The sequence below is a fragment of the Chrysochloris asiatica genome, unplaced genomic scaffold (assembly GCF_000296735.1).
Source record: "Chrysochloris asiatica unplaced genomic scaffold, ChrAsi1.0 scaffold00078, whole genome shotgun sequence".
Lineage (NCBI taxonomy): Eukaryota > Metazoa > Chordata > Mammalia > Afrosoricida > Chrysochloridae > Chrysochloris > Chrysochloris asiatica.
The window spans coordinates 3,505,112-3,575,021 of NW_006408596.1; the positions used below are offsets into that span (position 1 = coordinate 3,505,112).

At 46.0% G+C, this 69,910-nt stretch overlaps 2 protein-coding genes across 2 annotated transcripts; one reads left to right on the forward strand and one right to left on the reverse strand.

The window, feature by feature from the left end:
- Positions 1–16,520: 16,520 nt before the first annotated feature.
- On the forward strand, positions 16,521–25,376 carry MORN3 (MORN repeat containing 3). The gene is made up of 5 exons (XM_006865397.1): positions 16,521–16,665; positions 19,686–19,843; positions 21,263–21,422; positions 25,000–25,184; positions 25,305–25,376. The coding sequence occupies exons 1-5, from the start codon at positions 16,521–16,523 to the stop codon at positions 25,374–25,376; spliced, it is 720 nt and encodes a 239-aa protein (XP_006865459.1).
- Positions 25,377–29,454: 4,078 nt separating this feature from the next.
- Positions 29,455–44,208, reverse strand: ORAI1 (ORAI calcium release-activated calcium modulator 1). The gene is made up of 2 exons (XM_006865398.1): positions 43,881–44,208; positions 29,455–30,225 (listed from the first exon to the last, which is right to left on the reverse strand). The coding sequence occupies exons 1-2, from the start codon at positions 44,178–44,180 to the stop codon at positions 29,629–29,631; spliced, it is 897 nt and encodes a 298-aa protein (XP_006865460.1). The 5' UTR covers positions 44,181–44,208; the 3' UTR covers positions 29,455–29,628.
- Between the last annotated feature and the right edge of the window lie 25,702 nt (positions 44,209–69,910).

The following is a 69,910-nucleotide window of genomic DNA, read 5'->3' on the forward strand; positions in this document are numbered from 1 at the left end:
TATGTAGCATTTAACAAATTAAGATAAGGTGTCTATGCAACTATCCCCAGGTCAAGAACTAGAGCATCATCAGTTCAGTAACCTCCCAAATGTTCATTTCCAGTCACAGCCTCCTTCTTCCTCCCACAATCCTGATTTTTTCTAATGACTTCCTTGTCTTTTTTTCTCTTTTTTAAAACAAGCTCTGGCCCGTTTTATGAAAGAAAAGAAAAGAAAAAAAGAAAAAAAAACACCTCAAGATTTTTTTTAGTACCTGTCTGTTCTGGCGCGCTTCTAATGATATCAGAATTACCTGGATCAATGACAGCCAGTGTGCTTATTGCGTAGTATTTTCCATACACCGTGCCCGATTCAATATTACTGCCTCTGCAGTGAGGACACCAGTTTTGGCAAACATGATGCAGCAGTTTATCTCAGATTTCCTCCAGGCCGGGCAATTGTTGGCAAGGATGACCAACCAATGTTTCCCTCTGCCTTACTTTATCATCTTCACTCTGCTTGTACCCCAGAAAGTATTTCCCACTTTTCATAACAGGTTGGAGCCTAGCGCTGATAAACTCCAGTGATTTTTTTCATCTTCTTTGCAGTCACTTCATCCTGCCTTAGGTGTGAGATGGGCCCCAACCCAAAGCAGCCTTCAAAATGTCCAGGGAGAATAAGAAGGAGCACCCACAATACAAAGCCCTTTGCAGTAGAATTATGCTTACTTTTGTTCATGTCTTCTTGTACCCAGTATAATGTTTTTAGGACTCATACATATTGCAAGTGGCTGTAATTTGCTCATCTCTGTTACCACATTACTTACCTGTGCCATCACTGATGGATCTTTGGGGGCTTTCCGGTTTGGGATATGAAAAATCATTCTGATATGGACAGTCTTTTCTTATTTTGTATCTTTTTACTGTGTTAGGTGAAGGTTTACAGAGCACCTCAGTTTTTCATTCAACAATTCATAACACTTTGTTTCATCACATTGACTGCAGTCTCCACAGTGTTACATCACTTATCCCCTCTTCCTCCCTGCGTTTCCTGTTTCCATTCTACTGCTTCCCCAACCCTCCGAACATGGTCCTTGAGTACATCCTGCCCTTCTGATCCTGCCCTCCTGGCTGGTTGATTATTCTGCTGACTCGACGGCAGGCACTTAAGAACAACAACATAACTTCAGTGGCCAGATGTAAGACTATGTGTCTCTTCAACTTCGCCAGACAACGCCATTGTTGTCAAGTGCCATTGAGATGGTTCCGACTCATAGAGGCCCTGTAAAGGGTTTCTAAAAAGCAGCTGGTGGATTTGAACCACTAATCTTGTGGTTAGCAGACCAGTGCTTATCCTACAGCACCACATCAGGATTTCTGATAATGCCATATTGTTTCCCAAAGTGGTTCACTCTCCCTAAAAGTTTTCACTTTTTTCAAATTACCAATGAAAAGAGTATTGTAGCTGGTGGGTTGTGTCAAAATCTAAGTGGAGTTCCATAAAAGCTGTTATTGGGCTATTTGAAATGGGAAGATAAGTACTACTTGTCAGAAAAAAGCACTTTGAAGAATTGATCAACTGCTCAGCGCCCACTCTGTTTGACAACACTGCAGACATCAGGCCTTCAGTGTGAATGGTTCTTAACTGTTTACAATTTGTTTACACAAACATTACTTAATTCTCATAGTAATCCTAAAAGGAATCCTGGTGATGCACCAGTTAAGCACTCTGCTAGGACCCTAAAGGTTGGTGCTTCAAAACCATAAAGCGGATCTGAGAGACAGACCTGGCCCTCGGCTCCCCTAAAGAAAACCCAACCAAGCAGCTCTACTCTGTCATGTGAATTCACTACAAGTCGAACAATGACTCGACAGAACACAACAACAATCCAGTGAGGTAAGCGTTAGCATTGTGTATTTGGCAGGAAACAGATTCTATGGCATAATGCAGATAAACAGAGATTCTATAGAGTAATCCATTTGAGTTACGGTGTTGAAGGAGAATACTAAAAGTATCATGGAGTCCTGGTGTGGCACTGTGGGTTAATATGCTGGACTGCAAAGTCAGTTTGAACCACAAGGTCCATGGTTCAAGTTTATAAGCCACTCCTTGGAAACCCAATACAGGGTCGCTATGGGTCGGAACCTACTCAAAAGCACTTAACAACAACAACAACAACAACAATGGACTGCCAGGAGAACAAATAAACCTGTGTTGGAAGAAGTACAGCCAGAATGCCCCTTAGCAGCCAGGTTGGCCAGACTTTGTCTTTCATGATTTGGACATTTTATCAGGAGGGACCAGTCCATGGAGAAGGACATCATGCTTGATAAAGTGGAGGGTCAGCAAAAAAGAGGAAGACCCCCATGAGACAGATAGACACAGTGTAGGCAGCAATGGCTTCAAGCATAGCAACAATTGTGAGATTGGCGAGGGACCAGGCAGTTTCATTCTGTTGTGCATAAGGTCACGATGAGTTGATGCTGATTTAATAGCATCTAACAACAATAAGGAGCTCTGGTAGCGTAGTGGTTACGAATCGGGCTGCGAACCTTAAGGTCAGCAGTTCGAAACTACCAGCCGCTCCGCGGGAGAAAGATGAGGCTTTCTGCTCCCGTAAAGATTTACACCCTTGGAAACCCTGTACAGGGTCGCTATGGGTCAGAACCGACTCGATGGCACTTCACAACAACAATAACAACAATGCCTGTAAAGATTAGCCCATAAATGGCATCACTGGGACTTGTGATAGTTGACTGATGTAGACTCGGCCACTGATGCAAGGCAACCCGGTATACAGTAGAACAACAGTCTGAGCCCTCCTATATTATCATTCCTACTTCTAAGACTTAGCCCAGACTCTTCCTGTAGATGGACCGGATGGTCCTTCCTTTCTAGCAATTCAAGTTCTCTGCTTCTGATTCCTCAGAAAGTTAAATCTACAACTACCGTATGACCGATCAATTCCAGTCCCAGAAATACTCCTCAAAGAACTTGCAAACATGAAATCAAGATACTTTTAGCTATGCACAATGCGTGAAAAATAAAGTTCTGATACATGCTACAACATGGAAGAACCTTGAAACCACTTTGCTTAGTAAAATGAGTCAGAAACAGGACAAATATTACATTTGTATGAAATACTTAGAATAGACAAATGCACAATGAAGAAAGCTTGTTAGTAGTAAAGAGAAAAGATCAAAGTTCGAAGGATTTCATTTTACTTGGGTACACAATCAACATCTATGGAAGCAGCAGTAGAGAAACCAAAGAACCTATTGCATTGGGCAAATCTGCTGCAAAATGTTAATGAGCGAAGATGTCACTTTGAGGACTAGAGTGTCACTTTGAGCGAAGATGTCACTTTGAGGACTAAAAATATCAAACCATGATATTTTTAATTGCCTCATGTACATATGAAAGTTGGACAATGAATACGGAAAACAAAAAATGAATGATGTCTTTGAACTGTGGTGTTGATGAAGATTATTGACTGTACCTTGGACTGCCAGAAGAACAAACAAATCTTGTGTTGGTAGAAGTCCAGCTAGAATGTTCCTTATAAGCAAGGGTGGTAAGACTTTGTCTCATGTACTTTGGACATGGAGTCCTGGTGTGGCGCTGTGGGTTAATGCGCTAGACTGCAAAGTGCATTTGAACTGCAAGGTCGGTGGTTCAAGCTCACCAGCCACTCCTTGCAAACCCTTCACAGGGTCGCTATGGGTCAGTTCAGACACGACTGCACTTAAAAACAACTTTGGACATGTTATCAGGAGGGGCCAATCCTGGAAGAAGGATATCATGCTTGGTAAAATGAAGCAAAAAATGAAGACCCTAAAGGGCTTTGCAAAGTATTTATAACACTTAGTACGCAAAATCACAATTGTATACAGACTTGAATGTTGTTGTTTTTAATTGCTTTTTTTTTTCCTTATTTAATGTATCTTCTTAAAAATTTCTTGACTAGGTTGCATTTACGGGGGCACGGATCTGTGTTTTGCTTTCCTTTTCCAAGCTGGACATGCTAAAACAAAAAGTTGTCATTGAGTTTATGCCACTAAAGCCAAAAAACTACAGAGTAGAATTGGCTCTACAGGGTTTGCTTGGTTGTAATCTTTACAGAGGTAGACGAATAGGTTTTCTTCGACACCACCAGTAGGTGAGTCTGAACAGCCAATCCTAAAGTTAAAGTGGCGCACAAACCCTTTGTGCCACCCAAAATGTTTCTTTATTGTGCCCTGCAGTCTTCTAGAAAAGGCAGAATTCATGAGAAAAGAGAAAACGTAGGAAAAATGTTCCCTCTCCCTAAAACCTTTCGTTAACCACGTAAACAAGAAACATCTTACAATATTTTAAAACAAAATATTAATTTGGACTCATACGCAGGTCATTTATTTGTCACAGGTGCCGCCTCCACAGTCAGTGACAGACACTTGCGCCACGATTTCCCCCTCCCCTTCCTATTTAGGAACTCGGTCCGCCCACTTCCGGCAGAGGCTCTCAGAGCGCAGGCGCCCCTGCAGAAGTCATCCAAGAACCTGCCCATCTAGGGCTGAGGTCTGCGCATGTGCAAACAGGGATGGGCTGAGTAATTGCGCGGGAGAATGTGGGTCCTCGAAACTCACGCGACCGTCTCCTCCCACCTAAATAGACAGGCGGTACCGAGAGCTTCCTCAGGTTTCAGGTAGCGCAAGCGCACTGAGTGCAGGAACGTGCCAAGAAACGAGTGCCTTTACGCATGCCCATTTAAGTGAGTCTGGAAGCTGCAAACGCTCGCTTCAAGTCGGTCTTCTGTTCTTTACCTGCATCGAACTTTAAAGGGCCACAGTCCTTTGAATTTCTTTTGAAAATTATTTATTGAGTGCTTGCTTTTTCCAGGTCCTATTTTCATTGCGTCCTGGTGTGCATTTTCCATTATTTTCTTTTGTAATTCTTATGGTAATACAGGTAGCTCCTGGGGTTAAGAATATCTGTAATGGGTAATGACAAATGAGCTCTACTTTGCAATGCACATCGAAACATTGTTGTTGTTGTTGTTGTTAATTGTCTGTTCTGACACCTAGTGACCTTATAGAGTTTCCGAAGAGCGGCTGGTGAGTTTGAACCGCCGATCTTGCAGTCCAGTGCTTATCATTACAACACCACATCAGGACTCCATTACTGTATTATTACACTATGTTGTTGTTGTTAAGTGCTGTCGAGTAGTTTTCTACCCATAGCGACTCTGTATAGGGTTTCCAGTGAGCGGATGGTGAGCTTGAACCATCGACCTTGTGGTTCCAATGACTGTGCAGTCCAGCGCACTAGCCCACTATTACACTATGTTTTCTTGTATCTCAAAGTGTTTACTGTATTTTATGCGTGTATACTATATACTACAACAAACATCTGACTGGCACTCAAACCTTATATACTTATTTCCTACTTACATGCTAACTCGATTTAAAGACAGATTTGATCTGGGGACTGCCGATATATACGTTTTGTAAAAAAAAACTCCCCCACTTTCTGCCCCAATTATAGGATGATTCCCATGGAAGTTATTCTCTGAAAAGTGCAAAAATGTGTTCTGTGTGAATTTTCTGAGTTTGAAACACCTGAGTTTGAATCCTGTGTTGTTCATTTCCTAGCGTTTACCTTGGGCATGTTACCTAGCTTCAGTAGCTATAAGTTTGATGATTTCTTTAAGATTCGGGTAGAGTATGTACATACAGAATTTGCCACTTGGACCATTTTTAAGTGTATAATTTTGTGGCATTGATTGCATTAGAAATGTTGCACAAACATTGCCATAATTTTCAGTTTTTTCACCCCAAAAGCTCTGTACCCATTAAGTAATAACTCCCATTACCCCCTCCTCCCAGTTCATGATCATTTTTATTCTTTCTGTCCTACAAATTTTTCTAATCTAGCTATTTAAGCGAACTTGTATAATATTTGTTCTTTCATGTCTGGCTTTGTGTGTGTGTCTAGTTCATTACGTTTAGCAAAATGTTTCAAGATTTGTCTACTTGGTAGCAAATATTAGAACTTCATTCCTTTTTATGACTGAAAGATATTCCATTGTAAGCTTGTACCACATTTTATTTATCTCTTGACCTAGTAGTGTAGTGGTTACGAAAACCCTGAGGTCAGCAGTTCGAAACTACTTACTAGCTGTTCCGTGGGAGAAAGATGAGGTTTTCTGCTCCCGTAAAGATTTGCAGCCTCGGAAACCCTGTGCAGGGTCACACTATGAGTTGGAACTGACTCTACTGCACATAATCAACCAACCAATTGACCTATTGATGGACACTTGGATTGTTTCCAAATGTTGATGTTGTGAATTATGTTCCAGTAAATACTGGTTTCTAATATCTTTCTCAGTCACTGTTTTTAATGTAACTGGAGTGGAATGTAACCTAGGAGTGGAATTGCTTGGGTCATGTGGTAATCCTATATTTAACTTTTTGAGAAACCTCCAAACTGTTTTCCACAGTGTCTGTACAATGTTACATTTTGCTGATTTTTAAACTGTAGATAATCTGTACCTACTTTATTGTCAACTTAAGTGCCATTGATTTGGTTCTGACTCATAGCAACCCCATTTATGGTTCCCGAGGTTTTAAATCTATGTAGGAGCAGAAAGCCTCATCTTTCTCCATGGGAGGGGCTGGCCTCCTTGAAACTCAGACCTTGTGGTTCACAGTACAGTATCTCATATGGAGCTATTGTGCTCCCCTACCTACCTTGTTGTTGTTGTTTTTATGTCCTGTTGAGTCGGTTCTGACCCATAGCAACTCTGTATAAGGTTTCCAAGGAGCAGCTGGTGAGCTAGAACCACCGACTTTGCAGTTCAAATGACTTTGCAGTCTGACACATGAACCCACAGCACCACACCAGGACTAGATGGTTATAAATGTAATTTTTCGTAAAATATGTAAAATATCTGGAATCATGCCACACTGTCCTCCTATGGTGCTGCAGGATAATGCACTGGATCTCAAGGTTGATTTAAACTGCAAAATTGATGGTTCAAATCCACCAGTTGTTCCTCTGAAACCCTATGCAGGGTCACTGTGAGTCAGAACCAACTTGAAGGCACTTAACAACAACAATATATTGAATATAGTCATTAAGTGGAAGTATCCAGTCAGAATAGTTTGCTAGTTCTTATAATAATATAGTTCTTGATGGTTTTTCAGGGTGATTTACGTAATTGTCAGCTTGACAAACAGTATGTAATGATGCCTCATTCTCTGATAGTTTCACAGTCTGGTCCATGATTTCTACATTTGTTTCCTAGTCTAGACAGTATGTAATGGGACAACAGGGTTATTTTAACTTTAATTTCTTTAATTGCTAGTAAGGCTGTGCAGATTTCCTTGGGTTGATTTATTAGCTGTATTTCTTTGCTTAACAACTGTAATTTCCACTGGCTTGTCCCTGCAGATATTAACATTTGGTTTCCACAGAGCATCTTGCTGACCAATTAAATATGTATCTACAGGTTGGGGAGAGAGATGTAAAAGGAACCATTCCAAGAAAGGGCTTGAGGGTACAGGTCAGAGTTCATCTACTCAGGCAACACTGTCCACTAGAACTTTCTATAATAATGAAAATGCTCTGAATCTTTGCTGTACAATATGGTGGCCACTGACTACATGTTGCCACTGTAAACGAAGAGGTAAAGTTTGAGTGTTATTTAACTTAAAATATAAATTTTACTTCACTTTCAGCACAATTCTAGAGATTTGGAAAGAAGGGGGAAATGGAAAATAGGAATGTCAGCTTGAGGACTAAGGTGCGCCTGACCACCTGACCCAGGCCATGGTGTTTCAATAACCTCATATGCATGCGAAAGCTGAGCAGTAAATAAGGAAGATCGTAGAAGAATTGATGCTTTTGAGTTATGGTGTTGGAGGAGAATATTGAAAGTGCCATGGGCTGCCAAAAGAACCAGTAGATCTGTTTTGGAAGAAGTATAACCAGAATGCTCCCTGGAGGCCAAGATGGCCATACTTCGTCTCTCATACTTCAGACATATTGTCAGGAGGGACCAGCTGCTGGAGAAGGATATCATGTTTGGTAAGATGGAGGGTCAGAGGAAAAGAGGAAGACCCCCAGCGAGAGAGTTTGGGAAAGTGGCAGCATCAGTGGGCTCAAGTGTGGCAACAATTGTGAGGTTGGCCGAGGACCGGCCAGTGTTTCTTTCTGTTGTGCACAGGGTTGCCATGAGTCAGTACCTACTCGATGACACCTAACAGCAACAACAACAACAACAGAATCATTTGGAAGGGGTCTTATGTGGTGGTGGTTGTTGGTGGTATGCCACCAAGTCGATTCTAACTCATAACGACCCTGTATAGGGTTTCTGAGGCTATAAATCTTTATGGGAGCAAAGAGCCTCATCTTTCCCCAGCGGAATGATGGTAGATTCGAAATGCTGACCTTTTACTTAGCAGTCCAGTTGGTAATCCACTACGTTACCAGGGCCCCTTCATATATGTTGTTAGGTGCTGTTAAGTTGATTTAGACTCATAATGACCCCATGTGACCGAATGGAACTGCACTGTAGTGTTTTCTAGATTGTAATCTTTACAGTGGACACAAGCGTAACAACACTTGTGAGGATGTTTCATTCTGTTGCACGTACGGTTGCTATTGACTCTGAACTGACTCAACAGCACCTAACAACAACAACAACAATATTTACAGGAGCAGATCTTCAGGCTTCTTTCATGTGGAGCCACTACGTGGGTTCTAAAGGCCAACCTTTCGGTTAGCAGCTAAGTGCTTAACCATTTTTGCCACTAGGGACTCCAAATTGATTTTTACCATTGTTTTGTCATTGTTGTGCTCATTCTTGCAAAAATGTATCAAGTTATACTATTGTTGTTAATGCCACCAAGTTTAGCTTCTGACTCATAGGGTTTCCAGGGTATACGGTTTGCAAGGAGAGACTGTATGGGGTTTCTGAGACAGTAAATCTTTGTAGGAGCAGAAAGTCTCATCCTTCTCCTGCCTAGTGGCCTAGTGAACTTGTCCAGTGCTTATCATATAGAAAAAGAGCTTTGTTGAAACATAATTAATAAACCACACAAATTATATAGATACCTGCAACCAATTACCACAGTCAATTTTAGAATCTTTTCATCACCTGAGAAAAACCCTTTACTATCACCCCCTATCTCTCCATTCTTCCTCCTCTCCCCCTATTTCTTGGCCACCACTCCTCTACTTTTCTGTCTCTAACAGTCATCCTTTGATAGTCATTTGAGTTGTTTCCACATTTTGGCTGTAATGTTCAAAAGAGACTTTTTTAAAAAGTTTTTATTGTGAACTGAGCGATCGTTTACATGGGAGAACATCGGCTTTACTAAATGGTTTCATTGCAATGATTACAATCTCCGCCGTATATCAATCAGGATTTCCTTCCATTCCCTGTTTTTTTTTTTCCCCTTGCGGGGGGATGAACACAGAAACATTCAGGAATATATAATAATTTAAACAACTAAAGGGCACATTCTGCAAGCCTGCCTCTTAGCTGCCAGCACCCACCTCCTTTCTTTCCGTGAGTCCAGAGTCCTCAGCTGCTCCCTCTCTCCATGTCCTCATCTCTGCCTCCATCTCTGGGGTCACTGCTTCTCTGGATAGGGTCTTGCACTCTGCTTGTGTTCTTCTCTCTTGATGGTCCTAGGGTCCTCTGTTCCTGGACTCTAAGATTAACTACTCCCCCCTTTTTGTTATAAAACTTCTACCTTTACAGTTTTGACAGTTGCAATTAGTCATGATAACAATTTCTCACGTTTGAATCATAAGAATCTTATCCCCATCTCTTTTTACCAGACCCATCTAGACAAGATGGAAACTATTCAGTGGGGACTCCACCTTCCCCCACACACTCTTAAACTAAGCTCCCTCTTGAAACCTTGTAAGCCAGTTACTTCGTGCCTTCTAAAGAGACTTTTGCCAGCTCATTTCCTTCATGCCATTTCTGGGAAAACCTAGACCCATGTTGCTTCTCTGCGGGTGACCCATTCTTATTTTATTTTCCATTGTGCTGCTGGTAGTTGGGACTTCTGCTGTGATGCTGTAAGGTAAGCACTGAATGGCTAACTGCAAGGTCAGCAGTTCAAATCCACCAGCTACCCCTCACAAACCCTATACAACATCACTATGAACTGGAACTGACTGGATGGTACTTCCCAACTACCTGGGGGCGCCATTCACTAGAGGGGTGCACTCGGTGATGCTGTCAGAGAGGGCAACACCCAGATAACTGTCTGTAAAGTTTTTGTGCATTGTTTCAGCTGAAATTTACTATTTTTTATAAAAATATTTTTGTAGTTAGTTATAACAACAAAAAATATGTATATAAACCCGACTTACATGTATTGCTATACCTGCAAGGCTAAAACTCTATGCTAATTTGTTCTGTGAACTTTCTATTGCAGTAGGTCGGCACTGTCATTATTATCCAATTACAGTGACACTTCAAATCATGTGACTTTGTCTCACACACACAACAAATACACACTTGTTTTCATTGTTGCCATTGTTCTTACAGAACGTGATTTTGTCAAATTTACTGGTGTTTTAGCTACAATATTGGGATAATGAGTATTTGTGAACTTGTATCAACATCTTTATTGAGAATTAAGTACCTTAAAAGAATAGAAGAAAAATTTAAAAGGCCTCTTCTCAGTTATTAATAATGTTATGAATAATAATGCTATAATTCAATGTAGAAAGCTTTTACAAAACAATTTTGTTATTATTCATATAATCTAAGAAATATTTAATTTAAGTAATTTACAACTAATTTATCACATAGTATTCTATGATTAGCGTTGATGATATACACTACTAAGGATTCCTTTTGTGTAGTACAGGAAGCAGTCCATAGAGGCTTTCAGATACAGTGATTTACACTGGATACCAACACACAGTCTCTGGCTGGCATCTCCCGTTGGCTGAACACAGCTTCAGAAACAGCTGGTAGTAGGCAGCTCCCTGCTACAAAATGAGGGGAGTGGAAGAAGGGCCAAGAAGGCAGCTGAGGACAAACCGGCCAGTAACTGCTGTTCCATTTAACAAATATTGACTATGTGCATGCTAAGGGCCAGACTGTGTTAGATGTTGGTGGTACTGGCCAGAAGAACCCAGAGAGAAGATAATATAGAGTTGCCTCTGCACCCAAAGGGAGGCTTCTACCACAGGAAAATGCAATTCCTCAGGGCTCCCTCTTGCAGGAGACCTGAACCCCAGGATGGGGGCTCCTGGATGGTGAGACCCTGAAAGAATAGTCACTCATTCATACACAAACACTGAGTACCTGCTATGTGCCAGGTACTCCTCTAGGTCCTAGCATGTGTTGTTGTTGTTAAGTGTGGTTTAGTCCGTTCTGACTCGTGAAAACCCTGTATAGAATTTCCAAGGAGTAGCTGATGACTTTGAACAACCAACCTTGTGGTTAGTAATCCAGTGCTTATTCTACAGTGCTACACCAGGACTCGAAAGAACAGCAGTGATAAAACACAAAAAGTCTTCTGTTTTTAAAAATGACAACATGCCAGTAATCATTGGCGCTAGGCAGAAGTTGCAGTAGGTGTTCATTGTACTGTGATTTAAACTTGTCTGTGTGTTTGAAATTTTTCATAATTAAAAGTTGGAAGGGAAGAAAAAAAATCTTGCTTTCATTCCACAGAGACAGACTAGAAACAAGGAACGGAACTGGTAAGTATATATTTTTATAGTAGAATTTATATGTTTTTCTTAGATGCTGTTGAATGGGTTTCTACTCATAGTCACCGCATGTAGAACAGAATAGAACAGAAGACAGCCGGGTCCAGTGCTGACCATTGTCTTAGCCACTGTGTCAGCCCTTGAGGGTCTTCCTCTTTTTCACTGACCCTCTGTTGTGCTGTGGGATAAAGCACAAAGATTGGCGGTTTAAACTCCTTGGAAACATTATACAGGGTTGTTATGAGTCAGAACCGACTCGAAGACACTTAACAACAACTTCTTTATCAAGCATGATCTATTCCAGGGAGAAGGAAATTTATAACATGTAGTTGTTTATATAAAAAAAATTTTTTGTTGTTTAAATTAGAGCATCCAGAAGCTTTACATCCCAGGCTGCTATGTGAAGGAAGAGATAACTCGGCACCTGTCACACAGCTTGAGAAAAGAGCCAAAAGGTCAGAGGCAGGAATGAGCTCTGTATTTTCCAGGAATAGCAAGGAGGGAGCATAAGATTGAGGTACACTGAAGCTGCTGTGAGCAATAGGGTTCAAGGTCAAAGAGGAAGGATGTGTGGGGAGGGAACAAGACACATGGGGTCTCTGCAAAAACTTTCTAACAAAAGGCGCTATTGAAGGCTGTTAGCTGAGCAGCGACTTGAGTTGGTTAATATCTTTGTAAAATGTATGCATCTTCTAAAAAGGAGGTCTGGTGGCGCGGTGTAAGAGCTCAGTTGTTAACAGAAAGGACCGAGGCGAACGGAGCTGTGGCTGCACTGGAAAAAGATGCTAGGGCAGAACCAACGAAGCAGTCCACACAGTCTGCTTCCAGAAAGCTAACCGCCTTGGGAAACCGTATGGGGGCAGTGGTACTTTGTCTCTGGGGGGCCACGATGATACGGAATGAATCCGCTCGGCCTCAATCGGTATGCATCTTCCATGAGTAGAAGGTCTATAGCTTGCCTCAGATGTCCCAGGCCCCCACAGGAATTAGAATGTTGCCTCTTGTTCTTTGCAAACTGGTAGAAAAGTCTGTAATCCTCTCCCCGTCCCCACCTCTCACAACCTCCACCTGCTTTGTGCATCATATTTGCCCTGGAGAACCCTAAATCCGTATGGGTGGGGGTATCCTCGGCTCGCCCACCAGCCTCGGCCACCAAGCTGTAGAGAAGGTGGCACTTGACCTCCAGAACCAAAAACGTCCTTGCCAGCCACTAGGAGGATTTGCGTGCTTCACAAAGCCAGTGCTCAGCCTCTTAGCAGGAAGGAAGGGGCCGCTCCTTTGCTGCGGTTCCTTGTTGCCATAGCGACCCAGGCCGGGCAGAGGAGGAGTGCTTGCAGCTTACGTAGATTGGGAGTCTTCGAGCCCTGCGCTCGCCTCGGGACCCCGGGTCCAAGGCTCCGCGACAGGTGAGCGGGGGGGCTTCCTCCCGTTGTTGTAATGATTGTTATTAATACCAAAACAAGCCGGCAGTCTGCAGACCCAACTGTGATGTATTAAGGCCTCAACTGCCTCCTCTGTCTCCAAGTGTGGGCTGGGGGATAAATTTCTGTTACATCAGGAGACACTCCATGAAGTTGTGAGAACATTATTCGTATCAGTGTGCTCTTACAATTCTGAGTAAGGCAAGAAAAAAGTGTCAGTTTGGGGCTAATAGGACGTTAACACCTCTCAATAATTACTAATCTCTCTAACAGTGTCTATGAGCTAGACTTAAACACATTGTTTTATTTTTTTATTGTCGCTGTTGTTGTTAGGTACCGTGGAGTCGGTTCCGACTCATAGTGACCCTGCACAGGGTTTCCGAGGCTGTAAATCTTTACGGGAGCAGAAAGCCTCATCTTTTCTCCTGTGAAACAGCTGGTAGTTTCGAACTGCTGACCTTGAGGTTAGCAGCCAGATTCATAACCACTACACTACCAGAGCTCCTTTTTTATTGTGGTAAAACTATATAAAACAAAACATTTGTCCTTTCAATGTTTTTTGCTTGTACAGTTTAGTGACTTTCATCATTTTTATTTTTACTATTGACTTTCCCTTTCTTCTTGTTAGCATTGCGGTGTCACTTCTGACTCATAGCGACCCTGTATAAGGTTCCCAAAGCTGGAAAATCTTTGCAGAAGCAGAAAGCATCATCTTTCTCCTGTAGAGTTTCTGATGGGCTCAAACTACAATATTGTGGTTGGCAGTCTGGCACTTAGCCTCTAGAGCCCCTGAGCTCCCATGTTGTTGTTGTTAAGTGCTGCCGAGTCGGTTCCAACCCATAGCGACCCTGTATAGGGGTTTCCAAAGAGCAGCTGGTGAGCTTGAACCGCGGACCTTGAAGTTCAAGCAGCTTTGCAGTCTGGCACATTAACCCACAGTGCCATACCAGGACTCCCTGCGCTCCCCTAGGGCACCTGATATTGGTGATCTATTCATCATAATAATACATAAAATTTCCTCTTATAATTGTTGTTGTTAAGTTCTCTTGAATTAGGTCCTACTTATAGTAATATTGCATAGAGTTTATTGGAGTGGCTAGTGATTTTGAACCACCAACCTTGTGGTTCAAAGCAACCTTGACGTCCAGTGCATTATTCTGCCAGTGCTACACCAGTATACATTATTTAGTGCCAAGCAAGATCACTTAAACATTAAGCTTAATAATAATACTCATAGTACTTAGAATTAGGTGCTCTGGTTGCACTGTGGGTTAAGTTTTGGTCTGCTAACCAAAAGGACAGCAGTTTGAATCCACAGCCGCTCCAAGGAAGAATGATGAAGCAGTCTACTTCTGTAGAGATTTGCAGCCTTGAGAATCCTGTGGGACGGTTCTAGTCTATTCTATAGGGTTGCTATGAGTTAAAATCACCTCCATGGTAGTGGATAGTACTTGGAATGGGGGGGAAAAAAGAATCTAATTAGGACTTGAGGCTTTGTTCTTTCCTGGGGTATCCTTTCCCTTTTTCCTAGCATGAATATCAAAATCAGAACAACCAGTATGGTATAGGCTGCCAGACTCCTGGAGGCCCCTGCTGTAGCCAGGGTTTATCCTGGGGTGAGTGGAATGTTACCACCCCAGGTCAGGGGAAAAGATACGGCATTGGGGACAAGGAGCACAAAATGGCAGAGAGACTAGGAAGAGAAAAGGGTAGAGTCAGGAGCCACTTGGTGGAGGGCCTACTATGTGCCAGGCACTGGGTGTGGTAGAAGAGAGCCTTTACATGCCAACAAGTAGTGGCTTCTGTTGGGGGTGAAGGGTAGAGAACACTGATGGGGTTTCAAACCCAGGCATTCCTGGAGAATAATTTAGGTTGAGTGATGCAGATAGTTAAGTGCTCAGTGACTCATTGAAAGGTTGACAGTTCAAATATAACCTTTAGAAGAAAGAGGTGCCTTGGAAGAAAGGCCTGGCAATCCATATCTGCAAGGTCACAGCTACTGCAGCACAGATCTACTCAAAAACACAGGGGGCCACCGTGAGTTGGAATCGATTCAACAGCACCTATATTGTTTTTTGGTGAAAGACCTATAAGGCATTTGTAAATGCTGTGTTATTCAGCCAGAATTAAATTCCTCCCACACCACTGCCCCAGATCCCCAGGTCTTCCCTTTCATCCCTAGCCCTTCTCTAGGACCCTAGACGTCCCTACAATCCAGCAACTAAAGGGTGGGTACAGAACCAGCAATCTAATGTGTACTGCCCGGTACAAAATGAACACATGGCATTCCTTGTTCATCATCTATTAGGAATTTCAAAACAGTGACATCAGAGTCCCAAGTGAGGGGATGCACTCCTGGAACCTGCTCGGCTCAGAAGTCATTCTGATTATTGTACCGTGCAGGCTGATGGTTAAAAATAGTTTGACTTTTGCCCCTGCTGCGGATGACCCTGGAATGTGTGCAGAAGCCCCCGAGCCCAAGAAGGAGGCTAGATGGTATTTGTGGGAGGAAGCAGGGTTCTCTGGGACATAGAGAAGACTGCCTGTCATTCTGCACAAGTCTCCTGGAGACAGACAGACAGACATGAAGGACCCTGGGGATGTGAGGGACACAGAGTGGGTTTCCAGTTTGGTGACAGGCCCTGGAACACTAGCATCTCTCTAAGCTTCACCAGGAGGGCTAGGTGAACAACCTGATCTTGTGGGGACTCCTCAGCAGGAGATAAGAGGTAGGTGACAACCATCCTGCTATGCCTAGGATTGTCTCTGTTTTAGCACTGAACGTCTGGGATCCTAGGAACTCCCCCAGGTGCAAAGCCAGCCTCTGGGCTACATCAATTTCCCATTAGCCAGACAGGTGACATAGGACCGAGGGAGCTAAGTGCTGGGTACTAGCCCAGGGTGACTCTGTGGGCTGTGCCAGTAGCCTGCTGCCTGGTGACCCAGCACAACCTGGAAACCTGAGCAGATCCCAGTGTTCACCACTCCCAGGCTCCACCTCTGGGGGATCCCCAGTCCAAATACCAGCCCCGGGTCAGCATTGCTATGGTTGCCCATGTAGGCTAGTCAATCAGTGACTGTCACTCCCGACATGGGCAGCTTTTTCCTGATGTCATCACAAACCCTCTGCTTTCCTGGGGCTCCCAAGTGATTGTGCCATCAGACCCATGGGTGGGGGGGGCCAGGAGGAGGCAAGGGAGGGGATAGCTGAGGGTCAGTCCAGCAAGAAGGGTCCCCACCAAGGGCTGCTCATCTGCCCCTGGGACTCGAAACACACACATGACTTGTGCCACTTGAGCTCAGACACCAGTATCCTGGATACTATACAAGGCACAGGGTTCCTGATGTCCCCAATCCCCTGCCAGCACTTCCGGCCCCACCAAAGCAGCCAACATGCCCATCAGCAAGTGCCCTCAGAAACTGCAGCCACTCTGGAAGGAGTGGGACCGGAAGGCCCAGAAGAACGGGCTAAGGCACCAGATATACTCTGTCAACGGCAACCACTACATGGGTGAGTGGAAGGACAACAAGAAACATGGTGAGTGGGGTACTTTGAGGGCACAGTGGGGTCGGAGCCAAGATAGGCACCAGGGTCAATAGAACAGCATGTGGCAGCCCCTCGGGGACATAAGGTGGGTCCCTGAGGCTTCCCCAAGGAACCTGCCATGGAACTCCAAACTCAGTCCTAGAGGCCCTTAGAAAACAGCTGGGCTCGGGGACTCCAGCTCAGTCTCCACTTATTGAGACTTGGGCCAAGTCTGGTATTGGTAAACATCAGAAGGAAGAAATTCTTCAGAAATCACCTTGCAAAGAGTCCTGGTGTGGCGCTGTGGGTTAATGCACCAGACTACAAAGCCCATTTGAACTGCAAGGTCGGCAGTTCAAGCTCACTAGCTGCTCCTAGGAAACCCTATACAGGGTCGCTATGGGTTGGAATCCACTCGAAGGCACTTGACAACAACAACAACATGCTCTGAATATGGCTGATTCAAAGGTCTGACCAGCAGGGGGTGAGGGAGGCCCCAGAAGTAGCTGGTCTGTGACTTGAGCTCTGGGTTTGACCAGCAGGGGGCTAAGTCTTGCAGTTCTAGATTCTAGGCTCTTGATCACTTCCTTCTGCTTTGCTTAGTAAAAATCTCCGTAGTCCATAAACCAATGTTAGAATCCCAGTTCCACTAACTGTGGCCTAGACTAAGTCACTAAAATGAGCCACAGTTTGCCTGGAGTCAGTTCTGACTCATAGTGACCCTGTATAGGGTTTCCAAAGCTATAAATCTTTATGGGAGCAGAAAGCCTCATCGTTCTCCTGTGGAACCGCTGACTTTGAGGTTAGCAGCCTAACTCGTAACCACTACGCTACCAGAGTTCCTGTAAAATGGGAGTAATGTCTATTCAGAAGGATAAAAAGATGACATAGTTCAGAGTCTGATGCAGAAGTCAAAGCTGATCCCACCTAACATTTGTCACCACAACCATTCTCAACTCATCTAAAGGTGAAGCTTTGTGTGAGTGTTCTGAGCTCTGCATATGGCTAGAGATTTCCCGGAGTGTTCAGAACCCCAAGGGTCTGAGCCCAGTTCTACTGTTGAGAAGATGTATGACTCTGTTCTCTGGCTCTTGGCTTCCCCATCTCTGATAGGCAGGTGTCGACTGAACTAGCATCCTGAACCTTACTTCTGTGTGAGTCCTGTATCCCCTCATTCTCAAGTCTCTTGCTTGGGTATTTATCTAGAAGTTGAATTGCTGCGTCATAAAGAGCGGGGTGACACAGTGCTTAAGAGCTCCGCTGCTAACCAAAAAAGGTCAGATGTTTGACCCCACCAGCTGTTCTCCACAGGAGAAAAGACCTGGTGTTCTTTGTTTCCATAAAGATTTGCAACCTAGAAAACTCTACGGGGCAGGCCTACTCTACACACAAGGCCGCTATGAATTGGAATCCGTCAGCACAGTAACGCTGGTGAATTTTCTAAGGACCCGTCAAACTGTTTTCCACAGAAGCTGTACCATTTTACACACACTCTCTCTCTTTTTAAATGTTTTATTGTGAATTATATGATAGTTTACATGGGAGAACATTAGCTTTACATTCATCCTATCGTATTTCATTGCCATGGTTACATCCCCTCCATGCATCATCAACCAACCAAAGGGTATATACTACAAGCCTGCCCCTCGGTGGTCAGCACACAGCCCCTTTCCCTCTCTGAGTCTAGAGTCCCCAGCCACTCCATCTCACCACATCATTGTCTCTGCCGCCTCCATCTCTGGCATCAGTGTTTCTCTGGGTAGGGTCCCGCACTCTGCTCTTCTCCTTTGATGATCCCAGCGACCTCCGTTCCTGGACTGTAATGTCAACCACTCCTTTTGCTACAAAACATCTACCTTTACATTTCTAACCCTCACAGTCAGTCCTGATAGCAATTATTCACTATTGTACCACAAGAGTCCTATTCCCATCTCCTTTCATCATACACTCTCTTTTATATAAATGTATGAGGTGTCCAACTTTTCCACATCCTTACCAGCTCAAGTTTTTAAAAATCCCAGGGAAGGTCTCTGATTGAAGAAGCCTTGGGTCCTATGCTCCCCTCTGTGGCTGGGGGTGGAGATGGTGGAGAAATTGCTAGAGATGGTGGAGAAATTGCTAGAGCAGATGGTGGAGAAATTGCTAGAGAAAGTAGTGAAGCCTGATCCAGCCCCAGCATGAGGAAGTAGCAGACAGCCTTCTCTTGGGATCTTCCCCACAACAAGAAGACATTTCTAGGGGATAGAAGTCAAGGATTCTTCCCCACAACAAGAAGACATTTCTAGGGGATAGAAGTCAAGGATTTTTAAAAAATTTTTCCCCCTTTCCTACATATCCCAGCCACCTAGAGGCACCAAGGGTTTAATCGTACTGGCTGTTTGTTGACCACCATTTGGAAGAAGGTTAATGCTCCTGGCTGATAAGGAAGTAGGAGGACTTTTACCTCTGACATCTTTGGGTCCTACCAGCAGCTCTTGATTGAAATTTTTGTTTAGGAAGAGGGATGGGGACAGGAAGCTTCATTCCACCAGTCAATGGTCAACAGGGGGGTTGAGGCCTCTGGGATTCCTTGTTTGCTTACATACTTGTCTTCATGTTCATCCATTATTAAGTCCACTTACTTCACTCATAGAAGAACTTTGGAATCAGACTGCTTGGCTTCAAAGCCAAGTTGTGCCCCTTCCTGATTGTGTAATCTTTGGGCTATCACTTAACCTTTCTATGAGGGGGCTTCAAAAAAAATTTCAGAACAATTCCATCATTTTATTCCATTTCTTCATGAATTGTTTGAAGCCCTCTATAAATCAATCTGGTTTTCCAGTACAGGGCTGGAGAACTGTGTTTGTAGAAATAAAACTTTCTTGGGTTTTTCCTGAGTGCTAAGGTTCTAGAACACAGACCCTGTCTCAGCCCTGGAGAATCATCTCATCCAGGAGCTAGGAGGTACCCCCTTAGGCCACAGCAGAAACTCCCACCTCCACCCCAGGGTGGTCAGCCATGTTTGCAGCATTGGCCCATCTGTGTGTTTCAAGGAAAAGGAACCCAGATCTGGAAGAAGAAAGGTGTCATCTATGAGGGGGACTGGAAATTTGGCAAGCGAGATGGCTATGGCACCCTCAGCCTTCCTGACCAAGAGACAGGAAAGTACAAGAGAGTTTACTCGGGTTGGTGGACCGGCGATAAGAAATCGGTGAGTGCTTCCCATCATGCCCTGGGTTGTGGGCAGGAGCTGTGTGTGTGTGTGTGTGTGTGAGTGAGTAGGGGGTAAGTCAGAGAGGCTATGAATAAAAGGCAGGGGATGTGAGGGAGGTGGATTGGGTTGTGGGTGGGAGAAGGAACGGGTGATGGGTTGCCAAGGCTTCTCAACAAAACCCAGGAAACAGGAAGCAAACACAGCAAGCAGGGTGGAGCCCATGAAGCACTTTGGCTGCAAGCAGCAGCTAAGTCTCCCCACCCGTTTCCCCACTCACTTCCTGGCTTTCTTTTCCTGAACATCGCTTTCTGAGAATTCCCCCTTCTGTTGGGCCTGGATAAAGGGGGGTGGAGTGGTAGGAAAAGTGGAGGTAAGAAGGTAAAGGCCCCACCCTTGCCTTTAGAAAGAGAGGGAGGGGTAGAGAGAGGTCCTAAGGGGTAGAAGTCAACCAGAAGCGTGCCATCATCCCAAAACACCTAAACTAGGGACAGACTTCCTCAAACTACTCTCATACACTTAAATGGGCTCCCATTAAGGTAGCGTAGTGGTTACAAATCGGGCTGCGAACTGCAAGGTCAGCAGTTTGAAACTATTAGCTGTTTCAAATAATGTGTTCTGCTTTCGTAAAGATTTACAGTCTCGAAAACCCTGTACAGAGTCACTATGAGTCGGGACTGACTCCACGCCATGCCAGCCATCATGTGCCAAGAAGATGGGTACTAATATATATTTAAATATTGATTGTCATTGTTAAGTGCTGTGAGTTGGTTCCAATTCCAACACATAGCTACTCTTTATAGGGTTTCTGAGTAATGGCTGGTGGGTTTGAACCCCTGACCTTGAAGTTAGAAGTTCAATGTTTATCCTACAGCACCTACCAGATACCTTAAGTACTGATAAATAGATAAGTAAGTCAGTATTAGTATAAATAGATATTTATCAATATCTACAGTTGTGAACCTACAATTGTGAACCTGGAACATTATATATGATACTTCTAATTGTCGCAAGATTAGCATTGTTATCATTCTCATTTTACTGCTAAGGAAACAAGCTCAGAGAAGTGAAGTGCCTTGCCTGGGGCCACATAGCTGGTAAGTGGCAGAGCCCAGGTTTTCAGAAGTGGTTAGCTTTTAACCAAAGGATCAACAGTTCGAATCCACCAACTGTTCCGTGGGAGAAAGGATCTGGGAGACTGAGTGGAGGCAGGGAGATAAAGAGGAGAGACACAGAAAACAGTTGACCTGAAGGAAGGCAGTAGCGGAGGGAAGGGAGAAATGGACCTAGAAGAGCCTGAGTGACTATCGGCTTGAATGAGGGGCCAAGGCAGGAAGCCAGGAAGAGTGTCAGGCTCAGGTGCTGGGAGGACAGTGATGTCAGTGGGGGCCGCGAACAAAGACACCTCTATATTTACAGGGTTATGGGATCCAGTTTTTCGGACCTAAGGAGTATTACGAGGGTGAGTGGTGTCACAACCAGCGCAGCGGGTGGGGCCGCATGTACTACGACAACGGAGACATCTACGAGGGCCAGTGGTTGAACGACAAACACCACGGGGAGGGCATGTTGCGCCTGAGTGAGTGCCCCGCCCAACCGGCCCGCTTGGCCACGCCCCTCCCGTTCGGCCACTCCCCTCGAGGCCATTCTTCCACCTTGGCTAACCTCTCCCCAAAGTCATTCGTAATACATAAGTGGAATAAGGTGAATAAGAAAACCGAATCCCTGTCCTCAAGAATCTTTTTCTCTAATAGGGGAGACTAACAACAGACTCATAAATTAACACCAATTCTCATTAATGATAATTTAGCTTCTTGTTAAGTACTTTCAGAGTCGGTTTCGACTCATAGCGCCCTCGATAGGGTTTCCAAGACTTTAAATCACAGGACAGAAAGCCTTATCTTTCTCCCGCAGAGTGGCTGGTGGGCTAGAACTCTGTGGTTCGCAGTGCAGTGCTTACAGTGTGGAGTCACCACTTTCCTCATAATTTAGCTTACCTACATAATAATTGAAGGAGCTCTGGTAGCGTAGTGATTACGAATCAGGCTGCGAACCTGAAGGTCAGCGGTTTGAAACTACCAGCCGCTCCGCGGGAGAAAGATGAGGCTTTCTACTCCCGTAAAGATTTACACCCTCGGAAACCCTGTACAGGGTCGCTATGGGTCGGAACCGACTCGACAGCACTTAACAACAACAACATATATGGCACTTAACAACAACAACAACAACATAATAGTAATGAAGTCCTGGTGTGGCGCTGTAGGATAAAGCACTGGACCGCGAGGTCGGTTTGAACTGCAAAGTCAATGGTTCAAACTCACCAGCCGCTCCTGGGAAACCCCTGTACAGGGTCGCTATGAGTCGGAACCGACTCCACAGCACATAACAACAACAACAACAACATAATTATAATAGTCCTGGTGTGGCGCTCTGTGTTAATGCGACAGACTGCAATGCCATTTGAACTGCAAGGTTGGCGATTCAAGCTCACCAGCTGCTCCTTGTAAACCCTTACAGGTTTGCTGTGGGTCGGAACTGACTTGATGGCACTTTACAACAACAACAACATAATAATAGTCCTGGTGTGGCACTGTGGGTTAATGTGCCAGACTGCAAAGTCGCTTGAGCTGTAAGGTCGATGGTTCAAGCTCAACAGGTACTTCTTGGAAACCCTATATAAGGTCGCTATGGGTCAGAATCGACTCGACGGCACTTAACAACTACAACAACAACACATAATAGAAAGGAGTCCTGGTGTGGCTCCTGTGGGTTAGTGTGCCAGACTGTAAGGTTGGTTTGAACTGCAAGGTCGACGGTTCAAGCTCGCCAGCTGCTCCTCAGAAACGCTATACAGGGTGGCTGCTAAGGGTGGGAACCGACTCGATGGCACTTAACAACAACAACAACAACATAATAGTAATGAAGTCCTGGTGTGGCGCTGTAGGATAAAGCACTGGACCGCGAGGTCGGTTTGAACTGCAAAGTCAATGGTTCAAACTCACCAGCCGCTCCTGGGAAACCCCTGTACAGGGTCGATATGAGTTGGGACCAACTCCACGGCGCTGTACAACAAACAACAACATGTAACAGTAATAGCCTGGTGTGGCGCTGTAGGATAAGCACTGAACCTGAAGGTTGGTTTGAACTGAAAGGTCGCTGGTTCAAACCCACCAGCCGCTCCTAAGAATCCGTATACAGGGTCACTGTGCTCAACAGCACTTTAGTTATACTGATTCGTTTAATCCTCATAACAATACTATAAGATCTCCACTTTACAAATGAACCGAGGCACAGAAAGGCTAAGACACTTGCTCAAAGTCACATGGTAAGGAGAATAGAATACAGGAAAATATGTTGGAGAATAACTAAAATGTTGGGAGAAAAGGACTAGTTGGCCCAGTGGGCTAAGCAATGGGCTGCTAACAGCTAGATCAATGGTTCAAACCCACCAGCTGTTCTGAGGGAGAGAGATGAAGCTGTCAGCTCCTGTAAAGATTTACAGTCTCAGAAACCCTACATAGCATTTCTACTTTGCCTTACAAGGACTCTGGTAGCATAGTGGGTTACAAGTTGTGCAGCTAACTGCAAGGTCAGCAGTTCAAATCTACCATAAGAAAGATGAGGCTTTCTGTTCCCATAAAGATTTACAGCTTTGGAAACCTTATACAGGGTCGCAATGAGTAGCACATGGCCACCACCACTCTGCTCTACGGGCACACTATAAGTCAGAACAACTAGATGGTGGTGTTTTTTTTAGTTAGTTAGTTTCAAATCCTGCCTGGATGCATGGTTTTGAGTAATCTGCTTAAACCCTCTATGCCTTGGTTTTTCTCATCCGTTAAGATAAAGAAAAAAATAAAATTGTATCTTCTAGGATTATTAGAAAGGTTCAATTTATATTTGTAAAATGCTTAGCACGGTGCCTGACATTGATTAGTACACAATGATATTATTAGCTTGCATTTATATAGAGCACAGGTTGGCAAACTATAGTGCCTCTGGCCAAATTCAGCCCACCTGACATTTATTTTTGTAAATACGATGGAAAAAACCCCCAAAACAAAACTTTAGAAATGCGTTTCACATAACATGAAATTAGCCATTTTTAAAGAGAACAATTTCGTATATTCACAGTACTGTGTAAACACAGTTGTAAACTAGATAGTAGTTTAACATAATCCCATCACAGCAAAGGCAAACCCCTTTCCCATTTGTAAATAAAGTTTTATTGGCACACAGGCATGCTCACTCATTTATGCATTGTTGGTGCTTTCACTTGGCAATTATAGAGAGAAACCATTTGGCCTGCAAAAAATTAAAAAAAAAATGATCTGACCCCATACAGAGAAAGTTTGCTTGACCCAGTATTAAGTCCTTCTTTGTACTGATGGATATAATCTTCACAGATCTGTTATCCCCTTTTAGAAATGAGACAAAATGTTCATTCAGGTGACCTGTCCAAGGTGACACAGCTAGTAAGTGTCTGAGCTGTGAAGGGTTAGTTTTATTGATATTAGTTGTACAACACTGCCATCAGATAAGAAGTAGAATCACTAATGCTTAAGAGCATGAATTCCTGGCATGAGCAGGTTTTGGTTTCCAGCTCTGCAGCCTTAGCTGCTTCCTAGCTCTGTGGCCTTGAGCAAGTCAGTTAAACTCTCGAGTTCCATTTGTCAAATGGAGTCCACAACCCATCATGGACTTGTGTTTGTGAGGGTTAAGCCAGGCCAGGCACGCAGCATGGAGCCAGCAAGTAAGTGCTGAAGAATGCATTGCCTCTTCTTGAGATTTATTTTTTTACAGATAGGAAACGATACAAAAAGAGTTGCTTGCCCAAGTTCAGGTAAGTGGTGGAGGTGAGACTAGACTCAGGTCTGATTCTGGAAGTTTCTGATGGACACCGCAGTTGTTTCCACTCCACCCAGCCCGGCCCATGCTGGTCAATCTGGATGCTCTCCTTTCTAGATTCTTGGTGTGGGCAGTGTGTTAAGATTTCAGCTGGGCATGGAAGAGGGTGCAGAGCCTGGGTAGGGCAGAGGGTAAAGTCCAGCCTGGGATGGTGGAGGGCTACACAGTAGAGGGTCTAGCTCAGGCATGACAGAGGATCCAGTCTGGTTTGCTGTGCTCAGCACCCATGCCCCCATCCTTTCCCCCAGGAGACGGGAACCGCTATGAGGGCTTCTGGCAGAGAGGCATGAAGAATGGTCCAGGGCGCTTCTTCCACTTGGACCACGGTCAGCTGTTTGAAGGCTTCTGGGTGGACAATGTGGCCAAATGTGGCACCCTGATTGACTTTGGCCGTGATGAGGCCCCTGAACCCACCCAGTTCCCCATTCCTAAGGTGGGCAGCCCACCCCACCGGGGAACAAACAACCTGTGTGCTTAGAATGGGCATCCTCAGCGAGACTGGCAGTTTCAGATTTCCATGGTCCCCAAACCCATCCTCGCTGCTTCCCCCCAGGTCAAAATTCTGGACCCTGACATCGTGCTGGAGGAAGCCTTGAGGAAGTTCAAGACAGAGGAGGAAGACTGATGTCAGGTGAAATGTGGGCCCTCTGCCACCCTCTGGTGTGACCGAGACAGGACCAGGGCCCAGAATAAGGCCCAGGTCTCCTGGGGTCTTTGACATGCCTTCTGGAGTCTAGCTGGTCCCTTTTGGTTCCTCCCTTTCATATCCCATTTCATGTAAAACCAATTCATTCCAATCCTGCCCAAAGCCTCCAGTTTTTACCCTGGGATTACTGGAATGAGTGCTGGACTAGAAATCCAGAGTTCTGCCTGCCCACAAATGCTCTGGAGTAATGTGGTCTGTCCTTGGGCCAGTCTTAGCCTCTCCTGGGTGGGATAAGTGTGTAAAGAAAGGGTACCTTACCAATGTCAAATTTCCCTTTACCCTCTCACCTTACCTCCCAGCTCCCCGCAGAGAGCATACCAGAGTGGAGCTGAATGGGGAGGAATACAAGCATGTCAACATGTCACCAAACTCCAGAGCAGTACAGCTCACCCTGGAGGATCGAGTGGTGGCTCCCGGCACACCCTTGGCACCCTCAGAGAGTACCTCATTCCTCCTAGGACTGGATCCTTCTTTGCTTATGCGGAGGCATGAGAATAAAGGAATACCTGGTGGTGTGAGCTGGGGCTGCGGGGTGAGGCAGGGACTGGGGTGCTCCGGAAGGGGGGCTATAGGTGGTGGAGAGAGGAGGTTCCCATGAAGATCATGGATTCACCTGGGGAGAAAGGGCAGTATCTCAAGTTCTAACCACTGAGTATCCCAGAGAGGAGACAGCCTGCCTCTGGTTACAGGAACTTGGCCAGTAAAATCTTAGATTAAAATCTGACCTGGATCTCCAATCAACACAGGGGTTCTTGGCCTGGGAATCATGTGGGTGCCTTCAGATATGGACACCCAGACTCCACCCTGGGAGATGCTGACTTGATCTGTTTGGGGTGAGGCCTGCTCTTTGTCAAAAATTCTCAGGAGCCAAAGTCGAGAAGCACGACATCGATTGTCCCATCTGTAAAATGGGCCTCATGAGAGCTCCCAGGGGTGTTTTGAAGATTTGGTGAGAACTGATGTCATAATGCTGAATAATATGTATTGAGGTTAACTGGGGCCTGGATCCCAGGCAAGAGCTTTTGCATGATTCGAATCCATTCCTGAGAGGTAGGAGGGACTGGTCCTTGCATCATGGTGAAAGCATGTGCTCTGGAGTCAGATGCCAGGGTGAGTCCTGGCAATGGTGGGGTATTAGCTGAGCTCTGGGAATGCCCACCTTCCTGCTTGGTAGGTGTTCTCGTGACACAGAGACAATAATGCTACCTACTAACTGGGGCAGTTTTGCCCCTTTTCTGGAGCACCTTTGGCAATGTCTGGAGACATTTTTGGATGCTACTACTTAGAAATGCTACTGGCAGTGAGTGGGTAGAAGCCAGAGACAATGCTAATATCCTACAAAGCACAGGACCCCTCCCCCATCACAAAAAAGGACCCAGCCCAAAATAGCCATTGTGCCAAGGTGTCACCCATTAATCTTACTGCCATCAAATTGATTCTGGCTCACAACAACCATACAGGAGAGTAGAACTGCTCCCTAGAGTTCCCGAGGCTGTCCATCTTTACAGGACTGGACATTGGGGTCTTTAAAGCTCCCAGTAAGATCTGCACGTAACAGACTCCGTAATTGCTCACTGATTGACACTGAGGTTAAGGAGCCCTAGTGGCACTATGGGCTTAGCACTGGCCTGCTAACTACAAGCTCTGCAGTTCAAACCTACCAGCTGCTCCGCAGAACAATGAGGCCGTCTATTCTTTAGATTGTCTCAGAAACTCTCAACAGCACTGTTCTATAGAGGGTTCCTCAGTTGAGACCTATTTGGTAGCAGTGAGGTTGAATTTGTTGGATTTTCTGTCCCCTAAATTATGGAGTGTTCTGACCCAGGGCCCGGCTCTAGGGAAGCTAAGCTTGCCAAGCCTGGAATGAAGATTTAACAGTAATTACCAGACACTTCGTGTGTCTGCTGTTAGGCTGTCCCCCACGGCCCCCGACCTGCTATTAGCACATTCACAAGTCACCAAGCTAGAGTGTCTGCCGCCATATTTGGGCCTAGGTGCTGATCAATGTATTGAGAAGGCAGCCACTATATAGAAACCACATGTTGTGCGTAGGATGCACTTCTTTACATAGAACATTTCTCAACAGTACACTAGTAACAATCACTGGTTGTCTCTGGGGAGGGAGAGGACTTTTCACTGTTGTATTTGGAACCGTTTGCATGTTATCTACCCAACATGAAATTAAACTGAAATGAAAGAGACTGTGTTTTGAACCACCATTGTTTCCCAAGTTGCCCGGGTGTAAGAGTATCTGGGGACATGCCCAGTCCAACTTGACTTCACCTGCAGCGGAAGGGCTTCAAAATCTGCATTTTTACAAGCCAAGCTGATGATTCTTGAGTCCAGACCAGTTGAGAGAAATTTCAGACTGCCACGTTGGAGTCCAGGATGAACTCTGTGAGAATGGAAGAGAGAGCCTCCCAGGTCTTCTCTGGGGAGAAGTGAAGGCTTCATGTGGGACTCCCTACTTTCTCCTACTCAGCCCTTCCACCCAAAGGGTACATGGGGATGGGAGGGGTACGTTCCTACGTGTGTGTTATATATAGGTGAAGCTTCGGCAGGGGGAGAGCAATGCCCATCCCACTCTGCACAGGAAGGCAAGAATTTAAGTCCACACTTCCCAAACTGTTCAGGAAGACTTGGGTCCTGTGCAAATATCTCGGAGAACAGTGGACGGGACACAAATGCTAGGCTTGTCTATACCCCATTCGCAACTCAGCTGTAAGCACTTGGCTTTTTAAAATCTACTTGGAGCAGACAGGCCTCAAACTCAAGGTTCCATGGGACCAGGCGAGAAAGTGTTAGACAGGAAGGAATGGTGAGGACTGGCAAACATGTGGAAGGTGGTGGCTGCTACTTACTTACTTTTCACTTTTGCTCTGAAAGAGGAGGAACACCATGCTGCTGGATTTCGCAATTTTTCCAGCCAACCTGGATTAGCCTAGGAGGATTGTTATTGTGCAGTTTCTAAATCAGATGTCCCAGGTTTGAATCCTGGAATGAATGCTACTTGTCCTCTTTGGGCATCAGTTGCACTATCTGTAAAATGGGGACAACAGTACCCACCTCATAAGAACAATGTTGCATAGTGCTGAGAACAGTATCCGGACACATCAGTGGCTACTATTTTGGTCTTGATTTTAAATGAGCTGGACACAAGGTCACTTACATAATATTCCTGCTCCACTGCTGAACCTGATGGAGATGGCAGTCTACAAAGCTACTGGCCTGGACTCTTCAAAAAAAGTTGCTATGGAAGACAAAAGCTCAATAAAATCTTGGACTGGGAAAATCATTGCTGGGAAGAACATTATGGAAACAAGTAGGATATCTGGACACAGATACAACAGTATTTTGTGTTAAATGTGTGGAATTTGATCATTAACCCCTGGTTATATAAGACATTTCTTGTTTTTCAGAAGGAGCCCTAGTGGCACAGAGGTTAAGCATGTGACCACTAACGGAAAGACGGGTGTTTTGAACTCATCAGTCACTCTGCAGGAGAAGGAAGTGGCCTTGGAAACCCGATGGGGTAGTTTTGCTCTTTCCTACATCTACAGGGTCCCTATGATTCGGCATCGACTCTCGCCTGTTTGGTTTGGGATTTTACTGAGAGACATGAAGGTTTGTGCTATCTGTAACTAAAATGTGCAGTCAGGGAACGACATGTTTCACTGGCTATTCTGGTGACTTTTCAGTAGGCTTAACATCTCTCAAAGTGAACTCCTGAAAGAAACGACAGAAAACCAACACAGAACTCTGCTTAGGGGCTCAGCTGGTGACAGCAGCAGCCTGGACCCGACAGACACGGACAGACACCAGGAGCGGCAGCTGTTTCTTCCAAGTATATTTCTGTGTTCACACACACACGCACACACTCGATACCAGAAAGGTCTGGGAGTATCCAGGTGGCCTTGGCACATGACAGGAAGGGACAAAGGGCAAGTCTGTCCCCACTCCAGCCCCCTTCGCCTCCCAGCAGGTGAAGTTGGGTCTGGAGGCAAGTTTCAAAATGCAGTCATTTCTCATAAAAACCCTCTTGCCTCCACTCTCTGCCCGCTGGATGGGAGCCCAGCCCCCTGTACAAACTGCTCCTGAGGCAGGGGCAGGACAAGGCCATGGGAAAGGGGCGCTCAGGCCAAAGCTCCGAACTGCCCAGGCCCCCAAGGGCTCAGGCATAATGGCTACCGGGTGTCAGGGGGTGGTCCCCTCTGTGGTCCAGCTGGTCCTGCAGGCGTGCAAACTCAGCCAACTCATTGAGCTCCTGGAACTGCCGGTCTGTCTTGTGGCTGACCAGTGAGCGGTAGAAGTGGACAGCAAAGACAATGAAGACCAGGCCGAAGGGGACCATGATGGTGGTGGAGGCAATGGCGGCTGCCTGGCCTGGGGTGATGCCACTGGCGTTGTTGAGAACCCCAGCGACTGAAGGCTTGCTGGTGGGCCGTGGCTGGCCTGGCTGCTTCTTGAGGGGCAGGAACTTGACCCAGCAGAGCAGAACGACCTCAGCCAGGAAGAGCAGCGTCCCAATGACGGTGGAAAACGCCCAGGCCAGCTCGATGTGGCGGTGCATGCGCTCGTGGGGTGATTCCTTAACTGAGTTGAGGTTGTGCACGTTGCTCACAGCCTCAATGTTGGGCAGGATGCAGGTGCTGATCATGAGTGCAAACAGGTGCACGGCCACCAGTACGGTGGTGCAGGCGCTGAAGGCTATGAGCAGGCCTGGCGGGTAGTCATGCTCAACATCCAGCTGGACTTCCACCATCGCCACCTGTGGGGGTCAGGACAAGCAGGGTGAGTGCCGAACAGCCATGGCCCAGCCACTGGGACAGAGTGACAGGGACCAGTTCAAAATTCTGGTTTTGCGCCCATTAATCTCCAGGAACCTGGGCAAATCATTTATCCGTTCAGTGTCTCTACTCTGCATCTGCATAATGGGGACACTAAGACCTAGCAGTACTGCTGAAGAAAGTGGGCTGCCTGGATTTGAATCTCAGCCCTGCCACTGATTAGTTGTGCGTCCTTGGGGAAATCATTGAACCTCTCTGAGCCTCCATTTTGCAACTGGGGAAATGGGGATATAACCATTAAACAATTTAAGGAGAGCTTCTAGCACCTGGTAAACACCTCCTAAATGGAAACTACTCAGATGACCGACCACCCAGCCAGGGATTAAAAATCAGTCCCCACCCGTGGCTTCTCCTTAATGCCCTACTGTGGGGACAAGGACAATACCGCTTGGAGAGATGAGGGCCCCAGGTCTTTCCAGAGAACACAGTGCACAGATGGACCAGGAAATGAGAGGCTTCCCAGAAGATGTGGCTAAGAGCTGCAGCCAGCAAGCCCCGAGGCTGTTTCCTACCAGCACCAGCTCTGGGCTCCCAGCTTGCGAGCTGACGCACCAGCTGCCCTCCAGTTCTTGGGACACTTGAGGCTCTGGGGTCATCAAGGGCATCTCCAAGCCCACCACCCGCTGCTTCTCATCTGGGCCTTGCAAATCACCCACATGCAAAGCAGACAGTTTATCAGATCTGGGCAGGGAGCAATGGGCGATGGGCAAGTGGCCAGGTCTGCCCACTGAAGCGGGGACTGAAGAGGCCTCGTCACCTGATGCTGATACCACCACTAAGGGTGGTGATGGTTGTCAGCTGCCATTGAGTGTGTCTCCCCCCGCATAACCCCCCCACACCCAATGCACACCAGGATTGGATTGTTATGATCCACAGAGTTTTCACTGACTGCTTTTTGGAAGCAGGTCTTGAGGCCTTTTTTCCTTATTCATTAAACTTTGAAAGCTCTGCTGAAATCTGCGAATGACGTGCGCTGGCTGGAAATCAAACCCAGGTCTCCCGCATGGAAGGTGAGGAGTCTACCACTGGACTACAGAATGCTCTCAACTATCAAGGGTAGATGCTCTTTAGAATTTGTTTGCTATTTATGTGCAAATGTTTGCAGACTCAGCCGTTCCTTGACAGGTCTGAGGTATGCATCCTCCCAGAAGTGGAACGAAAGAAAGGCTTGGCAATTTACTTCCCAAAAACAAGCCATAGAAAACACAATTCTACTCTGACACACATGGGGGGACATTAAGAGTCAGAGTGAAGTGATCTGTGCACTCCTGGCTCAGGCAAGTCTCATACTGAAAATGACCCAGAGGCAAGCTGTTAAGAGGGGTGGCTCCTTTCTATCCCTTCAGCTCTCCTTTGGCCTGTAAAAGGCTTGGCCTTGTTATAAATCAGTGTGGTGGTGGTGGTGGTGTGCCATGGAGTCGGTTCCAACTCATAGTGAACCTGTACAGGGTTTCCGAGGCCGTAAGTCTTTACGGAAGCAGAAAGCCTCATCTTTCTCCCGCTGAACAGCTGGTAGTTTTTAACTGCTGACCTTGCAGCTTACAGCCTGATTCATAACCACTATGCTACCGGAAAGGAGTGTGGGCCCCTCCAAATCCTTTCCTTTCTTGTCCCCTGCACCCTTCATAAGGCCTGGAAAAGCAATGTAAGGCGGTGGCTAGGTGCACAGGCTCTGGAGCAAGGCTGTTTGCTTTCAAACTGTAGCTTTCTTCCCTTTGCAGCTTGTGTGACAAGAGCCAAGTGATTTCGCCTTCTTGTGCCTCAGTTTCCTCATCTGTAAAATGGGTACATACTTCACCAAGTTGTTGAGAGGATTAAGTAAGTTAATCCATGTAACATACTCAGCACCAGGTACCCAGGAAACCCTTGATAAAAGTGAATTTTCTTATTATTCAGTTTAGAAACGTCATTCATAAACCCACCATCCACCATCTCAACACATCCTTCTCCTAGGGCTTTCTTACCCACCTGCCCGAGGGGTATGCTTGGGCTGGGAAAGCATCAGGACCTAATCTTCAGTCCTTGGTTTTGGTTCTGGACCAACCCTGCTCACCATGTGCCCTTAGTCAAGATCCTGCCTCTGGGCCTCCCAGGCTTCCTCTATAAGTCAGGGGGTGCAACACAGAAAAGGGCACAGCTAGAAGGGATTTGGGGTCAGATTCCTTTACAATAAATGTTGTTCAGTTGATTATGGCTCATAGCAACCCTACAGGACAAGAAAAAAAAACTGCCCACAAGGGTCCCAAGGCTGTAAATCTTATGAAACCTGACTGCCATATTTTTTCTCCCACAGAGCAGCTGGTGGGTTCGAACCACCAACCTTCTGGTTAGAGTGGAGTGGTTCATTTAATTGCTGCACCACAGGGCTCAGGTACAGGGGAGGACCAAGCTCCTTTAGACATCTAGGTGTCTTTTTTATTGGACTTTTCAAATACACCCTACCCCCTTCATTCGCAGGCTTTTGCGAATTCCCAGAACTGAGATTGTATGTCCTTTTCAACCCCAGAGTTTACAAAATGTTACAAGCTCATATAAATTTGGGGCAGGGCCATAGGCTTTTTACCAGTGTTGGCTGCCTGAAGCCAAGCCCTAGAATTCTCCGTACATGAGGATCAGGGCACCGAGTGGTGCCAGGCACTCAGTACTTGCTTCCAAGCTTGCCACCCTGCACAGTGAGTCCAGGGTACCAAGGGCACCCTGCTTGCGGCCCCAGACCTAACCATACCTGGAACGACAGAGCCCCCTCCAGTAGTAAGCACCTCCTACCAGTGCCCCTCCCTAGCCCCCGCTAGCACTTCCTCTTCCTGTTTTGGCTCACTGCCCCTTAAGCTGAAACCCAGAAGGGACATGTAGGAGAGGCTGATTCTTGGCTGATTCCAGATCCATTAGGTAGGTCTCACCCTGAGCTGGCCACAGGGGACACATACAAGTGACATCCTTACCTGGGGCCTCAATGGATACAGCCCCTCTCTCCCCTACACTGCCATTAAGAGCTCAGACCCAGACAGAGTCCAGCACCTTGGCCGCTGTCAACTCTCTGTGTCAGTCTACCTCTCTATAAAATGGGGACACTTAGAGTTGATACAAGGAATAAATGAGTTTATGAATATCAGGCACTAGAATAGGGGTGGGGAACGTCCAGTCTGTGGGTCACGTAAACACCTGCAAAATCATTAGAGCTGGCTCTGTCAAGTCATCCGCAGTTCCAGCTAACCAAATATGTTGTTGTTGTTAAGTGCCAACGAGTCGATTCCAACCCACAGCGACCCCTGTATAGGGTTTCCAAGGAGCAGCTGGTGAGCTTGAACCACCGACCTTGCAGTTCAAACAACTTTGCAGTCTGATGGTTTAGCCCACAGTGCCACACCAAGACTCCTATCCAAATACAGCAGGCTAGTTTTTAAGCTGATCATTTTGTGTGGCCCTCGAATGACGTTCTAAATATCCAAATGGACCCTTGGCAAGAAAAAAGGTTCCCCACCCCTGCCTTAGAACAAGGCCTGGCATATAATAAATTAAAACAAGTATTAACAATTATTATTACCATCAACATTATTATTTTGCAAAGGAAGAAACAGACTCAGAGAGGTGAGGTCAGCTGCCCATCTAAGGGTCGTACTGTTGTTGGCTGGGGAGCCTGGCTTTGAATTGGTTCTAAGGCTTGTATAACACGAGGGTATGAGAACTGCTCCCCCAAATGGTCACTGTGGAGATGAAATGAGACCTGACTGTAAAGTATTTAGAACACGAGGTCTGTTGTTGGTAAGCTCATTCAGTTAGTTCTGACTCAAAGCCCCCCTGTATATAAGGTTTCCAAGGCTGTAAATCTTGGCAGGAGCAGAAAGCCTCATCTATCTCCCATGGAGAGACTGGTAGGCTTGAACCACTGGCCTTTAGGGTTAGCAGTTCAGTATTTATTTCACACTGCCATAGTACTGGTACTCTCTGATACACATCAGTTAATAAGTGAGTGGAAGAGAAATGGCCTCTGGGTGCCCTCAGCTTCAGCTGTTGAGAGCTGGGTCCACCTGACCATGTTCTGGTCTACTGGTAGGGCGAGAGGTATGTACCACCAACTCAGTCGAGTCTGCCCCAGCTCCAACCCTGGGAACCAGGAGCCTGGGTGCCCCAAACAAGACCTCGTCAGCTTGCCATCTCAGAGGGACTGTCTCCCAACAATTGTCACACTCACAGAGGCCAGGGCTAGAAAACACAATTGTATGGGCAGCCGTGCTGAACCTGTACAGCTGGTACCTCTAGTCCGTCACTGCATTCCAGAAGGAACGTTGTTCCCCTGCAGGACCCTCCTATTGCTGGAACTCCAACCAAGGCACCTATGGGACCACACTCAGTGCTACTGGAAGAGAAGGGTCCTGGTGAGCAGGAAGCTCTATCGTGGGCCCTGGAGGAAAAACACTCGTAGGAATAAAAGCTTCTCCCAGTAAAACTTCCCACTGGCTTGGAGCACCTCCCCACAGTAGGACCTCATGGAATTGGGAAAACAGACAAGACAGGGGGCCTCCCACAATCTAGCCCTTGCCTGTCAGGGCCCCAAGAGTCCCAGAGATCAAATTGCCTGCAGCTTAATTAGGTAAATATAGCTGGAGCACTGGACCCGCTGCTAACCCAAAATAAACAGCTCCCGGCAGCCATGGGCCTGCCTGAACTTGACCACATGGGTCCTTAAAGGCCAGGGAGGGTGGGAGACTGCTGTCTCCACCTTAGGTTGGGGCCATGGACCCCACAGGGGACAGTAGGATGCCAAACCTCAAACATGGATCAAAGGTGCTAGGGCTAGGGACTGGGTCCACCCACCCAAATGTCAACTGCCTCTCCTTAATCCTGTTGGACTCCACAAGGGATTACCCCTCCCCCTACTACCTGTTGTTTGGATTCCAGGATTTCTAAACAGCCCACCTCCATGCCTGGCCAGCCCCGCTACAGCTGGAAGATTCAGCTTTCCTGTACAAAGTCTGTCTTATCTGTTTTTCAGGAGGGTAGGGGACCATGCGGGGCTCCGAGCCAGTCACCCATTGCCACCTGAGCCTGCCAGTCCAACCTTAAACCCAGACCACCCTTAGGTGAGGGATGAGGCCTACACTAGGCGTTTACATCACCACAGCCCAGGCCTCCAAATGCATCTATAAATAGACACGCATTTATAACAGCAACAAAACTTTCACCAAACAAAGCCTACCCTCAAAGCATGCGAATATAACCTATTTTTATAGCAGGAATCCTGGGTAGCACAATGGTAGAAGTGCTCAGCTGTTAAGTGAAAGTCAGTAGTTCAAAGCCATGGGAGAGGGAGAGCTGGCAATGTGTTCCTGTAGATATTACAGTCAAGAAAACCACATGGGACTAACTCAGTCCTCTGGGATCAGATGAGTCGGTGTGCACAGCAATGAATGCTGTAACCTCTTATTATAGCCCATGCTTCTTGCATTACAAAAAAAAAAAAAAAAGGTTGTTGGCTACAGCTCATGAAAGGGGCCTTGGTGGCACAGAGCGTTAAGCACTGAGTTGATAAGCCGCCGGTCTGCTTCCCCAAAGACTGACAGCCAAGAAAACCCTTTGGGGCAAGTTCTACTCTGTTTTACAGGGTTGCTAGGAGTTAGAATAGACTTGATGGCAGCAAGGTTGTGTGTGTGTGTGTGTGTGTGTGTGTGTGTGTGACCTCACTAAATTTCTATCAGTCATTAATAGGTTACAACATGCTGGTGGGGGTGGTGTGGGGAACAAGTGAGCCTGTCTGTCTCTTCAGCTGACTCATTCAGATTTCAAGTTTTATCTCCTAAGTTACATCCTATTCCCTCACCTCCTACCCTTCATTCATTCATAAAAAATCATGAAAATTACTACATCCCTCAAAGTCCTTGTGGTCCTGCAGGAGATCAATGGTTTAAGCAGCGGGCTGCTAACTAAAAGGTTCAGCAGTTCAAACTCACCAGCAGCTCCCTGGGAGAAAGGACGTGGCAATCTGCTCCCATAGAAATTACACACAAAACCAGACAAACATAAAACAAAACAAACAAACAAAAAAAACCCTGCCAGAGTCATTTGCGACTCATAGAGATCCAATAGCTGGGAGTAGATTTTCTCCATAGGATGTTCAAGGCTATAAATCTTTCTGGGAGCAGACAGCCTTACTGTTCTTTGTTATAAGATCGGCTGGTGGTTTTGAACTGTCAACCTTTCAACAGCCCAATGCCTAAACCACAGTGCCACCAAGGCTCTTTGAGATTAGCAGTCTAGTGCTAATCCTACAATACCACACCAGATTACAGCCTAATAAATTTTATGGGGCAGTTTTACTTTGTTCTACAGAGCCAAGTCGCTGTAAACTGGAATAACACAGAAAAAATTTTGCCTCAGTGAGAGGGAGAAAATGATACCACTAAACACTCGAGCAAATACATGATGTCAGGCTGTGATAAGTGTCCTCCATCACTGGTCCTCATCACCACACTTAAACAAAAGAAAGATAGCAACATACTTATATGTCTTGTTTCCATCACTTTACTCTCATTTTTCTTTTTCTGTGGTTCCTTACAGGCTTTAGCAAGAGGTTGTTGAATGACTATATGAATGTTAAGACCTGACTTTCAGGGTATTTTTCAGCCCAAAGTGTGCAGTCCAAGGGGAGCCTATTAAGACTAGAGAGACCATACTAGAATGTCAAATGATATTCGCTTATTACTGAACTCATCCTTCACATTTTTCTATTTTATCATTGATACAAGTTTATGCACAGTGTGTTATTAGAACATGTAAATACTTTACTAACAAACATTGAGGCTAATGCTAAAATCATTTGATTTGAGATCGGGACATGCGATCAAAGGTTTTAGAGACTGCAGCTTAGACCAGGGCATGGCAAACTGGTTCGGGGCATGGCAAACTGGTTCACGGAAGAGTTTTTGTTGGTACACAACCACACTTATTCACTCACAGATTAACTGCCACTGATTTCAAGTTTTGATGGCACAGTTGAGTAGTTACCACTGACTGTGTGGCCCACAAAGCTGAAAGGTTTGCTAACACCTGGTTTAGACCCCAAATGCACCCCTCTAAAGGAGACTGTACCTAACAGTCCCATGAAGTTTAACTCAGATGCAAACATTGTGTGGTTTTCAACTTGAGACGTCCCATCTAGGGGGCACATTGAAGGCCCAGAGAGAAATCTGTTGACTTTTGTTAACTCTTGCCTTTTTGTTTTATTTCCCCCAGGGAACCTCCCAGTTCTAGAACACAGATTACTTGGTGCTACCATAGAAGTCCAAGTGTGGCACTGTGGGTTAATGTGCTGGACTGCCTAAGTCGATTTGAACCACAAGATCAGTGGTTCAAATTCACCAGCCACTCTTTAGAAACCCTATACAGAGTCACTAGGGGTTGGAACCAACTCGACTTAACAACCACCACCATAGGAAAAAAAGGTTAAGTGCTGGGCTGCTAACTGCAAAGTTGGTAGTTCACAACCACTAGCTACTCAGCAGTAGAAAGATGAGGCAGCCTGCTTCTATAAAGATTTATTCTCTGAAACAGCAGTTGCTATAGGGCCGCCAAGAGTCGGAATCAACTCAGAGGCAGAGTTTGGTTTGATTAGATTTATTCTACCAGCCCACCCCAAGGAGCTTGGGTAGCGTAGGGGTTACGAATCAGGCTGCCAACCTCAGGGACAGCAGTTTGAAACTACCAGCTGTTCCATGGGCGAAAGATGAGGCTTTCTGCTCCCGTAAAGATTTTACAGCCTTGGAAACCCTGTACAGGGTCACTATAAGTCAGAACCGACTCCATGGCACATAACAACAACCAGCCCACCCCAGGACTAGCATACAGCAGGATTTATGGACTGAACAGTGCCCCCCCAAAATGTGGTAGAAATCCTAACGTGTGTGCCTGTGGTTATCATTCTATTTGGGAAGCGGCTGTCTGTGTGCGCTTATGTTGATGAGGTAGGATTAGTGCAGGGTGTGTCTTGAGTCAATCTCCTTTGAGATAAGGAGCAAGTTTGTTGTTAAAATGCCATTCAGTCAGTTCAGACTCAGAGACCCTGCTGGTAAATCTGAACCACTGTCCTTGCGGTTCAAACCGACCTTGATGTCCAGTGCATTAACCCGCAGTGCCACATCAGGACTCCGAAAAGAAGCAAGTAGGCAAGGAGAAATGAGAAGAGTATCCAGTCACATGAAGACTACCCAGGAGCAGAAACTCAGAATCAAGGACCTTCCTCCGGAGCTAGAGAGACAGAAAACCTTCCTCTCCAGCCTGCTCCCTGAATTTGGACCTCTAGCTTCCTAAACTATGAGAGACAAAAGTTGTTTGTTAAAGCCACCCATTTGTGGCATTTCTGTTATAGCAGCCCTAGATAACTTAGATAGGGTGCCACATTGGTCTGGACAGAACACTCCAGAAATATGCCACAGACACTTGTTAAGTTTTACAAAAGGCTTTTCTGCTGGGCAGGGAGCTCCCTCCCCACTGAGGCACTCAGCAAAATTCCATTTATACACAGCCCCGCCTACAAATCCAGCATGCAGAACTGGGCATCTGGAAGACCTCAAAAGCTCAGTGATCGACCCAGTGTGAAGAGCATGGGCTCATCGTCAGACACCCTAGGGATGGAATTCTATTGCTGGGTATCTTCACCTCTCAGATACTCCTTCATGACTACACCTTCTTAGAGTACACATCTTCAAGACCTGTTACAGGGATTAAACAAGAATGAAAGGAAAAGGCCTAGCCGCATGCTAGATACCCCAGGTAACTATTATCAAAGAATTACTCCCTTAACTCCTCTGTTCCAAAACCTTCAATGGCTCCCCAATGCCCAAAGAATTCACACTTCCTAAACTCATCTGGAGTCCTGCTGTGGCTTAATGCACCAGACTGCAAAGCGGTTTGAACTGCAAGGTCGGTGGTTCAAGCTTACCAGCTACTCCTTGGAAACCCCACTCAAGGTTGTTATGGGTCGGAACCGACTCACTGGCACTTAACAACAATAACAAAGGCATCTGGAATCCTGGTGTGGTGTTCTAAGTGAATGTGCTGGACTGCAAAGTGGGTCTGAAATGTAAGGTTGGTGGTTCAAACTCACTAGCCGTTCCTAGGAAACCCTATCTATATGGGATTGCTATGGGTCAGAACCGACTCGACTGTATGTAACAACAGCAACCTTGAGGAGTCCTGGAGTGACACTGTAGGATAAGCACTGGACTGCTAACCACAAAGTGGGCAGTTCAAACCCACCATCTACTCCTCAGAAGCTCAATACAGGGTCACTATAAGTCGTCACGTAACAACAACAACAAAGCAACCATTAGCTCACTTGAGTCCTCACACCATCCCTGCAGAGCTGATACTATCATTGGCCTATTTTACAAATGAGGAAACTGATCCCAGAGAAGTTATGTGACTCCCCAAAGGTCTTAAAGCTTAAAACAGGATGAGCTGAGATTTGAACCCAAGTTATCTACCTCCAGAGTCCCTGTTCTCTTTGCTCTGCTGTACTCAAGCCTCTTGCTTCTGTCATTCGCGCTCTCTTGATGATTTCTCTCCCATAGCAATAGGGCTAACCACAAGCACAGGGCTCTGTGGTTGACCAGCCAGGAAACTTCCAGTCCGTCATCCACTGGGACAACTGCCTATCCCCACTTTGTCATACAAGGGTCACACAAAATGTGCAAGTAGGGCACCCAACATAGCATCTAATCAACTGTAAGAGCCCGATCAACAACAGTCCTCATGATTATTGTTATCAGCAGTCCGGCAGTTTCTTGCTCATCTCCACGAGCCAGAGAAACACCAAACACGTCATAGATCCTCAATCAAGTCTTATGATTTGAACTCTTCCTTCCAATTCATTTTCTCAGACATTCCAAGCAACTTGTGAATCTGTTCTGGGACCTGGGAACAAAAGGAAGCTGGCGGGCAGAGAACTTGAGGAGGTAGATAATCCAAAAATAATTGATCCCAGGTCATGGAAAGCATTTTGTTGACGGCAGCAGGTTGACCTTCCCAATTATCTTCTGCTTAGGCTAACGTTACAGGCCTGCTTGCCCCAGCCGACCAAACTGCCACGTGTGAGCCTCACAGCCCTAAAGGATAGAGGCTCAAAGCCTTTTGCCAAGGCACAAATGGCCTGGACTACAACTCACCAGGGTCCCCTGAATTTGAGGTTCAATCATATGATACGTCCAGGGGCCTCTTGTTTTGCATCAGACATGGGCACTCGGATGCTGAGCCCAGCTACAGCTTCTTATTACTAGAAACGCTGCCACGAGCAGGTGGGGAGCTTATCAGCAGACCAGTGACCAAGGTGTGGATCATCAACCCTTCAGGGCCCTAATCTGGGTTCCTAATGAATCCTGACTCAAGGCCACTGGAGACAAGGTGTCACCCCACTTTGTACAACTAAGAAAATAGGTCCCAACTCAGGAAAAGACCACACAGCCTGAACACAAGTCATGGGCACTGCGAGGGCCTCTCTGTCCTCTCCTGGCTCCTTGGGAGACCAAGCTCCAATCTCACATGCTAAGCAGGTGTGCATGGCATCCTTCTTGCCAACTCCCCTCTTCCTGTGGAGATGCAAGAGCACTCAGAAACTTGGTTTTTCCAGGTCTATTGGAAGGAAGCCTTCTGGGGGCAGGAAGTAGGTTGTGCTGACTCATGGGCCAAGGGAGCGTGCTCCAGGAAACTCATTTCCACGGTAGCAGGCTGCATATCCACCCCTTCCTCTCTGCAGCTCACTCACAGGTTGGGTGTCAGTAGCAAGGGTACGTACGGCATGGTCAGACAGGCTCTGTTACCACTATCCCTAGCCCGCATCCCATCTCTCCTCTGGAACTGCAGCCTTACAGAAAATGCACCTTTACTCTTGTAACCCAGACCACAGACTGTCCTGGGGTTCAGCCCTTCCCTGTTTGCAGAACATTGGGGACTCCCATCAGCAGAACCAGGAAGCCTTCTATGGAAGAAAGCACCCTAAGAGACAGTCTGGGTGAGTCAAGGCCCACTTAAGTGCCTTTCGCTGCCCCAGATTCCCAACTTCCCGGTTACTGTTTTTAGCAAGAGGAAGAGGAGGGTGGCATCAGACTCTGAGGCCTGGGCTGACTTGAGAGGGCCGGAAATGTCCCCCACCTGGTCCCCACCTTCACTCAAGGAAAGGGTCTGGGACACTATGAATCTACGCCCGCCCCTCAAGGAAACAGGGGAATGTGACATCACCATTTAAAACTCAGAGCACTGCACTGAGGAGCTGGCAGTCACTAGGGTCAGTCACCTCTCCCCTCCCCTAAACTGATTAAAATAAATTTTGTCCTATTTCTCATTCCTTGGGCCTGGTCCCAATATGCTTCCTCTGTAATCTTCCGGAGTCCATCACAAGGTAGAGTTCAAGTACTTAAGCTATGGGGTTCTGCATGGCAACACATTGTTGTTAAGTGCCATAGAGTCGGTCCCCATCCATAGGGATCCTATATAGGGTTTCTGAGGAGCGGCTGGTGAACTTGAACTGCTGACTTTGTGGTTCAAACAGACCTTGCAGTCCAGCACATTAACTCACAGCGCCATACCACGGTAACATATCTAGGTTTAAATCCCATCTCCATCACTTAACCAGTTGAGCGACCATGGCAAAGTCCCTTACCTAGCAACATCACCTCAGTGGATTGCTGAGGAACTAGTGCGGGTGGAGGAGGCAGGGAACAACTTATGCCTAGCACAGTGAATGCCCAGTCAGGGTCAGCCAGTCTTGAGAATCTTCAGACACCAGCTAGAGACGGGCCTTTCAGGATGTGAGACTAGCAAAACTGAACTCCTCCAAAAGACTAGAGGAGGGCTCCCTTACACACACTCCCTCAATTTATTTCTCAAAGTTGGAGAAACTTGGGACTTTTTAGTTGTCTTAGAGTTGATTTTGATTGACATCGACCTCACAGGGCAGACTATAACTACCCATAGAGTTTTGTGAGTTGTCATTCGCATGGGGGTAGTCCTGGTGTGGTGCTGTAGGATAAGTACTGGACTGCTAACCACAGGTCTGCGGTGAAAACCACCAGCTGCTCCTTGGAAACCCTATTCAGGGTCGCTATGAGTGTAAGCAATTTAATAGCAAAAAACAATCTCTATGGGAGCAAATTGTGAGGTCTTTCTCTTGGGTTGGTTGCTGGGTGGTGGGTTCCAATTCTAGGTTGTAATAGTTAAGCACTTATCCAGAGCATTACCAGGGCTAACTTCTGAGTACCAAACCCCACACCAACCTCACTGCCATCCAGTGGATTTCGACTCAGTGACGCTACAGGGTAGAATGGAATTGTTCCATAGGGTTTTTGAGCTGCAAATCTTTATGGGAACGAACTGCTACATCTTTCTTCCGTGGATTCAAACTGCCAATCTTGTGCTTGCCACGCCAATGCTTAACCCATTAAGCCACCAAGACGCCGATCTGTGAGTGGCAACCTGCCATTTACCCATTCAGAGATCAAGGCCCAGAGTGGCAGAGTGGTTGACTGAGGTTACAAACAGGCAGCATGAGGCAGAACTAGGGAAGGCCCAATCTCCCAGCCTCTCCCCAAGCTTTGGGCTCACCCAGGATTCCCAGGCAATGGCCCACTTGTTTGTGGAACACAGGGAGCAAATCAGACACACTCCCTTCCCAAGAAAACACAAGTGTTGCAGCCACACCCTCCTCCAAGACCAAGGGCTTAGCTCACCCACAGGGCGGCCAGGAGTGCTTTGTGCTGGGTGGGGGAGGGAGGGCAGACCCCAGTCTGGCTGGCTGATGTCACTGAAAGGGATCATAATGACTTGTTATATGGTGCCCTGCCCCACAGACTCCAAAATTCCAAGCCTGAAGGGAACCTTAGGGCTGCTTCTGGGGCCCACCTGCCAGAGTCACCCTCTGTACCCCTGGGAGGCCTGTTCTCACTCCAGCTAGTGGGGGTAACGGAAAGAAAAGAAGCTGCCTCCCCCGCAAATGAAGATAGAAAGACAGTGCCCATTCAAGAAGGGCATATCCCCGCAAACCCTGTGACTCAGTGGGCAGTCTGGGTGAGAAGCGGTTGTCAACCCCCCAAGCTGAACAGATTAGAAAGGAGAAAGGATGTCGGGAAATCCCCAGATAATCTTACTAGTTTATAAGAAAGCAGACAATGCCTGATGGCCTCAGGTGTGGGAGGCAGCTGGGGGTCTCTCTCCTCCTTCCCATCTCTTAACATCTGCCCCCACGTAGGTCAGATCCTTTGTGACCCGCCTTGACCCTCAACGTATAAATTTAACTTCCTAGGGATCCCTCGTTCCAGTTATGTTTCTCTCTGCTTGCTGCCTCAAGCTTGCCCTCCCAAAAGCACCTGGAACCCCCATCTGTATGACTCTGTCACAGCTCACATCTTCCACATCGGGTGCTACTTACTATAGTTGTTACATCTGGCCACTTCCCGCGTCCACGATAGCCTTCCCGCAGTTCTTCCCCTCACCCCAGCCCGCCCGTTCCACTCCCCTAGGGCCCCGTCGGGACTGCAGGCGGCGAGGCCCGTACCGGGCCAGAGAGGGGGGCAGGGCGGCCAGCGCTCACCATGGCGAAGCCGGAGAGCAGAGCCGAAGTCCGGCTGGAGGCTTTGAGCTTTGCGCGGCTCAAGTACAGCTTGCGCCAGGACAGCGCCTGCATCGAGTGCTCGTTGAGGCTCATCACCTCTGAGTAACTCTGGCCGATCCAGTCCGGGTAGGTGACAGCAGGGGGCGGCGGCGGGGACCCCGGGGGCTCCCCGTCCCCGCTGCGGCGGCGGCTCCGGCGGCTGCCGCTGGTGGTGCTACCGCCGCTCAGGGGAAGCTCGGGGCTGTTGTTGCTCGGGGGCGGGGCGGGCTCCGGATGCATCGAGCACGTTGCAAAGGCGCGGGCCGCCCGGGCGACTGCACCGACAGCGGCCCCCACCCCCGCCGCACGTCTGCCTCCGCCTAGCGCAATTCGCTGCCTACACGCCGCGCGGGCCCGGCCTCACCCCGCCGGCAGCAAAGGACACACAAGAGGTCGAAGAAACGATTGCAACCCCAACTCTCAGGGCCGCGGATCTGCTTGCAAAAGTGCGGGACGGATACGGCGCGAGCCTGCGCGCGAGGCAGTGTCCCGGATCCCCGGGCCCGGACCCCCGGCGCGCGCCGCGATTGGTCGCTGCCTCGTGAATATTTGCATACACTCCGCCCACCCAGACGCCCGGCTCCTGAGGAGGTAGGCGGTGCGGGTAAGAGTCATGTGAGTCTCCTCCTTTGGTGGCTCCGCCTCCCTTCCGGGCGCGAGTCTTTCAGGAAGCGTTTCACGTCTTCGGGCCTCTGCGCGCTCTTGCTCGGGCGCCTGTTGTCTCAGCAGCTGCTAGGATGGCGCTGCTCCCGGAGCTCGGACTCCTGGGCATGGCCGCCTGAGGTCACCTCCTTCCTAAGCCCTGTTTCCCACTTGGAAGAAGGTGTTGCAAGTTCTGCCGGAGAAAAGGTCTGAGGTAGAATTCAGTCAGTCAGTGTTTAGTGAGTGAGTGCTTTCTGGGTTCCATCCCCTGGGTTACATTCTAGAGAGGAGACACAAATAAGTGAAGAAATGAGAGTTTTACCAGTTGCTGTGGAGTCGACTTTGGATCATGTGTGTTTCCAGATTTTTCAATGACTGTCTTCTGAGATACCTCTGGGTAGACTCGTGCTGCCTTTTAGTTAGCAGCTGAGCGTGTTAACCGTTTGTATCACCAGAGACTCTTCTTAGCGCTTGTTGTGTGTCTTGGAGTGGATTCGGACTCATAGCGACCCTTTGAATAGAATAGTGTTTCCTAGACTGTCAGTCTTCACAGACAGATCACCAGATCTTAATGCTGTGAGACAGCTGGTGGCTTCAAATTGAAGACCTTTCTGTTAGCATTAGAGTACTTAACAATTGCACCCACCGTAAGCCTTAGGCTGAGGGAATCCAAGAAAAATAATTTTCCTGGAGCTTCTATTTGAGTGGGGGAAGAATTGGCAATTAACAAGATAAATTCAAACCTTTCTTACCAGGTGGTAAATTTGAATTGAGACCTGAGTTTTCATGAGGGAACCAACTCTGCAAGAGCTGGGACCAACATTCCCAGGGGAGGAAACAGCCAATGAAGAGACCTACTACTAATACCTACCCAGCTGCTGAGTCAGCAGAAGGCCAGTTCATCTGCGGATCAGTGGAGGGGCAAACATGGGGTGGGAGCTGGACCATAGTAACCTAGGACTTCACAGCACTCAGCACTCAACAAGGAGTGAGTGAAACTCAGAATTAGCCTGTTGTTGTTATGTGCCGTGGAGTGGGCTCCGATTCATAGCGACCCTGTACAGGCTTTCCGAGGCTGTGAATCTTTATGGGAGCAGAAAGCCTCATCTTTCTCCCGCGGAACAGCTGATAGTTTCGAACTGCTGACCTTGTGGTTTGCAACCCGATTCATAACCACTGTGCTACCAGAGCTCCTAGTTGCCAGCTATTCGCACTCTAGGGAAGTGATGTAACAGTTAACTCTTACCACCACTAGAGAGCGCCTTGCCACTCCCCCGCATTGTGGGATAAAGCAGAACCCCCTTCTTCCCCAAAAAGCCTAGGAAACTTGAAATGTGAAATTCCATCCTCTGGACTTGTTTCAATGGTGCCCTAGTAGTGCGGTGAGTTAAACGTTGGCCTGCTAACCACAAGGTCAGTGGTTCAAACCCACCAGCTGCTCAGCAGGAGAAAGATGCGGCTGTCTGCTCCTGTAAGAGTTCACACGGTCAGAAACCCTTTGGAGCAGTTCTGCTCTGCTTTATGTTGTTGTTGTTGTTGTTATGTGCCATCGAGTCGGTTCCGACCCATAGCGACCCTGTATTAGGGTTTCCGAGGGTGTAAATCTTTACGGGAGTAGAAAGCCTCATCTTTCTCCCGCGGAGCAGCTGGTAGTTTCGAACCGCTGACCTAAAGGTTCACAGCCCGATTCGTAACCACTACGCTACCACCAGAGCTCCTTATAGTGTTGCTATAAATTGGAGTGGGCTAGTTCGCAGTGGCTTTTTTGGTTTCTAGGCCTTGCACAGTGTGGCGCTATGGATTAATGCACCAGACTGCGAAGCTGTTTGAACTGCAAAGTTGGCAGTTCAAGCTCACCAGTCCCTCCTCGGAAACCCTATATAGGGTCACTATGGGTCAGAACCGACTCCACGACACTTAACAACAACAACAAAGGCCTTGAACGGGGAGACTCCCAACCGAGGCATGCATAATCAATAAAACTACAAAGGAAATATCCAGCTTAGAGTTGGGTATGCAGATACTTCTTATGAAGGGGTTTTATTCCAACCACTCCAGCGTAAAGTAAGCTAGTTCTAATGTAAGTAGAATACGGTTTTGTTTTTTACATTTTCTTTATCAATGCCTCTTTTAAAAAATATATTTATCTTTATGAATCATAACAAACAGTGCACATCGGAGAATGATAAAATCTGCAAATTATGCGTTATACAGTGTTCATATTATGATAAGATGCACCCTCAATGAAAGATCTTAGTAAGTGCAGACAACTTTACACTAACCTTTGAGAGACCTGGGGAAAGGAAGGCTTGCACAGCTAGAGGAGGAAGGGGTTCCTTACAAGAGGAGAGTTTGCAGATTGAGGAGGAACAAAAGGGTTGGGCAGTGGCTACTCGGAAGGGGGCTAGGCGGTGGGGATGGGGCCAGGTTTCCTTTCTTCAGCTCCTACATCATGCCCCTCCTCCTTAAATCCCAGGAGTTTAAATTCCAACGGCTGCCCAGAGCAGAAAAAATACAAATACAAATCAGGGGAAGGTCTGGGGAATCCCTGCTCCCAGCCCCAGGGTTTTGGAATTTGAAGGCCCCCCCCCCCCGTTAGTTAGTACCTGTGCCCTGTCCATGTCAGGAACCTTGAGATGCACCAGTGCCATCCCAACATCTTTTACAGTTGGGTTAACTGTGGCGTGGCAACAATTGTGAGGTTGGCCCAGGACTGGGCACTATTTCGTTCGGTTGTGCACAGTGTCGCTATGAGTCGGTATCGACTCGATGGCACCTAAAGACAACAGCAAACTGAGGCACCAGAGAGAAAGCAGCTTGGAAAATGACAAGAAACCCATTGTTCTTAGTACCATCGAGTCGCTTCCGATCAATTGTTAAATGCGGTTCCGACTCATAGGGAGTCTGTATAGGGTTTCCGAAGAGCGGCTGGTGCGCTTGAACCTCCATCCTTGCGGTTCAAACAGACATTGCAGTCCAGCACATTAACCCGTTGCACCACACCAGGACTCCAACTAATAGTGACCCTTTATATAGTTTCCAGGAAGCAGCTGGTGGATTTGAACCGAACAACCGACCTTGCAGTTAGTCCAGTGCTTATCCTACAGCACCACATCAAGACTCAGTGGGAAATATGAATTAGAAGAATTAGAACCCAGGCTCCCCTCCCCCCAGTGCTTCCAATCATTGCGTATGGTTCCCTCTAGTGGCCAGGCGGTGCGTGTGCACCAGTTTTAGATTTATATTGGAAAAAGCCAATCAGAAGTTTAAAATTGTTCAGCTCTGAGGAGTATAGAGACCCCTCTAGAAGAACTGCTGCAACCATCGCCCAGGGTTGACCCCAGATGACATGGTCTGCCTGGGGAGGTGTAGCAGGTTCCCCATCACATGGGATGACAAAAATAGTAATTATAATCTCTCTACAATTGCCATCAAGTTGATTCCAACTCAGCGACTCTATAGAACAGAGTACAACTGTTTCATAAGGTTTCCGAGACTGTAAGTGTTTACCTGAGCAGACAGCTTCATCTTTCTTCCTTGGAGCGGCTATTGGTTAGCAAGCCAACAACACTTACCCACTGAGCTCCCAGGGCTCTTTAGTAATTATAATAAGGAGCTCTGGTAGCGTAGTGGTTACGAATCGGGCTGCGAACCTTAAGGTCAGCGGTTCGAAACTACCAGCTGCTCTGCGGGAGAAAGATGAGGCTTTCTACTCCCGTAAGGATTTACACCCTCGGAAACCCTGTACAGGGTCGCTATGGGTCGGAACCGACTCAACGGCACTTAACAACAACAACAATTAGTTTAAAAACCGAAACAAAACTTGGTGGAGCAATGGTGAAGTGCTTGGTTTTTCAGGGAGATGTGCAGTTTGAACCAACCTAACACTCTATGGGAGACAATCCTGGTAATCTGCTCCTCCAGAAATTACAGACTTGTCAGTGAAATGTGACAGCAGTAATTTGTTACGTCTGAATAGCTCCTTGAGTTGTCAGTAGTACATGCTTAAGGAGCTCTGGGAGCGTAGTGGTTATGAATTGGGCTGCTAACCTCAGGGTCAGCAGTTCGAAACTACCAGCTGTTCCACCGGAGACAGATGAGGCGTTCTGCTCCCGTAAAGATTTACAGCCTCGGAAACTCTGTATGAGGTCGCTATGAGTCGGAACTGACTCCACAGCACAAAACAACAACAAAGTCCATGCTTGGGCCCACATTTCCCCTCCATTGGTCGTTGTGGAACCTACAAGTCCATTTGGAGGTGCCTGCCTTTTTATCAAAGCTGTCCAGAAAACTAATAAATGTAAGACACAATCTCCCCGACACACCATTGACTTCCTATGAATGAGAAATCAAATTTTGTTCTCTTAAGCCACTAGGGGGCGGAAGGGAGGGAAACTTCAGCCTTGGAATCCCTATGAGGCAGTTCTGCTCTGTCCTATGGGTCCCTTTGAGTTGGAATGGACTCAAGTGGCACACAACACAACAACAACAAGAAGCACTAAGTAGTTCTTAACGTATGTCAGACACTCTTCTAAGCATATCATTATATTAACTCAGTAATTCCTGTCAACTTCTTGAGGTGGTTGGTAAGTAACGTGGAGTCGTTCTGACTTACAGTGACCCTGTACAGAGTTTCCGAGGCTGTAAATCTTTATGGGAGCAGAACGCCTCATCTTTCTCCCGCGGAACCGCTGGTAGTTTCGAACTGCTGACCTTGAGATTGGAAGCTTGACTCGTAACCAGAGCTCTTGTGGTAGATGCTGTTAATATTACCATTCTACAGATGAGAAAAAAATGAGGCACTGGAAACCGGTAAGTAACTGGATAATATTTTAAACTTACAAAAACGCTGGTGGCAGAGTGATTAAGCACTCAGCTGCTTAACAAAAGATGGGTGGTTTGAACCCACTCAGTGGTCCTATGGCAGAAAGACCGATAGTAAATCTGCTTCTGGAAAGAGTAACCCAAGTCAAACCCACTGCTATCAAGGCGATTCTGACTCACAGTGACCCTATAGGTCATTGGAGGATTTCTCCGTAGGGTTTCTGAGACTGTCAATCTTTATGGTTGTAGACAACCTCATATCTTTCTTCCAAGCAGTGGCTGGTGTGTTTAAACCACTGAACTTGCCTTTAGTAACCCAATGTTTAATCCACTGTGACATTATAGGACTCCCTTGAAAGCCCTACAGGGTCACTATCCTGCCTCTACTGCATCATATTCTCTAGAAATGTTAGTTAGCATGCAAACTACCAAGCCTCATGTACGCATTTCCGTTTTTGCAATTTTTGGGTCAAGTTTAAGAATCTCTGAACTAGATGATGAGTTAATAGCCTGCCCTCTTGGTCATTCAGTTGTTATGTGACCTTGAGCCCCAATCATCTTCGGGACAATGGACATGGATATCACAAATACCAATTCATAGACCCAGAACTTGGATCCCCAATTACTCCTCCAACCCTGCAGTCTCAGTAGGGTAAATTTGATTCCCAGCTCCAGTGGATCCACCCATCATTCCTGCCCAAAAGAACCTCAGGGAATTTGCCTTTTTCATTTCAGTTCTAAATGAGAACTTTGTAGAAGTGGTGCTCTGGGATAATTCACTGGACTGAAAGGTTGGTTCGAACCTCAAGATTGGTGGTTCAAACTCACCAGCTGCTCCTCAGAAACCCTACACAGGGTCCCTATGAATCAGAACTGATTTGACAGCACTTAACAACAACAACAGCATCTTCTCTTTATATGTTGTTTATCTTAAACATTTTGGAGTCTTGGTGTGGCGCTGTAGGATAAGCATTGGACCACAAGTTTGGTTTGAACCACAAGGTCAGCAGTTCAAACTCACCAGCTGCTCCTCAGAAACCCTTTACCAGGGTAACTATGAGTCCAAAACCAACTAGATGGTGCTTAACAACAACATCATCTGCCTTCATTTCCTTTGTTCCCCCATCTTTGCCTTTCCTCTGACAGCCCTGGTTCCTGAAAGCTCCCTATAAACAATATTAAATTCGTGTATTTTTAGAACACTGCTTGTATACCTCTGGTAATCTGAGGCTCACTCCTTCCAGAAGCCAAGACTTTTACTACCAATTATTTCTAACATTTCAGAAGTGTGTTTTCTGTCCATCTTGTCTCTGTCTCCCTATGACCCCCTGTGTGTCACAGAAGCTATGTGAAAGCCCTCTGCTGCCTAGCCTTGGTGCCAAGGCCCCTCATCATCTGGAAGGCCACTTTAGTGAGCAGTCTGGTGGGTTTTCACAGTTGAAAAATTAGGGAGAAGAAAGTTGGAAAGCAAGTTAGACATCAGCAGGGAATTGAGTACAAAATTCAGAACTGGCATTGGTGGTGGACTCTGGTATTGGTTTCCATACACCTTTAGCCTGGCAGCCAGAGCCAAGTCCCATGGTTTAAAGTGACAGAACTTTATTGGCAGTCAGAAATCTGAAATCAAGGTGTGGGCAGGGTCAGTGGTGTCCCCTCCCCAGTGAGGTCACTCAGGGTGTTGTCACCCCAACCCCACACCCTACTCCACCCTCCCCCCCTTTGCCACACACTCCACTTCCAGCCCTGAAAGGTAAAGCCCTGTTTCCCCTCTTGGGCTCCCCTGCTCATCTCCCATTGGCTAAGGTGGAGACCCACTTCTTTGCCCAAAGGTGGGCACCAGGGCCTGCCCCATGGTACCCTGACTAGATGGTGATGGGACAAAGTGGGAGGAGTGAGGAGTTACCACACTGGGTGACAGGTGTCCCCAGTGCCTTGATGGCCCTCCCACCACTGCCCCTGGGGTCATTTTGGTATCACCCCTTGTGACAGTGTCAGGGGATATGGTACACATCCTCCCTTCTCCCCAGTGGTGCCAGTAGGCAGGGCTAGTTCCTTCTGGAGGCTCTGAGGGAGAAACCATTCCATGCCTCTCTCCTAACTTCTGCCGATGGCCTGTGGGCCTTGGTGTTTCTTAGTTTGGAGACCCCTTCGCTCTCTTCTCTGGGTGGTCATTTCTCTTAGAAGGTTATTCTCCTGGCATTTCGGGCCTACCCTAGTTCAGTATGAGCTCATCTTGTACTGCAAAGACCTCATTTCTAAGTCAGCTCACAGTCTGGGGTTTTAGGCGGCTTGAATCCTGGAGGTGGGGTGGGGGGATTTATTCAATCCACGAACGAACTGTGGTGGCACAGTAAGATAAGTGCTGGGCTGCTGACCACAAGGTCAGCAGATCAAAGTCATCAGCCACTCCACGGGCGGAAAATGAGGCTGTCTGCTCCTGTAAAGGCTGACAGCCTCAGAACCCCTGGGGAGCAGTTCTGGTCTGTCTCACAGCGTCTCTGTGAGTCAGAATTGATTCCACGGCAGTAGAGAAAGAAAAAATTCAACCCACAATGTCTCAAAATGATTCTCTGGGCCTCGAGCTCAGAAGGTATCTGCAGTGCACAGCGGTGCCTGCCCTGCTCATTAGTTCATTGTTGTTTTTGTTGTTGTTGTTGTTAGGTGCCATCGAGTCAGTACCCACTCACAGCAACCCTATGCACAACAGAACGAAACACTGCCCAGTCCTGGGCCAACCTCACAATTGTTGCCACGCTTGAGCCCGTTGATGCTGCCACTTTACCAATCCATCTCTCTGGGGGTCTTCCTCTTTTTCTCTGACGCTCCACCCTACCAAACATGATATCCTTCATCAGCGACTGGTCCCTCATGACAATATGTCTGAAGTATGAGAGACAAAGTCTGGCCATCCGGGCCTCCAAGGAGCACTCTGGCTGTACTTCTTCCAACACAGATCTATTGGTTCTTTTGGCAGCCCATGGCACTTTCAATGATCTCCTCCAACACCATAACTCAAAAGCATCCATTCTTCTAATGTCTTCTTTATTCACTGTCCAGCTTTCACATGCATATGAGGTTATTGAAAATACCATGACTTAGGTTAGGTGCACCTTAATCCTCAAGCTGACATCTTTGCTCTTCAACACTTTAAAAAGATGAGTTCATGGTTGCATAGAACCTGCTCTTCCCCTGTCCTCCTCCCTGGGTTGGAAGCTATCATTAGTCTGTGTGTTTGTGCCCACCCATGCCTTTCATTTGAGGGTGGTACAGGACTGGACAAGTTTGTTCCATGGACACTGGGCTGCTGTGAGTGAGAAACAGCTTAAAGGCCTCTAGCAACTTTCATGGTTCAAGGTTTTGTGTTCCTGCTATGAAATCGATACCAACCCCAAGGCCATGATGATAGTCTTTCTTTTTAAAAGCTTCATCATTTTTGCTTGTATGTTTAGGACTGTGATTTTTAAAAATTATTATTATAAACTACACCTACAAGCATAAGAATATTCATTTTGACCCTTTTAAAATGTACAATTCATTGGCACTAATTGTTTTCACAATGTTATGACACCAATGCCTCTGTTTATTTCCCAAACCTTTTCATCATCCTAAACAGAAACTCAGTATCCACTAAGCAATACTGTAACTCCCTAGTCCTTGGTTCCCAATAATCTCCCTTGTATCCCTATGCATTTTCTTGTTGGAGATATTTTCTGTAAAATGTTGTTTTATTGGGTCCCCCAGTACTTGTCCTTTTATGTCTGGCTTGTTTTATTGACCATAATGTTTTCTAGGTTTATCCATGTCTTAGTAAGTATCAGAACTGAGTAATATGAGGATTGTTGTTGTCCCAACCCATAGTGACCCTGTATAGGGTTTTCAAGGAGCGGCTGGTGAGCTGACACTGCTGACTTTGAGGTTCAAACCAACCTTGCAGTCCAGCACATCAGCCCACAGCACCACATGTACTGGAGTGCAGGGTTGGAATAAATGCTGTCAGAGCATATGTGCCTTGGGGAATCTTTCTGTCCCTTAAAGGGGCAGTCAGCAGAACTAAGCATCATCCTGGGAGTTCTAGAATCGTCCTTACCACAACCCAGGACCAAATAGTCCTCAGGTTAGAAAAGAACCACCTGAGTGAGATTAGGTAGGATCCAGAAGTGAGTTGGGATAGGCTCTGGAGCCAGAAAGTTGAGTTCTAACAGGTTTATCACTGGACTGTGAGTGTTTTGAATATGGCAATACAGATTATACCAGGAAACAGACTGTGGACCTAGGCACCTCTGGGTTTCAGTCGAGCCATGCCTTTAAAACTGTGTCATTTTGGGCAAGGAACCCAACTCTCTGAGTCCCATCTGTCAAATGGAAATAGTAATAGTACTTGGCAGAAAGGGTTGTTACCCGAGTTTCATGAAAGAACATTTGTCTGGCAGTTAGCACAGCGCTCAAATCAATGAAGATTTCTTTTTTCCATCCTTTGAGTTGTACTCAAGGAATGTGTTCATTTCACATTGAATGAATTGACAATTTTGTGTATATTGCCAAAAGCAGTCATCAATAATCATCAATCCAGGGAAAAGACATACCCAAAGAGGGAAACATTTACAGAGAATTGTTTCATGGATATCTTAGTTACCTTGTGGTGGCATTATTAGTTACAAATGGATGGTATTATCAAATCAGAATGTATCCTTTCACAATTTCAGAGGCTAGAAGTCTGAATTCAGTGCAACAATTCCAAGGGAAGGGTTTTTCTCTCTTGTTGACTCCGGAGGAAGGTGTTTATCTCCTTTTCACACCTATGGTCCTGACATCCTTGGTGATCTACATATATCTTCCATCAATCCTCCCGTGGGTCTAAGAAGTTCTAGGCACAGGGACACTGGGTCTAAAGGGCAAATTCTTCTTCCAGCGCTTCTTGGTGGTAGTGTGCCTCTTCTTCTCTCACATCTCTCTTTTCAACTCAAAGGGGAGTCCTCATGTGGCGCTGCAGGATGGAGCACTGGACTTCAAGGTCATTTGAACCGCAAGATCAGCAGTTCAAACTCACCAGCCACTCCTTAGAACCCCTGTACAGGGTTGCTATGCGTCAGCTCTAACTTGATGGTCCTTAATAATAACAACCTGAGTAAAAGTGTTGTATCCTATCCTAATTCCCCTTACAGCTGCTTGTCTGATTACATCATGGGGTGAGTACATTATTACATAACCAAACTACCGAAAATCAAGGCCCAGCCAAGTTGATGCACATTTTGGGGAGGACCCAATTCAGTAGTGACAATGTTGTTGTCATTAGGTGCTTTCAAGTCAGTTCCGACGCATAGCAACATATGCACAACAGAATCAAACACCTCCCTGGGTTCTGTGCCATCCTCACAGCCATTGTTAAGCTTGAATTCATTGCTCCTGCCACTGTGCCAGTCCATCTTTTTGGGGGTCTTCCTCCTTTTCACTGACCCTCCACTTTACCTCGCATGATGTCCTTCTCCAGGAACTGGTCCCTTCTGATAATATATGTCTGAAGTATGAGAGATTAAGTCTGGCCATCCTGGCTCTAAGGAGCATTCTGATATACTTCTTTCAACACAGCTTTGTTTATTCTTCTAGCAGGTTCTGGTACTTTGGGAAGCACGGTGGCCCCATATGATAATCACTAGACTGCAAACCACAGGTCTGCGGTTCAAGCGCGCCAGGCCTTGCATAGTCAATAAAGTACAGGTAAACCTCTTTCTCGTATTCTCAGCTTTCAGCCAAGACCCATCTGACTTCAGCAGTGATATCCCTCATTCCACGTCCTCTGCTGAATCCAACTTGAACCTCTGCCAGTTACCTGTCAATGCATTGTTGCAGCTGCTTTTGATTTATCGTTAGAAAAATTTTGTTTGCATGTGGTATTAATGATATTGTCTGATGACACTAGGTAATAGAACAATTATGGGGAAAGGCAAACAGGGAAGGATAAAGCACCTACAAATTGGTGCCAGCAAGAGGGCCACTATCATTCAGAGCCCTGGAGGGACAGAGGGAAAAGGTGGTGATGATTGTTTCTGGTACCCATGACGGACTAGAGTTCAGGTCCATGTAGAAGCCAGACCCACAGTGGACCTGTCTGATGGGCGCTGGAATCACACAGGAAAAGCAGCTGGTGCAAGAGCCTGAGATGGAGAAAGGGGAAGAAATATGCGGTTTCTCACTTACTCCCACCCTCCAGACTCCTATTGTGACCTCCCATTGGCCAGTGATGTTCAGCATTTCTCAAATTGAAAGAAGTGAAGAAAAATTCAAGCCTCTACTTGAATATTAAAGGATTCCATGGACAAAATATTGGATGACTAAAAAAAATCCAAAGACAATGAAAGGAATATACAGTTACTCTCCCAAAAAGAAACGATCAAATGTTCTATAGATTCCTGTCGACCTTGAGATGAGAGACTGAAGAGGAAGGACTGGTTGGTCTGAAGTTTGAGGAGACTTGGAAATTCCTGAGTCCATGGACACTGACCTAGCCACAATGGGATAGAACTGAGAATGAAGTGGGGGGAGGCACGCAAGAACACCCAAACTTACATATAGTACCCAGTTGACCCAGCTTGGATGGCTTGATGATCAGAATTCGAGTAGAGGAAGATAAAGAAGTTAGATACAGGAAGCAAATGTAAATTGCTACAATTTGATGACTTGCCCTATGCTTATGGATATAGTTGCTCAAAATACCAACAGAGAGGGAAGGAGTCTTCACATCAAGGATTAAGCTCATCCCCTCAGTACACAGAGTTGATAGGAATGGGCAACTTAGACATTGGCTACCTAAAATGGTTCGAACAGAACATGGGAACACTGAATGTTTTAAAATTAAGAAAGGTGTGCGACAAGGTTGTATTCTTTCACCATACTTATTCAACCTGTATACTGAGCAAATAATCTGAAGAGCTGGGTTTTATGAAGAAAAATGTGACATCAGGGTTGGAGGAAGACTTATTAACAACCTGTGATATACAGATGATACAACCTTGCTTGCTGAAAGTGAAGAGGACTTAAAACATTTACTGATGAAGATCAGTATGGATTACATCTCAGTGTAAAGAAAACAAAAATCCTTACCACTTTACCAATAAACAACAACATTCTTATCAAAAGAGAAAAAAGATTGAAGTTGTCAAGCACTTCAGTCTTCTTGGATCAACTATCAACACTCATGGAAGCAGCAGCCAAGAAATCAAATGACGTACTGCATTAGGCCAATCTGCTGCACAAAACCTTTTGAGTGTTGAAGAGAAAAGATGTCAACTTGAGGACTAAGATGCACCTGACCCAAGCCATGGTATTTTCGATAACCTCGTATGGATGCGAAAGCTGGACAGTGAATAAGGAAGATCGTAGAAGAATTGATGCCTTTGAGTTATGGTGTTGGAGGAGAATATTGAAAGTGCCATGGGCTACCAAAAGAACCAATAGATCCATTTTGGAAAAAGTACAGCCAGAGTGTTCCTTAGAGGCCAAGATGGCCAAACTTTGTCTCTCATACTTTCGACATATTGTCAGGAGGGACCAGTCGCTGGAGAAGGATATCATGTTTGGTAAAGTGGAGGGTCAGAGAAAAAGAGGAAGACCCCCAATGAGATGAATTGACCAAGTGGCAGCATCGATGGACTCAAGTGTGGCAACAGTAGTGAGGTTGGCCCAGGATCGGGCAGTGTTTCGTTCTACTGTGCATAAGGTGACTATGAGTTGGTACTGACTCAATGGCGCCTAACAACAACCTAAAATGGGGATGCTATAAAGGCACAAACTAGTTGGCTTACAAGTTTTCAAGAGGGAGTTTTGTTTAAGAGCAATGGGAGGGGAGGTAGAATCCCCACTAAATAGTTTTCATTTTGTCTGGATGGGTCTGGTGAAAGGAGATGGGGATAAGATTCTTTTCATTCTATAGTAAATACTTGTTATCATGACTAATTGTAATTGTCACAACTATAAAGGTAGAATATGTTTAACAAAAAGGGGGCAGTAGTTAATCTTACATTCCAGGAACAGAGGACTCCAGGACCATCATGAGGGAAGAGCATGAGCAGAACATGGGATCCTAATCAGAGAAGCAGTGACACCAGAGATGGAGGCAGAGGTGATGGCATGGCCAGATAACCTGTGCCACCTGTCACTTACCTATGCCAAGAAATTTAGAAGTTAGTTACCTGGCCAACTGATTGAAAGAGACCCATATCTGTGCTCATTCCAAAGAGAGGTGACCCAAAGGAATGTGGAAATCATCAAATAATATCATTAATATCACATGCATGTAAAATTTTGCTGAAGATAATTGAAAAACTGACTGCGACAGGGAGCGGCCACAAACTCAAGGCAGACTGAGAAGAGAATGTGAAAAGAGGGATATAAATGCTGATGACAGATGGATCTTGGCTGAAAGCTGAGGATACCAGAATGATGTTTACCTAGGCTTTATTGACAAAACAAAGGCTTTCGACTGTGTGGATCATGACAAGCTATGGACAACATTATGAAGAATGGGTATTCCAGAACACTTTATTGTGTTTATAAATAAACTGTACATAGACTAAGAGGCAGTCATTTGAATAGAACAAAGTGGATACTGAATGGTTTAAAATCAGGAAAAGTTTGTATCAGGGCTGTATTATTCAAACATACTTAATCAATCTGTATGCTGAGCAAATAATCAGAGAAACTAGATTATTTGAAGAAGACTTTGGCATCAGGATTGGAGGACGTCTCATTAGCAATGTGTGATATGCACATGATAAAACCTTGCTTGCTGAGAGTGAGGAGGACTTAGAATACTTACTGATGAAGATCAATGACAACAGCTTTCAGTATGGGTTGTATGTCAAAGTAAAGAAAACAAAAATCCTCACAACTGGACCAATAAATAACGTTGTGATAAATGAAGAAAGATTGACTTTGTCAAAGATTTCATTTTGCTTTCACCCACTATTATCACTCATGGAAGCAACAATCAAGAAATCAAATGGTGTACTGCATTAGGCAAATGCTGCACAGTGTTTCATTTCTTTAAGTTTTTATTGTGAATTGAGTGATAGTTTACATGGGAGAACATCGGTTTTCCACTCATCATTTCATTGAAATGATTCCAGTCTCTTCCGTGCATCATCATTCAACAGTATTTGCTTCTATTCCCTCTGTTTTTGTTTGTTTGTTTGCTTGTTATTTGGGATGTACACAGAAGCACTCAGGGATATATATAATCATTTAAGCAACCAAAGGGCACAGTCTCTGCAAGCTTGCCTCCTGGCTGCCTGCTCACAGCCATTCTCTTTTACAATGCTTTTAAAAATTATTCCAGAATTAAGAAACCAGAATAAAGACCCAACACAAGGTATTTTCAATAAATAGCCTCATATGTATGTGAAAGTTGGACAATGAATAAGGAAGACTGTAGAAGAACTGAAGCATTTGAGTTGTGGTGTTGAAGACGAATATTGAAGGTAGCATGGCCTGCTAGAAGAACAAACAAATTTGTCTTGGAAGAAGTACAGCCAGAATGCTCCTTAGAAGCAGGATGGCAAGACTTCGTCTCTCAGACTTTGGACATATTATCAGGAGGGATCAGTTCCTGGAAAAGAATATTATATTTGGTAAAGTGAAGGGTCAGCGAAAAGGAAGAAGACCAGCAACAAAATGAATTGGCAAAGTCGCAACAGCAGTGAGCTTAATTGTAACAACACTTGTGAGGATGGCACAGGACCAGGCAGTGTGTTAGTCTGTTGTTCAGAGGGTTGCTATAAATCAGAACTGACTCAATGGAGTCTTTAACAACAATATTGGTCAATCTGCATAGGAAGCCAGCTGATTTGGCAGCCGCAGGGGTTGGTCTTCTTGGGCTACAGAGCAAAGCAGAGGAAGGGCAAGGAATAAAACTGAGAGCAAACAATTTCAGAAACAACTGGGCTGGGGGACTACATTGAACCTCTCTCAACCTCAGATCCGCATCTAGAAAACATTCAAGAGACTGAATGACTCATATGAATGAGTAAATGCCTCTGAAATGTTGAGAAGAACATTTATACTAGAACCTGTTTGGGGTTCTGGGTGCCCGAGTGGTGGTTGTTTTTAATTACCTTTGGGTGGATTCAGACTTAGGTGACAACTTATGTGGGTTTTTGTTTGTTTTTGATGAGTCGCTGAATGTTAACCATTTCCTGTACCCAGTAATTCCTTTGGGGGTTTTGCTGTTGTCTGCTGCTGTTGAGTCCATTCTGACTCATAGTAACCCCATGTATGCTCCTTAGGGGTTTTCAGGCTGTGACCTTTAAGTTGCCGATCTACAGGCCTGTTTTCCGAGGCACTCAGGGTAGGTTTGAACCAAAAGACTTTCAGCTAGTAGTCAGACACTTCAGTCAGGGAATCAGAGACAATAGTAGCATCTAATCACAAAGTCCTGGTGTGGTGCTGTAGGATTAGCACTAAACTGCTACATGCAAGTTCAGCAGTTCAAATCCACCAGCCATTCCATGAAAACAGAGTCACTATGAGTAAATCATAGGGTGATTGAGTGTATGACGAGTTGTTGTTGTTGTTATTAAGTGCAGTTGAATTGGTTCTGACTTATAGCAACTGTGCATAGGGTTTCTGAGGAGTGATTGATGAGTTTGAACCACTAACCTTTTGGTTAGCAATACAATACTTATCCTACAGTGCCACACCAGGACTCCAGGAAAAGAGATGGTTCTTATAAATAGCCCACTGCCTGATTCCTCATAGCATGGGTTCTGTAAATGTAAAAGAACTGCCTAGCTTGCTTTTTTCTGCCCAGAGGATGCAAGAAGGCCCAGGAAAACTTTGGGGTACAGGAGCAAGCTCATAGTGGGGCTATTTTTACCTCGGAGATGTGCTTTGCTTCTCCTCTCTCATTCTAAGCTTGCAACTCCGTCATTCTCTTTTTAGAAATCCTGAGTCAGGGCCGACCATACAGAGTTCAGGAGAGTTGGGAGTTTGGCCTCTTCCACACTCCCACAAAAGGATTTCAAATCCACTGGATTTGGACTCTGTTTTTGCCTCAAACTGCTGCCAAACTTCTCTTGCCTCCCTCTCTGCCAGGGCTGAGCTGCATTTCAGAATCTCTCTTTGTATAATTAAGAAAAAAATAGAACTGCTGATGTTGCCAAGCATGTACTTAAAGTGACACCCTGAGTTCAGGGAGTGAAAAATACAAACGTTTCAGGTTTAGATGAGAAGTCTCCGGGCTCAGCTGTCTCCTGGCCCTGGGATTTCTGCTCAGCCTTGCTGCCTTTAATCCTCTGCCACAGCTCATGAAAGCCTTTCTCTGAGAGCTGCTCTAGTCTAGTCACAGGAAACCCTCCAGCATCCCTGGGACAGCCTGTCAAATGTGGTGTGAGGCTTTAAGGGCTCCCAGGGAAGGTGGGGACATTGGGGTGCTGATCCCATGGAAATCACCCCCAAGTCCTTGATTTCCTTCACTGTGCCCTTCTCCTGCTATTTAATCAATCTAATCAATCCATCTAAAAGTTCAGTCAGCGCTTGTCATTCAGTTTCTTAAAACTCTGTGCTTCCATCTTATCCTGGCCACCATCATCCCATATCTAGGGTCTGCAGTAACTTACTCAGGGGCTCCAAGCTTCCACTTCTTTCTCTTTTTTAAAAAGACACATTTGTCTCATGACATTGGTTGTCATCCCCTCAATGGAACAAACACTCTTCCCACTTCCTCCTTGGCTTCCCCATTTCCATTTGTCCTTCTTTCTACCTTCTGAGCTCTATATTTGGGCAGATACTGTCTTTTTGGTCTCATATAGTTGATTGTTCAGAGCACTGTATTTCTCATGAGTGTTGCTGTTCACTTTGTAGACTGAAACTTGGTCCCTGGGAGTGGGTTCAGCTTCAGGCTTGAAGGATGTCTAAGGACCATAGTTTTGGGGGTTCCACTAGTCTCTATCAGACCAGTAAGTCTAGTCTTTGTTATGACTTTGAATTTTGTTCTGTATTTTACTCCCTCCCACTCTGTCCAGGACTGTTTATTACACTCAGAGAGTTCAGTAATAGAAACTTGTCACCATCTAGTTCTTCTCACCTCAGCTGGTGGATGCTGTGGTTTGAGTGGACTTATTGTTGTCTTAAATTTATATATATATATATATATGCTTTACTCTTATTCATCCTAAAATTCAATCTCTACACAGCAACCAGAAAAAGCTTTCTAAAATGTAAATCAAATCATATTCCTTTCTCTGTTTGTTTTAGTGCCCTGTTGCTGCTGTAACACATGACCACAAACGTCAACATCCTGGCTTAAAACAGCACAGATTTCTTCTTTTACAGTTCTGCAGGTAAGAAGTCCAAAATGCATCAGAACACATTGCTATCAAGTCATTCCCAGCCCCTGTCCATCCCATGTGTTAGAGTTTTAGAGTAGAACCGCTCCATGACAGTTCATGGCTTTGATCTGTGCTTCCACAGCGTCATTTGTCATCTTTAGTCCACAGTGCTCCTGGGTGGGGTCACACAGCCCATGCTTCAGTTAGTAGTCAGGTGCAAACTGTTTGCACCACCCAGGGAAGGTTTATCATACGTGGTGTAGTTGAGTTGATTCCAATCCAGCAAGTCTATGGAACAGATAAGAACTGCCCCATTGGGTTTCCAAGGTTTTGATGTTTATGGAAGCAGACTGCCACGTCTTTCTCCTGCAGTGCAGCTGTTGGATTCAAACCACCGACCTTTCAGTTTGCAGCTGAGCACTTAGCCACTGTGCCACCAGGGATCCTTAAAAGTGCATCATTGTTGTTGTTGTTGTGTGCCGTCGAGTTGGTTCCGACCCATAGCAACCCTGTACAGGGTTTCCGAGGCTGTAAATCTTTACTGGAGCAGAACGCCTCATCTTTCTCCCGTGGAGTGGCTGATAGTTTCGAACTGCTGGCCTTAAGGTTCGCAGCCCGATTTGTAACCACTATGCTACCAGAGCATCATTAGGGGCTAAAATTAAGCTGTCAGAGGGCTGTCCTTTTGAAAATTTGGCAGGGAGTTATGTTTCCATGCCTTTTTTGTGGGGGTGGGGGGTGTACACCAAACATTCAGGAATATATAATCATTTAAGCCACCAAAGGGCACATTCTGCAAACCTGCCTCCTGGCTGCCAGTGAACAGTCTTTCTCTTTCCATGAGTCTAGAGTCCTCAGCTGCTCTATCTCTCCATGTCATCATCTCTACCTCCATCTCTGGTGTCGCTGCTTCTCTAGATAGGTCCCATATTCCACTAATGCTCTTCTCCCATGATGGTCCTAGGGTCCTCTGTTCTTAGAATGTAAGAATAACTCCTCCTCCTTTTAAGTTAAAAAACTTCTACCTTAACAGTTGTGACAATCGCAATTACTCATGATGTCAGCTTCTCATTATTGAATTGTAAGAATCTTATGCCCATCTCCTTTCACCAGACCCATCTAGACAAGATGAAAACCATTCAATGGGGATTCTCCCTTCACCCGCACACACTGAAACTGAACTCCCTCTTGAAAACTTGTAAGCCAGTCACTTCATGCCCTTATACCCCCCCTCCCCAATTTTAGGTAGCCAGTGTCTAAGTTTTGCCCATCCCTATCACCCCTGCATACAGAGTAGGTAGAGTGAAGACTTTTTCCCTCTCAGTTGGTATTTTGAAATACTACATCCATAAGTATAGATCAAGTTCAAGAAATTGTAGCAGTTTACACTTGTTTCCTATATAAAAATATTTTTACCTTTTTTTAGTGGAGTTGAGATCTTTAAGCCATCAAAGCTAGGTCAGACGGGTTCTATCTACAAGTGTGGGCATTCTTGTATGTCTCCACTCACTTCATGTCAGCTGGATGCTCCACTCTCAGCTCTAGCCCTCCTGGCTATGTCCTTGTCCATGGGCTCAGGAGACTCCAGGTCTCACCACACTTCTGACCAACCAGCCCTTCCTCTTCTTTCTTTCATCTCCAGGTTAATGGGTGTCTATGGAAAGTGGTCAGGCTCAGCCCATTTCTTCATTGTTGCCTTTCCCTCACTTCCACTCACCAGTAGACCAATGTGGTCGCCATCAAGCTTACATGGCTGCTCATGTGATCCCGTGTTTTCATGCCTTTTGTGGCTTCTGGAGGCCCCTTGTAGTCCTTAGCTTGTGACCCCTTTCTCCCGCTTCAAAGTGCATTCTTGCAGTTCCTGCTTCCATTGTCACCTTGCTCTCTCCTTCAGCTCGCCTGTCTCCATTGTATAAGGACCTTTATGAGGACATTGGAGTCCTGATGTGGCGCTGTGAGCTTGACTACAAAGTCTTTTGAACCCCCAGGTCAGTGGTTCAAGCTCACCAGCTGCTCCTCGGAAAGCCTATACAGGCTCGTTATGGGCCAGAACTGACACAACGGCACTTAATAACAACAATGACGAGGACATTTGGCCCACCGGATAATCCAGGATAAACTCTGTTTCAAGGTCTCTGACTTGATCGTGTCTGCAAAGTCCCTTTTACCACATAAGGTAACATAACATATTCATAGCTTTTAGGAGTTAGGATGTGGACATCTTTGGGAGACATTATTGAGCCTGCAGAAGCCCTGGTGGCACAATGATTAAAGCACTTCACTGCTAACTGACTGGTCAGTAGTTCGAACCCACCAGTGGCTCCTCCAGAGAAAGACCTAGTGATATGTTCCTGCCAAGATTTCAGCCCAGGCAATGCTATGGGGTAGTTCACCTCTGTCCCATAGATCATTAAGGGTCAGAATGGGCTCAGTGGCACACATCAACAATATCCAGTCAGCCACACTGTAGAAAGCCTGCAAAAGTGCTTTTGTGTGTGAGTCAGGATGAGACAAGCTTCTTACCCGCATCCACAATGCCTTATCTGATCCCCCCTTACCTCTGTCTGCAGTACTGCGCTCTCTGACCCTCTGTTGAGCTGATTTATCTGTGAGACTTCCTTGCCTTCTTGCTGTTGTTTCCATAGGCCAAGTCCGTTCCTGCCTCCTGGCTCCTTCACAGGCTGTTGCTTACAATGCTCTTCTCCCACATCCACCCATCTCATTCAGCACTTCCAGCACTTCCTGTTTCTCAGATCATCCAAGTTATTCATGTTTCACACCAGCCCTTAGCATAGCTTCCTGTTATTTATTTGCTTGCTTTATCCTCTATCTCCCTACACTAAAAGGTGAGCAAATGAGACAAATGCCCTTGTTCTGCTTCGTTGTTCACTGCTTTATCCCCTGAATGGTACCCAACAGCACTTGATAAATGCTTGTTAAATAAAGGAATGGTCTGGGCTCCCAATTTTATCTCCGGGTGTAAGTGTCCAGGACTCAGGCTTGGGAGGGAAGCCAGGAACATGGATCCTAGACATTTAATGAGCACATATTGTGTGTCAGGCTCCATTCTAGTCCCTGCTTCATGCAAGCTCAGCATACCAATGATATGCCGCACCCTGTTCAAGTTCTTCCTTCGTTCAACATTTGCTGAATACTAGTGTGTGTCCGGTTGGTTTTATTTTAAAGGTTTTATAGTGATAGTTTACATGAGCCAAGTTGTTTTTTATTCTACTCAAGCAGCATTTACTGAGTGTCTACTGAATGCTAGGCTCTGAGCTTCTCATTCAGTGCAAAGTACATTTATCAAGCGACTACTGGATACCTGCTGTTCTACAGTGAATGAACATCCCCAAGGAGCTCTATAAATAAGTAACTAGCACAGATAAGGCTGTGCTGTGGGTGTTCAGAGTGCACACTTATCACCTTGTACTGCCAGGTACCTTCCCCAAAGTCTTATCTTCTCATCTGGGAACCAGTGCTTTGAAGGCCTGTTCAGTCCACCTCCCAGTCACCTGCCTGACCATTCCCCTTAGCACCCAGGTAGGCCCTTGCCTAGTACATGTGTCAATCAATGACTACTGTCCTGTTCCTGTCCCTTCCCCCAGTGCCGGGTGTTGCTTCTTTCCCATGAGAACACCAGGCAAGAGAGCAGCAGCCAAGTTCTGCTCCTGGTTTCTGGGCAGTGAGCCCTGAGCCTCTGTGCTGAGCTGCCTACCCTCCATCTGATCGGAATCATGCAGCTTTCAAATGAAGGGTTGACTCTCCCTCCTTGATATACCAGGAGTCCTGGTGGTATAGTGGGTTAACCATTGGGTTGCTAACTACAAGATCAGATGTTCAAACCCACCAGAGACTCCTTAGGAGAAAACTGAGGCTGTCTGCTCCCATAAAGATTTAAAAAAAAAAATAATTTATTGTGAATTATGTGATAGTTTACATGGGAGAACATTAGTTTTACATTCATTCTATTGTATATCATCTCATTGCCATGGTTACAATCCCTTCCATGCAATCCTTCCCTGTGCCCCCCAGGTCTTCAGCACACAGTCGCTCTCCCTCTCTGGGTCTAGAGTCTCCAGCTGCTCCATCACTCCACATCATCATCTCTGGCTCCATTTCAGGCATCACTGTTTCTCTGGGTAGGGTCCGGCTCTCTGCTCTTCTACCTTGATGGTCCTAGGGACCTCTGCTCCTAGACTGAAAAGTCAATCACTCCCCTCCTTGCTATAAAACGTCCACCTTTACATTTCCAGCCCTCACAGTCAGTCCTGATAACAATTATTCACTATTGTATCACAAGAGACCCGTCTGCATTTCATTGCATCAGCCCCGCCTAGTCAGATTGAATACTACTCACTGGAGAGTCTACCTTCCTCCAGGCCCTCTGGGCCTAGATTCCCTCTTGAAAGCTTGTAAGCCAGTCACTTCTTGCTTTTGTGGCCCCCCATCCCCCATTTTGGGTAGCCAATGTCCAAGTTGCCCATCCCTGTCAACTCTGTGTGTGGAGGGGTGGGAATGATTCTTGCTGTAAGGACTTGTTCCCTCTTTTGAGCTACTGCTTCCATAGGTGTAGGTTCCCATAAAGATTTATGGTCTCAGAACGAAGCAGCTCTCCTCTGCCCTCTAGGGTCAGTATGAGATGGAATGGACTTGATGGCACTGGGTAGGGTCTGGTAGACCTGTTGCCTGGACTTGTATCACAGCAAATTCTGACCTAATTTAATTGGAGAATTAATACATAATGCTTGTGTGTGTGGGGGGAAAGCAGACAATACATAGCATTCGTTAAGTACTCAGTTCTTCACCAGTAACTTGGATTCCTTCCCTTCTTTTTCATATTCCTTTTTTTAAACAATGGTTTTATTGTGATACAGATATTTTTAACAGACTGTTGGCCAATTGGTATCACCCATCTTTTACATGCACAGTTCAGCACCATTGGTTACATGAATCATATTACCTACCCAGCACCACAAGGACCTCTGGTAGCATACTGGTTGAGTCAGGCTGCCAACCTCAAGGTCAGCAGTTCGAAACTACCAGCTGCTCTGCGGGAGAAAGATGAGGCGTTCCGCTCCTGTAAAGATTTACAGCCTCGGAAACCCTGTGCAGGGTTGCTATGAGTTGGAACCGACTCCACGGTACTTAACAACAACAACAACCCAGCACCACAATCTGTTTCCAGAGGATCCCACTGCCATTAACAGAAAACCAGTATCCTCTACCTTTATGATTAAACCAAATGTGACACTCTGACTCATTGCCTTTTATTATGGTCTTCTACGTGCTCTTCAACCCTTTTAAACCTTTCCACAGGTAACTGTAATAATACCCAGTACTTTGGTGGTTGTTGTTACTGTTGTTAAGTGTCGTTAAGTCGGTTCTGACTCATAGTGATCCTGCGTATCGTTTCCCAGGAGCAGCTGAGGAGTTTGATCCCTCGGCCTTGCGGTTCAGTGCATTATCCTGCAATGCCACACCAGGACTCCAGTGTTTTGGTATGAAATGGCTAATGCAGAGTTTGTCACAGCAAAACTGAAGTATCGAATTACATTTCTGAGTAAATATAAGGATTGTGCCACAGTAGACAACTAAAGATAAAAGGAAAATATTATACAGTTTTGGTATAATAAAGGCCTGGGCTGCTAACTGCAAGGTTGCTATGAGTTAGGACCCATTGAACAGCATTTAACAACAAAAACAACAGTTTGTATTGGAGTGATCAGTGTCATCTTTCTCTCACAGAGCAGCCAGTGGATTTGAACTGCCGCCCTTGCAGTTAGCAGTCCTAAGTGCTTATGGTTACAGCACCACCGGGACTCTTGTTGTTAAGTGCCATCAAGTCGGTTCTGACCCATAGCCACCCTGTACAGGGTTTCCGAGGCTGTAAATCTTTAAGGGAGCAGAATGCCTCATCTTTCTCCCGTGGAACAGCTGGTCGTTTCGAACTGCTGACCTTAAGGTTTGCAGCCCGATTTGTAACCACTATGCTACCAGAGCTCCTTTTCCAAAGTGCCTACTTACTATTACAGTTGCATTTTGCCCCATCCTCAACTCAAAATGCTTGGGTCATATGGCCCTTTGTTTCAGTTCCTTTAGCACAAGTGCTTTCTCATCATAGGTCCTTTGCCTTTGCTGTTTTCTCATCTTGCCAACTTCCCCCAACCTCAGCCTAACTGAACTCTCTTTTCTCAGAGTGCAGGTTTTCACATCCGGTCCTGAGCGCAGCTTTCCCTAACTTCCTCTCCAGCCCCAGACCAGGCCCGTTTTACCAATCAGTGGCTACTGAGTTGACTCCTGGTGACCTCATGTGTGTCTGAGGAGAACTGTGCTCTCTGGGGTTTTTAATGACCGTCTCTTCAGAAATAGATTGTTAAGCCTTTCTTCTCACGTATCTTTGTGTGGACTCAAGCTTCCCAATGTTTTAGTTAACAGCTGAGTACATTAACCATTTGCAGCTCCTAGGGACTCACCCTGGTGAGCCCACTAAGTAAAACCAACTGGTGTTGAGCTGATTCCAGAGTATTACACAGTCCTGCGACTCCACAGGCTAATCTGCAGGAATAGATTACAAAGCCATTCTTCTGCTGTGCTGCTCTGTGGGTTTGAACTGCCAACCTTTAGGTAAGTAGTTGAGCACAACTACAAACCTTTTTGGATCACCTAGAGACTTGGGAACCTGGTGTGGTGCTGTGGATAAGCACTGGACTCCTAACTGCAAGACTGGTGGTTCAAACCAACCAGTGGCTCCTCGAAGACTATCAAGTCAGTTAGGTACGCTTGAGTCATAGTGACGCCATGCACAGCAGAACTAAACAAATCTTGTCCTGAACCATCCTCACAATTGTTGATATATTTGAGCCTATTGCTGCTGCCACTGTGTCAATCCGTATCAATGAAAGTCTGTCTCTTTCTCTGATCCTCCACTTTACCAAGCATGCCGTCCTTCTCCAGGGACTAGTCCCTCCTGATAACATGTCTGAAGTATGAGACAAAGTCTGGCCATCCTGGCTTCCAAGGACCATTCTGGCTGTGCTTCTTCCAACACAGATCTGTTTGTTCTTCTGGCAGTCCATGGTACTTTTAATATTTTCCTCCAACACCACAATTGAACTGCATCAATTCTTCCTCAGTCTTCCTTATTCACTGTCCAGCTTTCCCATGCATATGAGGCTATTGAAAATACTGCTGCTTATGTCAGGCGCTCTTTAGTCCTCAAACTGACATCTTTACTTTTGAACACTTAGAGGTCTTGTGCAGCAGATTTGTCTAAAGCAATGAATGAATCATTTGATTTCTTGACTGCTGCTTCCATGAGGGTTGATGGTGAATCCAAGCAAAATTCAGTCTTTGACACCATCAATCTTTTCTCCATTTATCATGATGTGATTTATTGGTCCAGGTGTGAGGATTTTTGTTTTCTTTCCATTGTGGTGAAACCCATACTGAAGGCTGTAGTCTTAGATCTTCATCAATAAATATTTTAAGGCCTCTATGCTTTTAGCAAGCAAAGTTGTATTATCTGCATGTCACAGGTTGTTACTGAGTCTTCCTCCAGCCTTGATGCCATGTTCTTCTTCATATAATCCAGCTTCTCAGATTATTTGCTCAGCATAGATTGAACAAGTGTGGTGAAATGATACAACCCTGGACATAAATATGGGTCTCTTCCAGCTGGTTGGCCAGGTCTTCCAAATTTCTTGGCATAAATAAGTGACCACCATCAGTGCTGCATCAATTTGTTGAAAGATTACAATTTGTATTCCATCAGTTCCTGAAGCCTTGTTTTCACCAGTGCCTTCAGTGTAGCTTGGACTTCGTCTTTCAGTATCATTGGTTCTTGGTCATGTGCTCCCTCTTGAAATGGCTGACCATCAACCAGTTCTTTTTGGTACAATGACTCTGTATTTACCTTCCATCTTCTTTTGATGCTTCCTGCATCATTCAATATTTCCCCCATAGAATCCTTTACTATTGCAAGTCAAGGCTGGACTGTTTTTTCTTCAGGTCATTCAGTTTGAGAAATACTGAGCATGTTCTTCCCTTTTGGTTTTCAGACTCTAGGTCTTTGCATACTTAATTACAATACTTTGTTTTCTCTAGCTGTCCTTTGAAATTTTCTATTCAATTCTTTTACTTCCTCATTTCTTCTACTCATTTTAGCTTTTCTACACTCAAGAGCAA

Excerpts from the sequence above, each read along its gene's own strand:
- MORN3 (XM_006865397.1), top strand. The coding sequence starts at position 16,521 with ATGCCCATCAGCAAGTGCCCTCAGAAACTGCAGCCACTCTGGAAGGAG. Across the intron at positions 19,844-21,262 it reads GGACCGGCGATAAGAAATCG|GGTTATGGGATCCAGTTTTT; the intron begins GTGAGTGCTTCC and ends CTATATTTACAG. Across the intron at positions 21,423-24,999 it reads GGAGGGCATGTTGCGCCTGA|GAGACGGGAACCGCTATGAG; the intron begins GTGAGTGCCCCG and ends CCTTTCCCCCAG.
- ORAI1 (XM_006865398.1), bottom strand. The coding sequence starts at position 44,180 with ATGCATCCGGAGCCCGCCCCGCCCCCGAGCAACAACAGCCCCGAGCTT. Across the intron at positions 30,226-43,880 it reads TGCTCTCCGGCTTCGCCATG|GTGGCGATGGTGGAAGTCCA; the intron begins GTGAGCGCTGGC and ends TGACCCCCACAG.